Source organism: Lynx rufus, unplaced genomic scaffold, assembly GCF_022079265.1.
Source record: "Lynx rufus isolate CCGP_SWC_20201006 ecotype Redwood Valley unplaced genomic scaffold, mLynRuf1.p SCAF_1, whole genome shotgun sequence".
NCBI lineage: Eukaryota > Metazoa > Chordata > Mammalia > Carnivora > Felidae > Lynx > Lynx rufus.
In genome coordinates, this window is record NW_025814823.1 from 24621093 (window position 1) to 24691985 (window position 70893).

Here is a 70893-nt window from a genome sequence, read left to right on the forward strand (position 1 = left end):
ATGGTAAGCAGAAAGGCAGGAGTTGCCTGAGTGGAAAGTGGCTTCTTCAAAGAGAAGAGGATTTTTTTTTTTTAGTTTATTTATTTTGAGAGAGAGAGAGAAAGAGAGAAAGAACGTGAGAGCACGTGCGTGCGTGTGTGTGCGTGTGTGTGTGTGTGTGTGTGTGTGTGTGTGTGTGTTCCTATGCGCATGCGCATGAGGGAGGGCTAGAGAGAGGGGGAGAGAATCCCACAGCGGGAGCCCGTCAGCGCAGAGTCCTATGCAGGGCTCCATCTCGCAATCTGTGAGAACATGACCTGAGCTGAAATCAAGGGTCCGATGCTTAACCAACTGAGCCACCCAGGCACCCCTGCCTTTTTGTTTTTTAATGGGAAGGGCAGAAAGGGTCTGTGAAAGAGGGATAGACTCTCTGAAGGGGCAGCGTTTGAATGCTGAGTGACTGAGTCCCTAAGAGCCTGGTGAAGGACCCTTGTACCCACACTTGGTATAGAGTGATGGCACTGCTCAAATTAGTAAATTTCAAAAATGAGGATCTCTCTAGTGACCATGATGGAAGAGACCAGAAATGTTACGTAGGCACTTGAGCTCTTGAGAAACTTTAGGGAGGAAGCAAGGCTCGCTAACACATGGCACCTTTTTCCTGCTACCTTTTCAAGTGGGGATACCAAGTCAACTTAATTTGATGTAGAAACAATTTTAGAAAAATAAGGTTTTTCTTTTCTCTTTTTTCTTTCTTTCCTTCCTTCTTTCTTTCTTGCTTTCTTTCTTTTCTTTTCTTTTCTCTTTCTTTTTTCTTTTCTTTTCTTTTTCTTTCTTTCATATGCAAGTTCCAGAGAAAGATTCCTACCAGCCACACAGGATTGAATCTAGGCATTTTAGCCTTTCCTTATCAAACAGCCCATGTGGAAATGACATAAGGAATTATCTATACTGGGCCAGAAGGCCACCAGAAAGACTAACAAAATGTCAGGCAAGAAACACTGAGGTACCAGGTCGTCTCTGGGAAGCCGACGTGAAAAATGTAAAATGTGGTTGATGGCTTGAGGCACAAAGGTAGGAAACAGTGAAGTATGTCCTCAGGGCAATTGGTGGGCCATTGAGAGCCTTAGCATAATTGAGACACAAGTGAGAGAAGAGACTGGAAATTGGGCTGAGATCATAGTAAAGAACACTTTAAATGTTGACTAAGAAACTAAGTGTTGGACACTTCAAGTGTTTCCAAACATGGGATAACCTTAGCCTCATGTCTTTCCCTTTCACGGGATGGCATTCAAATCACACCCCGCAAGCCACGTGAACAGTTAGCAAATACATGGAACACCAGAAACATGTGAAGTACAGGGCCAGGTTTGGGGGGAGGGAGTTGTGGGGGAAGTAACTCAGAACTGAGTAAGGTCCCCCCGGGTCAACAATCCAGAGGGCAAGACAGAATACAAACAGCTTACTGTTTCAGTTCTAACAGCAGATTACTGGGTACCCTTGCACTCATGTGGGACCCCACATTTTTACGTATACCACATTTCTTGTGAAAAGAGACCCCAGAACAGGTGCAGCTTCTGGTTCTACTAGTCCCGCTAACTAAGGGCATCTTCAAAGAGGATGGGGAGAGGAGGAGGGGGGCTAAGGACAAGGTTTACTGGTTTTCCGTCAGACCCAGGGCACGTGTCCTTCCTCTTGCCATTTCCACCAAAACAGGCTGACCCTGGGAATCAAGGTTTGCTCGTGACAAAATACTTTTGCTCGTGACGAAAGGGAAAACAGGCTCGAAATGGAGTCATTTGCCCCCACAAGAGTAAACCAAGAGTTCCTTACAGTTTCAGCTACGCCTGTGAACGCACTCTCCAATCAGTCTGGAATGAACTGATGGCACTAGTGAGGTTAGACTGGGTGAGAAGCCCCGCCCCCTGCCTGTCCCTCAGAGGAAAGTGACCTGGCTGGAAATCATCCTTTCTTTTGTTTATGGCTTCCTTGTCCCACCCCCTTTCTGCCTTTAAAAACCTTCCCTTTTTGTACAGAGCTCCCTTCTGTGAGCCTGATTCATGAATCATTGAATCAAGTCAATTAGATCTTTAAATTTACTCAGTTAAATGTTGTGTTTTTTAAAACATATTTTAGCTTCCTCTGTCTCTGAAAGGTAGAACCTCTTTCAGGGTATGGCATTTCTGAACATGCCCTCACAGACCCCCAGCTACCTGTCACTGGCAGAAGCAAGTAGTAAAGTGGCAGGATTACTCTTCCTTTTGAATGAGGAGCATGACAAACCCAAAGCTAGGCTCTGGCACCCTAAAGGAAAGCAAAATAGGGCAAGACTTAATGAAAATTCAAAGAGTTTCCGGGGCCAGAAGGCATCTCTTATCTTAGCATGTTGCTTTCCCTTGGGCTTTTACTCCAAAGAAGTATTACATCCTGATGATACATCTTAAATATATTTATATATGTTTATAATATTACATATATATAATGTATATAATATATCATATATAACATATATACTATGCATTTTCAATATATATTTATATACATGTATATACATACATACACATATACCTTATTATGGTAAAATATACAGAACATAAAATTTACTACTTTAACCATTTGTATGTATCCAATTCAGTGCCATTAAGTACATTTGCAATATGTGCAACCATCACCACTATCCATCTCCAGAACTTTCTTATCATCCCAAGCAGAAACTGTACCCACAAAATGATAATTTCCCATTTCCACTCCTCCCGTCTCTGGTAGCCTCTATTCTCTTTTCTGTCTCAATGAGTTTGCCTATTCTAGGTTCCTCACGTAAGTAGCAGCATCATCCAAATTTGTCCTTTGTGGATAATGGAGGTTTCAGACACACAGGAAGGAGGAAAAGAAACTGAGACAAGCCTAATGCAGCCTGGTTCTTTTACCCCTTGTCACATGCTGACTTCCCTCACATGTAGGATCATCCCTTCTTCCCTGAAAGTCATGATGTCAGCAGACTCCTTTTCGTAGCTTACGAGGCAGTTCATCTCATTTCGTTCCTGTTTTGCACGGAGACTGATTTCTCCTTTGCTGACTTCGTTAGCTGAGCTCAACAACAGGGTCGCGTCCCTGCTCATGGCACAAATCACGTCTTGTGAAGTCTGGCTGGGTTTGGAAGGGCAGCTGCCAGGCTTCTGCTCCCCTATGAGGCTGGTCCTGGCCACAATGGAGACTTGTGTGTGACCAATGGGTGCTGGGCAGGAGCCCAGTTAGATGAAGCCGTGAGTTGTTCCTGATATGCTCACTGCCCTGGGGCCCCAGGGCGTGGAGGGCACTGTGACCTGGAAGATGACCTTCCCCATGAAAAAGAAAACCAACCTCTGCTTTTCCTGAGTGGTTTTTGGCTTGTAATTATCAGTGACTTTCTCAGCATTGAACAATTGATTGGGCAGTCTTGGAAAGCCCAAACTCAGCATTTAGGACTTAGGAAAGTCTACCTCCAGAACTCTAATCTCAGAGGGGACAGTCGATTTCCAGTATTCCTTATTTGAAACACCTGTCCTTGAGCTTTCTCTCTTAGTTGTAGAGATAAGCTTGCAGAATGTGGCCTCCTTTACTTGCGATTAGATGTTGAATGCGGATGTTCAAGTTTATAGGATGCCCACATAACAGGGCATAGGCCAGCCTATTTACTTTTGATAAAGATGATTCCAACGTGACTTCAAAGGGGACTGACCAAATCTTACCATCTTGGTCTAAAATCTCCTAGTGTCCCTACAAGAATGCTTTCTTTGCCTTGGATTTGTCCAGTCTACCACCTAGTACAGTTTGGTTTCTGTTGGTTGTTTTTTTTTTTTTTTTCCTTTGAATGGTAGACTTACTGGTTTACTTTGCATGACATTTTTTCTGTCCACTTCCTCCTGATTCCTTTCCTCTTTTAATTATTGCTTGAAAATTCTCATGCTTCGCCCCTCGATTTCATTATTTTTCTGTGTAGCATGGTGAAAACTGGACATAAGTTTTGGTTGTTAGAGACATCGGTCTCCAGAGCCTAACTGTGCTTTACTAACTGTGTGACCTTGGGCAAGTAACTTAACCTCTTTAATTCACAGAGGAAGATAGGATGGCTCAAAAATAATTTGTAAAAGTACCCGAGCCTACATATACATTTTTTTTTTTAGGTTAATGTAAGCCCTTCCCAGTCTGTCTTCAGCCGATCCGAATTCCTGAGACAGAACCCCAAAAGTTCAGAGTCCTTTCCGGTCTAAGCGGTTCTAGGCTCCAAACAGGCTGTGCTCAGTGTTAAGTCGGGTGATGGACAGCTAGTGTTACCAGACTCTGACATAGGATCAGAGACTACCTGACGCCGCCCCTTATCCACTCCAGTCTAGGCTGTGCCAGGAAAAGCGTGTTCCAAAGAGACATCCAGCAAATAAAGCCCAACATACCCGTGAGCTGGTTCCACACCTGGAGGTGACCCAGGACAAAGCCAAAGAACCAAGGCGGGGGGGGGGGGGGGGTGCGATGCGGTTGGCTTACCCTGCAGAAGGGAGTCTTTTAAGTAATCCTAGATCGGCTCACCCGCTGCCTGTTGCTACCGGGGCAGGTAACTCCGAGATTCTTCCCCCAAGAGAGGTTAGGGCGCTGGCAGAGCGTGTTCAGCCTCCCTAGGGGCGAAGGGACACCGTGCACTCAGCCCTACCAACGGTCAGGGCTTCGGTGTCTGAGCGTGACAACATTCTGTTTTGGTTGGCAGCTTCTCGCCAGCGTCCAGGTAGATCTGGACGCAACCCGCGGCACCCCTCGCTTCCAGAGGACTAGGTGATGAGTAGGTAGGACGGAGGTTGCCAGGGAAGTCGCAGTCGTGGGGCTCCGCGCGGAGCAGCCCGCTGAGGTCACGCTCGGGGGAAGCTTTAGGTCTCGGTCGGGCGCGTAGATCTCTGTGCGGACGAATCCCGAATACTCGGCAGGATCACGCGTTCTCTCAGGCAATTGCACTGAACGCCAAATACCGCTGTCCGGGGGAGGGGGTGGGGTGCTGGGAATTCGCGTCCGCCAGGTCTGCGGGCATCTCGGTATTTCAACCCCAGAAAGCGCGTTTGCAGCTCAGCCCCCCCCCTCCGCTCCCCCTAGCGAGGGAACGGCGTGATTTCGGGAGGGAACGCTGGGGGAGGGGAGCACGGCGGCCCCCGGCTGTCCCAGCCCGCGTCACCCGGCTCGGGGGTGGGCGGCCGAGGACACGGCCGCGGCGGTGGGGGCAGCGCGGGGGCCGCAGTTCCTTCCGGCTCGCGTCCTCTGCGTCTCCTCGCCGGCTGCAGGCCCGGCCGCGGCGCTTCGCTTCCTCGGGGACCTTCTCGGATTGCTGCGGTGGCCCGGGATTTCGATGGGGGTGGGGTGGCGGCGGCGTGGCAGCGTCTGGGCGCCGCTTCCCCCTCCTCGCTCCCTCTTTCCGCCGCGGTGGCGCGCGCCCGGAGCCCAGCGAGCCGGGAGCCGACGCGATGCGCGCACCTGGTGAGCGGGGATGAGCGGGGGTGAGCGGGCCGGGGGCGCGAGGGGCGCCGGAGGTGGGTAACGCCGGCGCGGTGAGGCTGCTGCAGCGGTGAGGGGGGGAGGGGCGAGGGGCTCCGGAGAGGCGTGCGCGAGCTCGGGGGCACGCCGCGGCAGGGGCCGGGCAGTGCCGAGGCCCCTGGGCGAATGGAGGAGGGGTTGCTCTGCAGGGGTGGCGGATTTTTATGGAATCGACCTGGCAAAAGGGGGCGACCCCGTGCTCGGCTTGGATCCGGAAGGCTCAGGAACGGAACCTCGAAGACACTTCAGCGCCGGGCGACGGTCAGCGAGCCCAAAGCCTGCGCCCTGCGTGGCCCCAGGCACCGCGCTCCGGGCGCGCAGGCTTTTCTCGGTTCCCCAAAAGCGCGCGCACAGATGGCGAAGGCCCGCGGAGGACCCCCTCCGCACACACCCAGCCCTATGTATGGATGGCTGGTGGCCCAAACCCATAAACTTTCTGTTACTTAACCGAGCTGGGTTAGTGAGCGCACGGCCGGTTATGTGGTCCCCAGCGCCCACCGAGAAGTCCACCTGCTGACACTGCGGCGGGGAAAGCGGCGCTGCACCCCCACCCCGCTCCAGCCTGCCGGTGGCCGCGGTGAGGTTCGCCACCCTCCTGCCACATTGATACCGTCAGCCTGGAGAATGTGGAGAACCGCCGGAAGAGGGGTTATGTAGCCCGAATGGGAATCAAGACGATAAGGAAGGGGTATATTCCGGAACCGTGCTTACTGTGTTACTGCAATGGCACTTGGAAGGATCTCTGAACTGACGGTATGTTGGGAAAGCGCAAAGGACTGAGGGTCTGCAGCCTTGGGTTCCGGGGACTCTGTCCTGAAAGGCTGAGTAGCAGCAGTGAGGTCTGGGCAAGTCAGGAAACCTTGTTTGTGTGAGAAGCAGCAGGGTGATCCCTGCCCTACCTCACTGGACGGTAACTGGAGGAAGAGTAGGGTTTTGAAAAGCAGAAGTGTGGTTTCTATAAATTAAGGTATCACCACATTGCTGCGCACACCTCCCTCCTGGCCGCCAGCAGAACCTCGTTTGGAGCAGAGGTAAGGCAGCACCTTCAGGGTAGTGCGGGCACTTTCCCGCTTACCTGTCCACGATGTCCGGGTGTGGCTGTTCCTCAGTGTTTCGTTCAGGGCCCTCTTGAGAGCAGTACTGCCTGACGCTGCGCATCAGTGTGACCTCAGGGTTCAGGAACTGTGCCTTCCTCATCTTCTTTAGGGCCGGAGGGAGATGCTAGGCAAGTTGATGAAAACCGGTCGTGGCCTCTGGGGGTTAGATTTGATTTGAGATGCTTTTCATGACTCTGAAAACATCCTTAGCCTTCTGAAGTTGGAGGTCGTGTTTTCTGACGCAGGGAAGACTGCCAGCACCAAGGATAAACGTGCAAGAATAAGCGTTTTAACTGGAATGGTCTTTAGAGGAGGATAAGCAAAGAGGTCAAGAAAGACTGCGTTGCTCGCGAACACATTCTCCCCACCTGTCTGAGGGCACACAAAGAATAGCTTTGCCAAATTTGAATAGTTTCCCTTGTTACTAAATTTAGATTCGTATTTCTCATATGGAAAGGAAAGAGTCACATGGTTGGTTGCATTACTGTTAAAATTGAAGCAGTTCTTTTTAAATAAGCTTGTCAGGGCGCCTGGGTGGCTCAGTCGGTTAAGCGGCCGACTTCGGCTCAGGTCACGACCTCGTGGTCCGTGAGTTCGAGCCCCGCGTTGGGCTCTGTGCTGACAGCTCAGAGCCTGGAGCCTGTTTCAGATTCTGTGTCTCCCTCTCTCTCTCTCTGACCCTCCCCCGTTCATGCTCTGTCTCTCTCTGTCTCAAAAATAAATAAACGTTAAACAAACAAAAAAAATTTTAAATAAGCTTGTCAAGCCTTCCAGAGATTATAAACATGAGCAATAGTAATGCCTGTGTGTCATATTGTATCCTTTCTAAAGAGATAAGTAAGGTGTGCAAGTCAATATTACCAAGACCTCTGATTGTTTTTGCGTTGTCATTTTTTTTTTACCATTTACTTATTTTTGAGAGACAGAGCTGTAGCAGGGAAGGGGCAGAGAGAGAAGGAGACACCGAATCTGAAGCAGGCTCCAGGCTCTGAGCTGTCAGCACAGAGCCCGACGTGGGGCTCGAACCCATGAACTGTGAAATCGTGATGTGAGCCAAAGTCGGAGGCTTAACTGACTGAGCCACCCAGGCGTCCCGAGTTTTCATTTTAATTAAAAAGACTTGAAAGATGACTCATTTGCAAAGTTGGGAACTAAAACTAGGTCTCCTTAATTGTGCTGTCATACATTGAAGTCTAAGTCTGTAAAATTGCACTTATGGTGATGATAAAGCCAACTTTTATGGAATAGTGTCTGTCGGACTGAGATACGCATGTGTTACAATTCGTTAAGTTCTCACAACAATCTGTAAAAAAAAAACTGAAGCACAGAGAGGTTAAGTGCCTTGCCCAAGGTCACACAGCTGGTAAGTGAGGAATTTCTCAGATTGGCATAAAAATTATATTTGATTGGGACTCTTTTTCTCCCCCCTTAATTTTTGTGCTGTTGTATCTTACACATACAGAAGCATGAGGGTGAGATTGGGGGGCTCTGGAGCAAGGTTCCAGGCTCCCAGTGCTGAGCTTGCTGCTCAGTTGCTGTGTGTGGTCTTCACTTCCTTTTCCTAGGCCTCAGTGTTCTCATCCACAAGATAGTAATAATAATCCTATATTGAATGATGCTTTATTTCTCACGTGTGAACTGTGAAAGGGAAATACTGCCGCAGGTAAAAGGAAGTCTCAGAGGCAGGTGTTTTTGTCGTCGTTAACAGTAGGCTGGAAAATGACAAAGGAGAAGCAGCTGAAATGATCTACACACTTAAATGTGATCTGCTCAACAACTAATGTTTGAAAATTCCTTAAAAAAATATTTTGGTTCAGGGGCGTCTCGGTGGCTCAGCCGATCAAGCGTCCAACTTCAGCTCAGGTCATGATCTCATGTCTCATAGGTTCAAGCCCCACATCTGGCTCTGTGTTGACAGCTCAGAGCCTGGAGACTGCTTCAAATTCTGTGTCTCCCTCTCTCTGCCCCTCCCCAACTCGGTTCCTCTCTCCCTCCCTCTCTCTCTCTCTCAAAAATAAATAAACACTAAAAGAAAAATTAAAAAAATATTTTAGTTCTGTTCTTGGATCCTTAGTTTTACATTTACTGAAAGAGATAAATGTAAATTGGACCTCAAAGTTTTGGGGGCAGGTAACCTTGAAAAGCACCCATGGCCAACAGGTGCTCTGCTCTAGTTGATTTCAGGTGATGAAGACTGAAGGGCGGTGCGGGATTCTTTTTAATCCTTAGGCTCCTCTACATTCTCTTATTTCAACAATCTATAGTGGGTCAGGAAACAAGTGTCCTGGGAACATATGTAAAGTACCTCCCTATTCTTTCTTTCTTTGGAAGCTGTTTTTAGAAGACAGCTTTTGGGACGGCTATTTTACATACAGTAGGTCGGGAGACTTGAGCTTTTATTTATGCACATTTTAAGAGTGTTTTAAACCGTCAAATCACTTGAACTGTCCTATGACATCCATAAAACCTGTTCTTTGTTTTGTGTTGTTTTTCCTGCTGGCTCACTCTTCGTTTAAACTCGGTCTCTGTGGAGATTTGGGCCAAGGTCACTGACATTGCCAGCAGCTACTTCGTGCTTGATAAACTTGGATATTCTCCAGAAACGTTTGAATCTCTGAGATTTAAAGGTCTTTCCTTCATCCCTGTGCTGTTGCGGGTAAGAATGTGAACTTGGGAGCAAGACTGCTTGGGTGTGCAACGCTCCCATTTATTGGCTGTGCCTCGGGTCTGCATCTGTAAAATGAAAACAGTGTTATTGTATCTACCTCATAGGTTGTTAGAGGGATCAAGTGCGTGTGTGTGTGTGTGTGTGTGTGTGTATAGAAAATCTAGAACAGTGCCAGGCACCTACTAAACTGCATGCAAGTGTTAGTTATGAGCCGATGACGATGGCTAAGATAATAGGTGAGTACTCTGGAGGGAAAAAAAATAGAGCAGTAAATGAGGATAGTGTGCACCTTAGGGATGCAGTTTTAAAAAGGGTGATGAGGAAAGTCTCATTCCAAAGGTACTTTTGAATAAAGATGGCGGTGCCGAAGACTATAGAGGAGTGTAGGGGAGGGGTGCAGAACGGTATAGAGGTGTAGGGATGTAGAGGTAATAGATAAGGAGGTCAGAGAGGTAACTCAGGGACACACAGATATTGCAAGTGTTGAAGGGTTTATTTTTGTTTGTTTGTTTGTTTGTTTGTTTGTTGGGACCAGCAGAACCTCCCTCATGGTACTGGTTTAAAGAGAAGGGTGGGTGTCTGACCTCTGGGTGTAGGGTCTGGGAACCGGTGCCCAGTTACTGGTTGCCATCACATTGATGATGTTGTCTTTACCAGTCCTTGGTTTCGTTTTTTTTTTTTTTTCTCTTTTCTTTTTCTAGATAGTTCTGCTGTGGCATTTTCACTTCTTCCTCTCTCTTCTCTATACCTACTTTAGGCACACATATTCAGTATGCCTCTTATTTGCTCTCTGTTTCCCCTTTCAGCTTTCAGTACCTTAGTTTGCAGCCTGACTTAGAGCCTGCGCTCCTTCCATCCCTCTGCCCATGCACACCAGCATTCTCCCGGCTTCCTAGACCTTGTTTGAAGAGAGATGGGTACTTCCTCCCATCTCATTTTTTTTTCTTTGGACAGCATTATTGAGATTGAGATAGAATTCACATAACCTGCAATTCACCCATTTATAGTGTACAAGTTAGTGGCTTTAATATATTCACAGATATGTGTCCTCAGTGTCACGGTTGATTTGAGAACATTTAGAACCTCAAAAAGATACCCTGTACCCGTTAGCTCTCACTGTTTATGTTCTCATTCCCTCCTCCCCACCCCCCCCAAAAAAAACCCCACTCATCTATGTTTTGTCTGTATGGATTCGCCTATTCTGGACATTTCATAAAAATGCATCTGTAAATATGAAATATCTTTTGTGCCTGGTGATTTCACTTAGTATAATGTTTTCAGGGCTCACCCATGTCGCGGTGTTAGTACCTCGTATTGTGGCTAGATAATACCGCATCGCATGCAGCCCCACACTTGGTTTACCCGTTCATCAGTTGATGGACATTTGGGTTGTTTGCCCCTTTTGGCTTCTGTGACTGTTTCTGCCGTTGACATTTGTGTGCAAGTTCTTGCGTGAGCACATGCTTTCGTTCTCTTCGCTATATCCTCAGGAGTGGAATTGCTAGGCCAAATGGTAACTGTATGCTTGACCATTTGAGGAACTGCCGGACAGTTTTCCAGTACGGCTCCCCATTTTATTTGGCCCAAACGTGGGAACTTTGCCATTGTTCCAATGCAGGTCCCTATGCTTACTTCGGGTAAAGTTTTGAATTAATGTTTTTTGTAAGTCTTATTCAGTTATGTGATGTTCGTGTGTAAGTAATTTTTTGTTTGTTACTGTTTTTTTAAATATTTTTTAATGGTTTGTTTATTTTTGAGACAGAGGGAGAGACAGAGTATGAGCAGGGAAGGGGCAGAGAGAGAGGGAGACACAGAGAGGGAGACACAGAGAGGGAGAAGCAGGCTCCAGGCTCTGAGCTGTCAGCACAGAGCCTGACGCGGGGCTCAAACCCACGACCCTTGGGATCATGACCTGAGCTGAAGTCAGATGTTTAGCCGACTGAGCCACCCAGGTGCCCCTGTTTGTTACTGTTTTTTATATAAAAGGTTTTAAGTAAAACATTACTTGAGTGGTGGTATGTACCTTTAGGTTACAAGATGATTTATTAGAAAGCAAGAACAAAATGTTATGTTCATGAATTTTTACATTACATATTAGTATACCTGTGCCTCTGTAAGGTTTATAAATAAATATTGGAGCTGTTTGTACAATGACTTTTGTTTTTTACGCAAATAGGTGTAATCATAACGTTCTGGGCACAACTGTTCTAAAGACATGGAATCAAATATAGTGGTGTGGTTCTTAATCCTTGGTTTTGTGACAGATTTAGTAGGAACGTTCTTAAATTTACATTGCTAACGAAATTGGAAATATCCCAACTTCAGCCCCAATGATGTACATAAATAGGAGTGGAAGGAGCCTTGGATCAGGTGTCAGACTTTTGTTTTTTTGTTCTCCTGGTAAATTACTGATGGTGAGGCCTTGGGCAAGCCCCCTAACGTTCTTTACGTCCGTTCCCAAATTGGCATAATACCACCTGAAACACTCCGCGACAGTGGTCACTGTGACCTACGCGGTGACCACAGGAAGTTAGTCATTTGTGTGTCTTAGGCAACCTTGCAGTTTTCTCAGGCACATAGCTCGTGTTCCTTGGTCTTTGCCTTCGTGGGGTCTTCCCCGGCGAGCCTTACCCCGCGCATTTGTCATAATTGCTTTCTGTCCTTCCTCCGTGTTCTCCTGACGGCGGACCTTCCAAGTTAAGGGTCACTGCCAAAGTTCAGGCGGGCAGGGAGGAGTCCATGTGATGCCACCAGCCTCATTGCTATATGCCATTGCAATAGAGCACTGCTTCCTTCCTGGTGCTGTTAGTGTTCGAACACAGAGTTCAGCATGTGCCGTGGTGAGGGCGCAGCCGTGTGAAAACGGCAGTTGACTCTGATGGCGGACCGCGTTGTGGAAGCTATGGAGTCGCGTTACTGGGCCTCGAAAACAGTTGCTCTTCTGTTTGATAAGTGATGGTTTGAGTTTCTCAACATCCTTGGGGGTGGGGGTTTGTCCAAACGCAGAGCCTGAAGGGAAGTAGATACGGAAAGATGGGGAGAGGACCGGGGAGCTTTGTGAACGAGACACCGTCCATGCTCTTTGCTCACCTGCATTTCGTTACTACTGAGCATGCTCAGTAAGCCGCCTTAAAGTGGGCATAAACGAATTTTACCCTTTACCCCCAACTCTCGTTTGTGATTTCTGTTCTCTAGCTTCCTTTATCCTAAGGAAACAGTTGAACAGAAATTTTAGGTCGTGATCTCCAGCTTCTTCTAAAGGTTGACATCTATTCTCGATTTTCTTTCCTAGGCGACAGAAATAACCAGCAGAACCATTCTTAGGTACTGTTGGTTTGTTCATTCGTTCATTGTATTCACACTCAATGCGTGTTTGGTTGAACACCTATTATGTGCCCCTGTTCTAGATTCTGGGAACAAAGCAGTGTCCAGAGTACAATTTTTTTTTAAAACTGTTACCCTCAGAGATTTTCCATTCTAGTGGGTGTTCGCGTTTGAGGCTAAATACAATGGGGATTAATGCCAAGGAGTAAGGAGAAAACCAGAGGTGGGAAGCGGGGCGGGGGGTGGGGGGAGAGGAATTACTGACTGGGGCAGTTGCCGTGACATAGGGTGACCATGGAGGCCTCACTGAGGAGGTAACCTTTAAGATCAGTCTTCAGTGCTCCTAATCATGTATACAGTTGGTAGTTAGTGCTGGGGCAGAGAAAATCCTAAATCTGAAATCTGACATGCTTGTGTCTGTTCATGGAGTCACTCTAAGATTGTTAGGGGTATTGGGAGCGAAAACTGCTCATCTGCATCAAAATTCTGGCTGCTTATGGTCTGAAAGATGTTAATGAGGTCACTGTAGAGGTCACGGTGGCTCATGCCCAACCGAGTCGTCCACCCCTTTGGCAAAAGCTGCATCTCTGCAGTCAGTATTGTGGCTCTGAGCTTGTCCTCATTATGCAGTCGTTCGTGATGGAACCACTGACTTTGATGGGCAGAGACCCATCTAGAATGACTTGCCAGGGGGAGTCCAGGAATCTCTCTCTTGTCTAGGACCTTTGCTGCCGTATATATGTTAACTAGTGGTAATCTGGCCTGTGCTCACCCTCAACAGGAAAATCACAGTAGAAATGATGGTAAGCTTCGTAATCTTCCTTTACAACGTTTTGGGAAGGGGGCCTGGGTGGCTCAGTCGGCTAAGCGTCTGACTTCGGCTCAGGTCATGATCTCTCAGTTCGTGAGTTCGAGCCCCATGTCGGGCTCTATGCTGATGGCTCGGAGCCTGGAGCCTGCTTTGGACCCTGTGTGTGTGTCTCTCTCTGTACCTTCCCTGCTCTCATTCTGCCTCTCTCTCTCTCTCTCTTAAAAAAAATAAACATTGGGGCGCCTGGGTGGCGCAGTCGGTTAAGCGTCCGACTTCAGCCAGGTCACGATCTCGCGGTCCGTGAGTTCGAGCCCCGCGTCGGGCTCTGTGCTGATAGCTCAGAGCCTGGAGCCTGTTTCCGATTCTGTGTCTCCCTCTCTCTCTGCCCCTCCCCCGTTCATGCTCTGTCTCTCTCTGTCCCAAAAATAAATAAACGTTGAAAAAAAAAAAATTTAAAAAAAAAAAAATAAATAAACATTAAAAAAAATTTTTAAGTGTTTTTGGAAATAGATTTTAGCTTTGTACCTAAGCCTTGCTAATTCAAAGGACGTCATTTATCACAATGGGACGCATTTTGGGAAGATTGTCAACCACTGCTTACACCCATACTACCTGCCGGCCGTCGGTACTGAAATGTATGAATGCATAGGTTCAGTCACTGTCTTCCCTCTGCCGGAATGTAAGCTGTTGGAAGAAGCACGGACTTCTTTTGCTCCAGCGCCTCCAAAACAAAAACAGTGCCAGTCATGTAGTAGTTGCTCAATAAATATTTAATTGATTACCAGACGACAAGCAAGGTGACAGTGAGCCAAAACACCCTATGATGGTATTTCATGAATTATCTGTTGCCCCAAAGATCAGGCAATGGCGATGTGGACCCCCGGGGCTAGGGCCAGTGCTTTGTTTCTAACCATGGCTCTCTCCTGTGTCAGTCTCCCTCTCAGAGAGGCTCATGCTCCCGAGTGACTGTCCAACCTGGCTTGCCATCCTCTCTCTGCCGTGTCTTTAGACATGGCTTTGAATCTCTATGGGCCTATCCCAGCTCTAAAATGTGCTCGTTTTATAACCTGGAAAAGCCAACACCTGCTGGTTGTTTGTGTGAAACAAGAACACCTTTCTAGAAGGAAGTGGAGCAAGCACCGCTTCTGGAAATCACTTTTGAAAAGGAAGTCTGTTTTTGCTCCGTGCCGCTAAGTCAATTCCGTATGTGGGAGGCTCATAAATAACATCATTCTTTGTGAACCGTTGTCTTTAATCTGTTTGTAAAAAACACAGGAATCCCTGCCACTTGTCACTGGTTTGAGCCTGTACATTTTTTTTTTATGTGATTTCACGTCTGTAATCATCTTCCCCCCACAAGAACAGCTATGACATGTAAAGAATTGATGATAGAATATGACTCGTACAGCTTCATTCTCTCAGAAACAATGACGTTATCATGAGCTACGGACTCAGAACTAAAAGTTTAGCGAAAGAAAACTAATAAAAAGCAACATGAACAAAATTGCTCATCGCTGTATATTTTATAACTGCGAAAAACTAAAAATACGTTCCCGTCCATAGTCTGGCGAAGTAAATTATGATCCTTTTATACTATAGAAAGTGGTAAGATAGTTGAGTGATATACACCCTCAAGAACTTGAGAGGAAAAGAAGTTTCATTATAGATTTTGTCCAGTGTGAGCTCATGTGTACGTATAAAAGAGAAAAGAAAACACATCTTCTGATCTGCCATATGTATGTTAATTCATAGGGAAAAGTCTGGAAGGGATGAAGTGGTTCCCGATGTCATTTCTGGGACTGAGGTAGGATTGGCAGGTTTGGCACAATGTGAGTGCTTCATCCACTCTAGGCTTCTGTGTTTTTGCCGTTTCATAAAAACACAGTCATGGTTCCCATTTGTAATTGTGATACTCGGAATTATTGGAGGGGAAAAGACGTGTGGCAAAGAGAAATTGGGGCACCAGGTGAGATTTGAGGTCTGGAGAAGGAAGACGAAGCACTTCAGATGAATTCTGACAATTGCCACCACATCCCATGGTATTTTGTGAGCAGTGATTTGGAGCTCACGCAGTATCGTGCAGTATTATATGTATACCATATACACACACGCACACATACGTATATATATGCATGTATATATACATCATTTCAAAAGGTTTGACCTAGGATGGAGGGCCCCCACCTCAAGAAAACCCAAAGAATTTAGTACAGTTTTCACATGTACCTTCTTTTGGTCTATTTGTAGATGTTGAGAAAAATGTCATATCTTCAGGAAACATGGATTCACTTCTATCCTTGTACAAACAATTCTGTCACAGTAACAGAGCAGTTGTATCTACCACGGAAGTCTTGTCTCTAGCTCACGATGTTATTTCCACCGTTGAATTTGCTCTTTCAGTCCATAAGTTTATTGAGGTCCCGCGTGCAGCCATCGGACCTGGCAGAGAACAGACAAGGCCCCATGTTCTTGTGGAGCTTATCGGCAGGGGGGGGGGGCTGTGGGGGGGGAGGGGAGTGACAGTGAGGAGTGGGAAAAAAATGAGGAAGTGAGACTACTAGGGTGAAAATTAAGCAAGGTGATGTGATAGAGAGTAACTGGGGAACTACTTTAAGAGAGGTGGTTAAGAAAGACTTCTTTGAGGAAGTAATTGATAAACCAAAGCATATGCAACAGGACAGGAAGGAGCCAGATGTATGATCAGTTGGGGGAAGAACGTTCCAGGCAGGGGGACTAGAACAGCAGCAGTAGGGTGGGCGAGAGCTTGTAGCACGTAAGAGTTTAGTGAGTGGTTGGGACTTAGGGAGGGTGGACAGAGATAAGTGAGAGAGGTCTGCAGGATGGGATCATGTCATGCCTTAAGGACAAGGTAAGGATTTTGGATTTTATTTCCAGAGTTGATGGGAAGCTGGTGGGGGGGGGTGGATGGTGATTAGGGGAATGACATCTGATTTACGCCTATTTTTTAAAATATTTATTTTATTTTTGGGAGCGCACAAGCCAGGGAGGGGCGGAGAGAGGGGGACAGAGGATCCAAAGCAACCTCGGCTCTGACAGGCTTACAGCAGCGAGCACCGTGTGGGGCTCGAACTCATAAACCGCGAGATCATAACCTGAGCTGAAGCTACCGACCGAGCCACCCAGGTGCCCGGTGACTTACACTTAAAAAGATCTCTCTCTGCGTACCTCTTGATTGTAAGTTGGCCAGAGATGAAGCAGCAAAACCCACTGGAAAGATGGGAGGAGGCCCGGGTGGGAGAAGATGGTGACTTAGATTAGGGCAGTAGCTATAGAGCTGAACTTGCTAATGGATTAAAGATGGAGAGCTAAGGAAAGGTAGGATCAGAGAGGACTTCCAGAGTTCGGGCTTTAGCACCTGGGAGGTGTGGTTCCTGAGATGGGAAAACTAGGGAGGAGCAGACTTGGGCGAAATCAGGGTCTGTTTTGGATGTGTCAGGTTGTGGTGCCCCCTGGATGAATGTCAAATAGGCAGTAAAATATCGTAGCCCATAGTTTGGCGGGGCGGGGGGGGGGGGGGGAGGCGTCAGGAGTAGGGATCCAGGTGCAAGCCATCTGGATACATAACGGTGGTATTTAAAGCCCTGGAACTGGGGTGCCGGGGTGGCTCAGTCAGTTAAGCATCTGATTTTGGCCAGGCCATGATCTCATGGTTTGTGAGTTCAAGTCCTGCATCTGGTGAGCATGAGCCCTGCTTCTCTCTCTCTCTCCCTCTCTCTCGGGCCCGCTCTCACTTATACCCTGTCTCTCTGTCTCTCTCTCTCTCAATAAATAATAAATAACTAAAGCAAGCCAGCCTTGGAACTGACTCCCAAGCCTCAGCTCACCACCTTGTAGCCCTGTTCTCCGCTCTCCCCTTACGCTAAGCTCACCGAAGCAGACCACTTTCATTTCTTCCTCTTGCTGACCTTGCTTGTGCTTCCAGGGCTGCTTGGAGCCTCCCAGGGTGAAGGACAGTGGGAGCAGTAGAAAGTCGCGGGCTGGGCCAGTGACTACGGGGGCCAGGGTGCTTCTCTCTTATCATAAACTAAGTTCCGTAAAGCAAAGTTTTTAGTGCTGCGAGTTGCCCTCAGTTTCACATGCCACTTGTCTGCTTTGTTGAAATACAAGCACAGACTAAACAAAAATAAGGAACTGTGAAAATGTGTCTTTACTTCCGAATGGTATTCCCATTTCGGGTTTGACATTGAATTTCGTTGGAAGAATGCACGGCTGTCTTTCACTTTTATCTGTCGTATCAGCAGTTTGCTTATATGACTGTGTCCTTGTATAAAAGCAGTCCTCGTTTATGCCCTGAAAACCCTTTCCTATCCTGATGTCACGCCTCGTGTGTTTGCGACCAGTTTTATTGCTGATTTGTTTGTTTATTTCTTGTCAATCCAAGTGGAATTTACTGTATGGTACAGAGCGAAGTACAAACTTATTTTTTGTTTCTTCTCCTCAAAAGATTTTGGAGTTTACAACTAGGACTGAGTTCTTATTTACCTCGAATGATTTTTGCTCGTTGCAGGTAAGCTCTCTGGACCCCAGCTGGCCTCATGGTGAGTTCAAGGCCCTAATCCATTAGTCCAACGGAGTTCACGCCACCCTGAGCCTGGAAAGATGGTGTCACAGTCTATGGGCCGGCAGGATTCTCCTGTGCACCCTTGGGAAGGGGTCAGCAGTGACCCTGGTGACGTTGAGGATTCGCCCAATCTCCTGGACACTGACCAGCCTCCTTGCAAATCAGACGTCAGGTTCATGAGGCACAGAGCTGCCTGGATTAACCCCCAGTGTGCGCAGCAGCAGCTACAGGATTTGCCCCCTCAGGTGCCGACAGCGGGGAACGGTGGGAACCACTTTGGAAGGGATACCGCCTGTTCCCTGGACCCTTCACCGTCGTCCCTTGGGGACTCCATGGTGGAGACATCACTGTCCAAGGATACTGCAGACTCTGCCTGGGGCTCCGGTGACAAGAGCAGCGACTTCTCTTTTACCTCCAAGGGAGAGCAGGCAGTGCTCCCAGGAAAGTCTCCTCAGATGTCTGTGTTCACAAGCTCCAAGGCTGCCTCCTCATGTCCGGAAGCTGACAGCGCTTTTTTGAAGCCTTCCCATCTGACAGCTTCCGCTGATGAAGGTAACTTCAGTCGGGACTTGCCTCATTCTTGTCTGTTCACACACAGGCTTTGCCTTGGCCTAAAGCCTGTCTTACCGTCTTTCTCATGAGGACAAAAGTCCTGGCTTTCCACTCTGATTGGAGGCCAGTGCATTAGCTCATTTAATATTCTTCAGCCCAGCTACCTGGATGCCTGGATGGTCACAAAGGGTAAAAACAAATATTTCCACTCTCCTTCCATAGCAAGATGTCATCTTTGCTCAGCTCAAGTGGTAATCCATGCCAGCTGCCATCTTTGAATGGTGTGTGCCTTTGGTCCAGCTCATGAAGTTGCTGGCAAGGGAGAGTATTAGAAGTGCTCTCAATCCAGTGTGGTGGGAGAATGTGTTTCCAGACAGACTGGGCTCCATTTCACACTAGTGCTTTCGTAGGAGATGAACTCACCTCACCTACATTGACCTGGACAGGGTGTGACTAGAAACTAGGCAGATTTAAAAACACTAATCACAATTTCCCCAAAGACTATACAAAACCGTTTTTTTTTTTTAACTAAAACAAGGGCTTGCATTGGTATGAAGTAATGCACATATTCCTAAATAAGATAATGCATGCAAATGCCACTCAAGAGTCAGTAACTTCTCTTACTGCTGTTACAATTTGTGGCATTCTGGTTTTTTAATGTTTATTTTTGAGAGAGAGAGAGAGAGAGAGAGAGAGAGAGAATGAGCGGGGGAGGGGCAGAGAGAGAGACACACAGAATCTGAAGCAGGCTCCAGGCTCTGACCTGTCAGCACAGAGACCGACGTGGGCCTTGAACTCATGGACTTTGAGATCATAACCTGAGTCAAAGTCGGATGCTTAACCGACTGAGCCACCCAGGCCCCCCATTGGCAATCTAAATTTTTAAAAAATATATTCGTCATGTTGTATTTGTGTTAATTTATATTCTTGTTAGAGCCCTAGTTCAAAGAGTCAATGAAATTTCTTTCTTTCCTAGCAGTCTGAACACTGCTGGCCTGCCTGTGTGTGTGTCTGTATGTAGCCATTTATTTATTTCTCACTAGCAAGAACCACCCCTCCACCTTTCCTAAAATATGGGGTTTCTTTGTTGTACTGGAAACACTTTTGAAAAGCTGAAGATGATGACAGTCTTTTAACATATTATACATCGCTTAAGAACAGCAGATTTTGGACGGTCTTAAAATGGGGTCATTTTGAAAGAAGAACCAGATTTGAGCAAAATGACACGTTCTACCGGAATTGGTTCCGCAATTTAAAGTTATCCTGGGGTTTGTCTTTCTCCCATAAAGAAAACAGGTACCCTGGCCCCTTTGTCCACAGACAATAGCCCCCAGCAATTTCTCTAAGTACCTTTAAAAACCATCTTCACCTTGGTAGGGGGATTCATCCCATGGGAGTTAAAAAAAAAAAAAAAAAAGGAAGTCCTGAGTGATCTGGTCTTTCTTTGCTGTGGGACAGCATTGCAGAAAACAGGCGTTTACTACTAAGACACAAGAGTTTTCCTATGACTGCTGCATCACAAATGATAGCAGCACACTTTTCCTTTTCTAGATAATGTGGTAGAGAAAGGCCCTCCCCCACCCCAGCCTTTAAGAATTTCTTGAGGCTGGAAGAAACAATCCCACAGTTCCTTTTTTCCTTGCGTAGGATTTACACATTTGTAGAGCACATTCACATGCCTTACCTGCTTTAATCTCCTAAGAGGTAATTATCCAGTTTAAGGCACGAGGACATTTCAAGGCAGAGGCACAGCCAGCTGGTAGAGAGAGAACTGGAACTGGAATCCTCACTGTTTGATTCTTCTCTGTCCTTTTTCTTCTATACTCGGGGTCCTAACACTATGACCCGCAGGCCAGATCCAGCTGGCCTCCTGGTTTTACAAATAAAGTTTTGTTGATGTTGCTCATGGCTGCTTCCTCACTCCGGTAGCAGAACGACATAGTGCAACAGGTGGCCCTCAGATCCTGCAATATTCACTCCCTGGTCCTTTGCAGACAATGCTCACCCACCCCAGATGGATCCTGAAGCTAAGAGATTCAGCGTCCTTCATGGACCAGTCCCTTTCTTGGAGAAGAGACAGGGGATTGGGTGATTGCGGGCATCTCTGTCTGTCCCCCCGAGAGCTGTCTGATCATCAAGACATCTGTAACATTTTGTTCTAATTTAGCAGGTTGGGATAACCGAGCTCTTGAGGCTCTCACAGAAAGACTTTGCCTTAAATGCTCCAGGAAGAAATCACATGACAGGAATCATTTTGTTCTGATGGTGTTCCTGCCGGTAATGGAGTGGCTTCAGGGGGCAGAATGGATGAATCAGCGGAATATACCCTCTGTGGTTTCTTCTTGTTATTGGTCTGGAGGAAGACCATTTTAGAGAAGCAATGCTGGCCTTTCCAAACAGATTATCTCTCTAAACAAGAAGTTTGGGGTCAGTTGCAGTGCATGGGAGAAGTGATCCTATAATTCTTAGGACCCTGCTTCTAGACTGTTCCTTCTGGCCCTTCTCCATCTCTTCTAGGTAGTTTCCATGATCCCCTCCTCTTTCTACCCTCTCCTCCTCACTGGTCTCCTCCATTCCAGTGGTTCTCCCATCCCTCCTCTGAGGATCCCTCCCAGTTTGCTCCAATGGGCTCCTGTAGAAACGATCACCATAAAGGCAATATCTGCAAAGCCTACCACCGGGAGGACCTGTCTTCTTCTGGCACCCTAGTGTATTCTAGAATTCCGTTAATTTTTAAAAAAACAGGTTTTAAAGGCCACTGCCTAGAATTGTTTTTGTTTTCCTTGAACGTCTTTTTCTCCATTTTTAATAAGTTGCTGCCTTGGCAGGTGCTGTTCCAGTCGGTAGAAGAACCACTTCTTTGAATTCCTTCTCCCCAGAAGCATTCTTGCTCCCTGTCGATGTAGAAAAGGTGAACACATTTTTTTTTCTTTAAAACACACACACACACACACACACACACACACACACACACAGAGTGTAAATCCCTCAGATAGTGTTGTTCTGATTTAAATCTGGAAACTTCACTTGATGAAGGATGGCAAATAGGTTTCGTTTCAGCCTTTGGCTAGCACAGGCCACCAGGAGCTAAGGAGGGCTCTGAGGCAGCCCCTGTGCCCAGCTGGGAAGTTTTCCATGATTGATGCATGGGTCTACCATTGGGCCATGCACCGTGTGGGGTGTATATCACAGTAAATTCACCTTAGCTTGATTTGGGTCTCAGTGGGCTAAATTTGATGTGTCTGGAAGATATGGGCTGTACCTCATGTGATAACTCAGTTAAATGAACATTTAAATTTTTTTTTAATGTTTATTCATTTTTAAGAGAGAGAGAGAGAGAGACAGGGTGTGAGCTGGGGAGGGGCAAAGAGAGAGAGACACAGACTCCGAAGCAGGCTCCAGGCTCTGAGCTGTCAGCACAGAGCCCGACACGGGGCCTGAACTGAAGGACCGTGAGATCATGACCTGAGCCGAAGTCGGACGCTCAACCGATTGAGCCACCCAGGTGCCCCTTAAATGAACATTTATATTCCTGTACGTTAACTCTGCTTAAATACGGCGTCTTGATTTTCAATTTAATACACCCTCAACAAAGAACAGTTGGTTATGCTTGCAATTTAACTGATAGTTACTTTTCTGCAGGAAAATGCCCACTTTTACGTAGCGGATATGATGATAGCAGCCATGGAGGAAATAAAGTGTACCATCCTCGGTCAACAGCACACACAGAACTGGAGCGTAGAAGAAGCCAGTGCGTCGCTCGGGAATGATCAGGCGGACCCCGAAATGGCCTTTTATACGAGCATAAAGCAGGAACCTGGGTCTTCCGATTCTTCTGACAGTGGCTACGAAGGCAAGTGGGGCAAATCAGAGAGACTTTGCGCTGTGTTCTTGACATACATCTCTTTTCCTGTCACACCCCGAAGTATGTCTTCAAGTCTTTTGTCTAAAACGTCCTGAATAACCATCATCCTCACCATCTCTGCCGTTTGGGCTCGGCATCCATTATCCTGCTCCCCTCTGTCGTTACATCGATGCGTTACTCTGATTTGGACTCCATCCTACTTTGTGTTTGGCAGTGGCTGCTGGCTTCCCTCTTTCCCTGTTTTCGGCCACGTGGCCTTCCGCCAGCTCTTCTCACCCGTTGCTTCTTTTTCCAAGTAGACCTCTTTTCATTCATTCCACAAACCAGGATTCTGAGGTCCTGGATGCCGGGAATCAACAGGCAACAAGATACATTATTACATCCCTCAAGAAACATCCCTGCGGGAGCTGGATAGACACCGAGGACTGTTGTGTGGGGTCAGCCTGGTAGCGGAGGCACGGGCCCCATGCAGCGGGCCCCAGAGCAGGAGGAGCGGGCCTTGCTGTGGCAACCAGGGAATCCTTCCTGGAGAGGAGGGTACCTCAGCTGAGAACTGAAGTTAGGGCGTGTCATTTTCCTACCACTTCCTAAATGGGAGTCCTGCTTCAGTCCTAGATTCTTTCTCTATATTCACGTCCTGGGAGATGTTGTCTACTGCGGTATCTTTCCATGATTCTCCCCTGATATCTCCCAAATCTGGGTTTCCCCTCCCGTCCCTCTCGGACAAGTGTTTGTTCCAATCTGTGGGGACCTGTTTAGCTGGTTGGCAGGTAACTAAACTAACTTAACGTGTCTACACTAGTTATCTATTCCTCACAACCCCCTTCCTTTCAAAAAAAAAAAAAAAGATGCCTTTCGTCTTGATTTCCTTGACTTGAGCGTCTTAATCAGGAGCCTTACCGTAATGAGGGGAGAACTCACTCCAGGCAATACCGTGTAGCACAATGCCTGGCACAAAACCTATGTACCATCAACGGCTGTTGAATGCAGTACCTGGCTCAAATTGAGGATACAGAGCATCCTCAGTGAACCCAGTGGTGGGAACCACAGAATGACCAGTGCGGAGGATCTGGCCTTTCTGGGGCCCCGTGGTCTCTTATCACGTTGTGCAATTACTTTGTTCTCCTTTCCTGCAGCCTGACTTCTCCTCCTCGTGCAGTATCTGGTTTCTGCTCTGCAGCTCTGTGGCCTTCCTGACTGCCGGCCGGGACCTCACAGCTCAACCCGGTCTTGCAAGGACCCCAGGTCCACGTTCGCAGGGAAGGGCGCGTGCGGGGGCGGGCTCTGATTGGGCGCCCCCAACTGGTCGGCCGGCCGTGGCCAGGGGAGCGAGGGAATGTGATTTGGACCATCATCCCCACTGAGGCCACTCCTGGGGAGAAAAGAAACGATTCCTGTGTCAGTAACTCTCGTACTTTATCTTTGACTCTTTCTTCTTCTTTGTGCCTTTGTCCCTGCCCTGCTTCTAGTGAACAGATCGGCCCTGACTTTTCGGTAATCGTGACATCCCCTCCAGTCGTTCCCTATTCCTGCCTTTGACCTGGACCACCTCAGCCACTGCTGGCCAGTCATTCGATGAGAAGTGCCGTTAGGTGCTCAGGGCACATTTGCTGCCTTTGATTGTCTCTTTACTCACAGCCTCTTTCCTTTCCTCGAATCCTGCACACATCTGGCTTCCTAGGACGACTTGTGCTCCTCTAAGATGGCCTGCTGACTTTGTGTCACATTTTATCCTGGACTTTTTAGCCTCGTGGGATGCAGCTTCTCCGTGCCTTTCCAGCAGGCATCTCCCGCCATTTCCCACGGGCTTCAGTAATCCTGGCCTGTCAGAGTTGACAGTGGACATGTCTCCCAAGCTCTTGCCTTCCTCCCTTAGCTTGGTCTAGGCTCCCCTGGAATGCTGGTTCCCCAGGAACTTCCCGTTAGTCCTTTCATCCCTCCCCTCCTTTGAAAGCAGTCTCCTGCCGCCAGCACTGTGACAGGCTGCCAGATTTGCATCACGGGGCAGGGGCACCATTCATACAGAGTTAAGCATAAATTGTGCTCCAGAACTTTCTATAATTGTCCACGTGCGTGCCTCAGTCCCTCCCGGAGTTGCACGGTGTGGAGCCCCGCCTTCTTGTGTTTTCTTAGAGTTACGTGTGTCCGTGTCTCAGCTCCTTATGAGGTTTTAGTCTCATTGTTGGGTAAGTATTTGTCTTATTTAAATTTGCCTTCAGCTTGGTGCCTTCCTCAAAATCGATATTTTATAAATATTTGTTGAATGGTTGAGTGGAAGCTCGTGTCTAGCTCAGTTTTTTTTAATGTGAATGTAAATATGTGAAATGAAACCGTAAAACATTTCTACCACCCCGATAAAAATACGCATCCTTTATAAAGTGTCTCTCCTGTGACATTTATGGTGAGAGATGCCACTCGGTCGAGGTAGGTCAGTATTCTTCAAGTTAACAGGTGGGTCTTGAGAGCATTTAAACACAAACCAAAGAATAGAAAGTATCCGCGTTCCCCTCACCTAGAGTGAGCAATGCTTCCTGGAACTTTTATTATTATTATTTTGTATCAGTGGTATAGATTTTTGTGTTTGTACCAAGTGTGAATGTATGTTATTGTGGATCATGGTCAAAAGGGTGCCAGGAAGCACAGAGAGCTAGGGGAAGTTGCCCCTATTTTGCCCAGAAGGAAACCAAAGCCGAGAAGTTGATTATCCATAGTCACATAGCTAGGATCGGACAGTGTGGTTTTAAACTCTGGCCAGTTCACTGCAAAGCCCACGCACATAACCTCTGTGTAACCTGAGGGCTAGAATTTTTCCCTAAGCAATAGAAACCCAAACATTTCTCTGTGTTTTTCTCTCACATTTATTCAAGTGAGTACAGTTTTGTAGTGATTATATACTCCTATTAATGTAATTGTATTCATAATATGATTGCATTAACAGTATTTCATATACAACTTTCCATGTTGTTACAGTTTTCATATTTTTCCAGGATGCTATTTCTTGAGTCAATAACATAATTTGTGAAATCGGTGCACTAATATTTGTCATTTAGGTAGCCTTCAATATTTTAATATCTTAAATGGACTGCAAATAGCTCCTTTATGATCAAAGTCTGCATTTTTCACTTAAAAAATTTTTTTAATGTTTATTTTTGAGAGAGAGAGGGAAAGATAGAGCTCGAGCGGGGGGAGGGGCAGAGAGAGAGGGAGACACAGAATGCAAAGCAGGCTCCAGGCTCCCAACTTGTCAGCACAGAGCCTGACGCGGGGCTCGAACTCACAAACCATGAGATCATGACCTGAGCCAAAGTCGGATGCTTAACCGACTGAGCCACCCAGGTGCCCCCCATTTTTTTTGTTGTTGTTTTTTTTTTTTTTTTTTTTTGCTTTTCAATGACACTCTAAGGATAATACCCCACACTAGCATTCGGGAAAGAAAAGCATGGACATATTTGTAGTAGTTTCCTATAGTTGCTTTAACAAAATACCACAAAAAGCGCGGGGAGCTTAAAACAACGGAAGATGTATCATCTCTCGGTTTTGGAGGCCAGAAGTCAGCAATGAAGTTGTTGAAAGGCTTGGTTCCTCGTGGAGGCTCTGAGGGAGAGCCCGTTCCTTGCCTCTTCCAGCCTCCGGTGGTTACTGGTGCTCCTAGCCTGTCCTTGGTTTATGTATGAGACACCTCACTCAAGTCTCCACCTCCACCGGGCCTTCTCCTGGTTTAGCAATGTCTGGATGCAAATTTCCCTCATTGTGTTAATACCAGTCACATTGGATTTAGAGCTCACCCTAATCCGGTAGGACCTCCCCTTAACTTGATCACGTCCGCAAAGACCCTGATTCCAAATAAGGTCACATTCATTGGGTGGATATGTATTTTGGGGGGACACTCTTCTACCCAGCACAACATTTATGTCGCTTATGCTCTTTGCATCACCCTTAAGCTGATTTTTGCCCTCTTCCATTTTTTAAAAAAATTGTGTATTATGGAAAATTTCAAACACACATAAAAGTAGGCAGCTTACTCTTAGGGACCCCCTCATCATATATACTCATCAGTCTGCTTTCCTGAGTCACAGTGAATGCTAGAACAACACAAAAATAGCTCTCTGCATTTTTTAATTCTTTTTTTTAATGTTTATTCATTTTTGAGAGAGAGAGCACAAGCAGGGGAGGAGCAGAGGCAGAGAGGGAGACACAGAATCCAAAGCAGGCTCCAGGCTCCGAGCTGTCAGCACAGAGCCCGACGCGGGGCTCGAACTCATGAACCGCAAGGTCATGACCTGAGGTGAAGTCAGATGCTTCACCAGCTGAGCCACCCAGGCGCCCCTGCATTTTTTAATTCTTAAAGCTGGATTTTTAAACTCTTTTAAAGTAAACTCTCGGCCCATTTTGTTCCCCAGTTTCTAGTTCATTGGATGTGACAGGTTGTGCAGTTTTTCCTTTTCTCCTTGTTGGTGAAACTCCCTTCATTTCTTTTTCTAGGCTGTGCTGTGTTACAGGGCAGCCCCGTGGCTGGGACCCCCACTTACTGTGATGTGCTCAAAGAAGCCTGTAAATGTGACTTCGATGACTTTGTTGTCGTAGGTAAGATTTGGAAACTCACCAGCTAAGACTCGGTACTTCCCCTCCCCTGCACACACATATTGACATGCATCACAGGTGACATTGCATGGTAGTGGCTTTCAGAGAGACTTCTCTCAGGATCAGACTGTGTCCCTGATTTAAAAAAATAATAAGATGTCCTTCTTATTTCGGATGTCTTGATAACCAGTCTGTCATCTGACTTGTAGAATTGAACGCAAAAGCAGATACTCATTATGGTCTGGTATCTGGCCCCTCCATCATATTCTCGTGGAGTCCCAGGTGAGTATATTTTGAAATCCCATCTCTGGTCCTTAGCTGTAGTCTCATGATAGAAACCCAGAGAACTTGAAGTATTAAGATGCTGAATACCGAGTTCTTTCTGAGATGCAGGCATTTATTTTTGTGTTCTTATAAAATTGGGTATGAGCGAGCCAAACAGACCGAAAGACTTTAATACCCTTTCTTTTATTTGCTTGCAGAAGTTGGTGAGTTTAACAATATCACAGAAACCTGTGGATGCCCCTGCAACTCCTCTAAGAGGTATCTGTCTTCCGTGTCCCCCTGCACCTAGACCCCTGGGCCATTACCTCTGAGGCAGTATGAACACCAAGCCTCTGACATCTTGGACCAAGTTCAGCCAGTTCCAATGATAGGGATTAGTAATTAGCAATGAAACAATCACCGCTAAAGTTTCTATAGAGCTTTCTATAGTTTTTATGTAATAGCGTTTAAAAGACTTTGGTATACAGTCTCATTGAATCAGGCTGGGCAGAGTTTTTAACCCCATTTTATAGATGGGAAACTGAGGCTCAGACCCAGTGTGCCTCAGGACATAATGCTGTTAAATAGCGGAGGTAGGACTTGAACTCAGGTCTTTGGACTCCAAATCCAGTGCTCTTTAACCACGTTTCCTCGTCTTGGTACCCTCAATAAATAAAAGCTGCTCTGTTGAGCACGGAGGAGCTGCATTGAATAAGACATCCAACGGGTATAGGGTATAGATGCATGGCCTCCTGCGTGACACATCTTCTGAGTTTTTGGAGTGGGAAGGATAGTTGAAAACACAAAGACACTTAACATACTGCTCATGAGTATAGTTTTCCCCTTTTTGCATCTTGTACCTTTCAGTGTCACTTACGAGCCAAACTTCAATTCTGCTGAGCGAATAGCCAAAGAGTTGTACCGAGTATTCCGGAAGTGCTGGGTGTTGTCAGAAGTTAATCATCAGCTGGCAGGTTCTCCGAATGCAGCTGGCTCGATCGTAAGTACCAAAATTAGTTGGCCTTGAATTGGAAGTTCCTTAATTCTCATTTTGGCTGCCATTCACTTCAGACATTTATGCGTTTCCTTGTATGGTGGCCGGGTGTTGCCAGGACACTTGAAACAAAGGATGAATCTGACATTTATTGAGTGTTTATTATGCACCAGGGGATTCAGCATTTCACATTTTTCATCCTTCTAAGTATCCTATTAGGTAGATGCTGCTATTATGTTTATTTTATTTTATTTTATTTTATTTTTTTTAATGTTCTATTTATTTTTGAGACAGAGAGAGACAGAGCATAAGCAGGGAAGGGGCAGAGAGTGAGGGAGACACAGAATCTGAAGCAGGCTCCCGGCTCTGAGCTGTCAGCACAGAGCCTGACATGGGGCTCGAACCCACGGACGGTGAGATCATGACCTGAGCCGAAGTCGGCCGCTTAACCGACTGAGCCACCCGGGCGCCCCTGTTATGTTTATTTTAAAGTGTTCGTTCCAGCCGCTCAACAGGGCTGGTCATTGGAAGAGCAGGAGTCATGCCAGCCTGGTCCCCTGTGGAACACATTGCCCTCTGACAGCATGCGGTGCACCGGGAAGAGAACTCTGGCAAAGCTAAAATAGGGGGAGGAAAAAAAGCACTCTGGGCACGCAGAGGAAGAGGCAGTGTTTACTTGTATCAGGGGGCTTGGGAAGGCCAGTTGGAGAGCTCAGAACTTGAGAAGGGTGGCAGGTAGAAACGCATGGAAAGGCATTCTTGGTATAGTGCAGCTGGAGCAAAGGTGACGGGAGTGCATGGTGTGTTAGTTGAGCAGAGTGGCTTGGTGTGGTTGGATAGCTTGTGTTTGTATGTATCTGTGTGTGTGCTGGGACGGGGATGTCGATCTTCCTGGAAAATTAGTTTTGAAGGATGCGATCAAATTTAGGGGGAACACAGAATGCTAAGTTAACCAGTTTGCATTTTATTTCTTATTTTTTAAATAATTTTTAAAAAATTTATCGATTTATTTTGAGAGAGAGTGTGTGCATGTGCGCGTGCAAGCCAGGGAGGGACAGACAGAGAGGGAGACACAGAATCCAAAGCGGGCTCCAGGCTCTGAGCTGGAGAGCCTGGAGAGTCCAGCGCGGGGCTCGAACTCACGAACTGTGAGATCATGATCTGAGCCGAAGTCTGACGCTTAACCGACTGATACACCCAGGCGCCCCAACAAGTTTGAATTTTAAATGCTAGTAAGAAACTTGAGTGGTTCAGAGGGGAGCCACTGGACATTTTTAAGCAGGGAAATTGCCTTAAAAGAGCTGTTTCTGGGGAAGTCTGAGAACAGCTGGGGGTTCTGGTTGGAATTGGTCTCAGCCTCTTGACTGAGAGGGGTAAGGCTTCTGCTGTGCATAAAAGCATTCCAGGTCACAATGACCTACTTCCAGTAATTTGAAGTCTGGAAACAGATGAACTACTGAAAACACGAGGAAAAGTGATCTCAGCTGGGTGGTGTTTCAAGCATGTCTGCAGATGGCTTTAGATACAGGGAGGGCTCCTTTAGTTCAGTTGAAAGCAGTTTCAATTTTTCGTGGCAAATTTTAATGCCGGAAACACACGCGAACGTTCTTTTTATTTCAGTTCCTGGAATGTGCTTGTTCAAGTTGCTCTGAAAGTCTCTTCTGTGTTGTGCAGGTTGTGAATGAAGAGCGTGTCCGAAAAGACTTTGAATCCAGCGTGGATGTAGTTCAGGAAATTAAACTTAAGTCGAGGATCAGAGGGGCTGAAGACTGGACGCCCCCTAGATTTCAAATCATATTCAGTGTTCACCCACCACTCAAGTAAGTCCAGGTTGCTGTTTGGGCCTCCAATCCGGGTAACACAAGCCGAGATGGCTCCCACTCGTGGAACCATGGCTTCCTCTTCGTGGAAGTTGAGGAAGGGGAAAAAATGACACACCAGGGGACAAAGGAAGTTTTGTTTTAGGAATAGGAAAAGTTGGGCATATTTTTCTGAATTAGCTTCTTAGCACCCTGTTTGTTTATCATGGGTTTTGGGGGGCTTGGGGGTAAGTTTGACAAGTTGAGAGTTTAACTATGTCCTTAGTTATGTACATTATAAAGCAATTAAAAATCAAGTAGGTTTAAAGGGGATATTCTTTAAGTAGCTAATATTGAACCTTAAAAACCATGTACAACAAATTTATTTATTTATTTATTTATTTATTTATTTATTTATTTATAAAGTTTATTTATTTTATTTTAAGAGAGAGAGAGAGTGTGAGCAGGAGAGGGATGGGGGTGGGGGGAGAGAATCCCAAGCAGGCTCCACGCTGTCAGCATGGAGCTCGATGCAGGGCTGGAACCCACAGACCCGTGGGATCATGACCTGAGCTGAAGCCAAGAGTCGGACGCTTAACCAACTGAGGCACCCAGGCACCCCGACAGGGGGACATTTTTTAACCAGTTACAGCCTTTCCATTCCTCTTGGCTTGTATTTAATGTGGCACCCAAACTACAGTGTAAAGAAGGGATGGTGAAGGTTATTGCCCGTGTCCCATGGAAGTGCCTTCTAGGCTCTGTGTTACGTTTTCTTTTAAGAGAATGCCAGGAAGGTCTCTGGGGCGGCTTGGGCAGAAGAGCTCCTTCTCCAGGACTTGCAAGGGGTCACTTTCCTTAGCAAAGGGTGACTCTTCTCTAGCATTTCCCTATGTCCTCTCTAAGGGACATGGGTAGGGTTCTGTACATTTTTACCTCGATCTTTTTTGCCGACCCCAAACTGTAATAAAATTTTATAACTTTCTTCGTATTTCCAAATCACATGTGAAGTTGTGAAATCAATAGTTCAATAGAAAACCCTCCAGTAGACTGTCTCTCACCAGAAACGTCCGATACTTCTGTCTTCTATTACCTCTTACTCATCTGAATTTCTTTGGATCCATTTGTCAACTTCCCAAGTGCATTACTTCTTGGTGTTTCGTCTCCCTGAACTTTCTCCAATGCATTATGTGTCTTAAGTTCTGTCTGATAAGGAACCTGTGCCCTCACAGCGAGAAGTCTCTAAAGATCCCATTGCGGAAGAGTTATTCATGAGACTGACTTCTGCTTTGGTGGTAGCCGGGGCTTTTAGAAGACCCACCAATCTCAACTCTAGAATAAAAAACTCTATCAAATAATCCTATTTTTTCTCCAGATGAAAAGTGACAAAATTAAGGCTCCAAGCCAAGTACCACGATGTCAATTTCTTTTCTAATCAGTTGAGAAATGCACCGTCGGCCATTTCTGAAATGTAACTGTCATCATTTTCTGTACTCAGGAGGGATCTCGTGGTAGCAGCCCAGAATTTTTTATGTGCTGGCTGTGGAACTCCAATAGAACCTAGTAAGTATGGACAATGCATTACCTGCTTAGTGTTCGGTCACGGGGCAAAGGGGAGCAAAGTTGGAGAGCGCATTGTTTTTATGAGAGATGCCTTTGATGAGGAGTTGTTCTAGGAACTTCATAATTCTTATCTAACTCAAGAGAGTTGCCGTCTCTTCTGCCAAGAAGCCATCGTAACTTACAAGGCTATAAGTGGGCCTTATAAGGCTATTGGTGGGCCTGTTACCTCTCGGCCTCATCCCCTAGGGCACTCAGCTCCAGCCACATGGCCTCCCGGCTTTTCCTTAAAGGAGGCAGGCTCACTGCTGACTTAGGGATTTTCATCTGTGGTTTTCTCCCCTTAGAATGGCATCCGCATGGCTGGTTCCCTTACTTCCCTCACATCTTCATTCAAAAATTAATGAGGTTTTCTCTGGCTGCCCTTTTGAAACTGTCTGCCTTGCCACACTCCTGGCCACCAACATCCATGTGTACTCTACATTACCCTTCCTTTCGATTTTTATTCCAGTACTTATCTTGCTAAAATATTCTTTTAGATTTTACTGGTTTTTCTTATCATTGTCTGTGTCCCTGTCTAGATTCTAAGTTCCCTGAGGACAGACGTGTTGTCTGTTTCATTCACTGCTTTATCCCCTGCTCCTACAAGAGCACCTGGTGCATGGTTGTTCCTTAAAAGAAACTTGTTGAATGATTGAACGGCCTATCAAGGAGCTAGCCAAACTCCTCTGAGAGGGTTTGAGGAGGTGGCCTGAGGGGATCATTCCTGGGTGAGCCGAAGCCTAGAAGATCAGGCTTCTTCCAGGCAGAAATGCAAATTGCCCACTCCAGACTAGGAATCTCTTGTTCTGCTTCTGAGGGTAGCCATAGGCCTGACCTGTGGAAGGCAGGGAAGAGAAGCTTTGCCGGAAAGGGTCCCTTGGCCTTTGATGGAAAGTGTTGGAAAGAAAAAGACTTTGGGGACCTCCCCCTCAAGAAATAAAAATAGAAAACAGAAATCTGTCTGGGATTCTGGGCCTGCTATTCTTCACAGTTAAAACTAGTTTTCTTTAAGTGACTCAGCCTCCCGGCTAGTTTAGTAGGGACCACGTCTATTTGGTTAACCACTATATCCTGGTGCCTCAGTATCTGCATGATTGAGAGCCTGAGTCAGAAACTATGAACATGTGACTGTGATTCCACCAACTTTTTAAGTATTTCCCTAAGCTTGTTCAACTGTGGAGATGTATGCCTGCCCTGGTGACATGATCGTGGGCCTTCCCCCATGGAGCCTGCTTACAGGAAGGCGTAGACATCAGCAACGTTTGCAACAAAATAGAAAGTCAAGAGTGTTGTGGGATTTACAGCACAGGAACTGAATCTGGGCTCGTGGGGCTGGGAGTGAGAAGTTCTGCAGGGAAGTGATGGGCCCCAGAAGCGCGCGCGCGCACGCGCGCGTGTGTGTGTGTGTGTGTGTGTGTGTGTGTGTGTGTGTGTTGGGAAGGGTTAGGGGTCACCATGAGCAAAGAGCACAATGCAGCGATGGCAGAGAAGTCCTGTGTGACTGGAGAGTACTGAGGACAGGAGAACACATGCTGAAGAGGTACCCAGGGCACAGAGAGTAGATACATTATCAGCCAATGTAGGCAATTTCGGACTTTTCCTACGAGCTTCCTATATAGTTCTTAGGATATATTTTGACTCTTTATTTTAAGATATATTTAGATTAGATGAGGAGTTGTTCTAGGAACTTCACAATTCTTATCTAACTCGATGGTACAGGGGCATTCCGTATTTCCTTCACCCAGCTTTTCCTAATGTTAACATCTTCTAAAAATGAGAATATGATCATTAAAACTAAGAACTTAACATTGGTACACTTCTATGAACTCAACCACAGACTTCATTCAGATTTCACCAATGACCTAGACTTGCACATGGCATTTAGTTGTCAGGTCTCCTTTGTCTCCTCCAATCTCACACACACTGAACCATTTGAAAAGTGAACGGACAACATGACGTTTTACCCTTTAATGCTTCAGCATGTTTTAAAAGTAAGGATGATGAACAGTTAGCACACCAAGGAAACTTAATAACAACTCTCTAATATTCTCTCATACCAATCCATATTCACCTGCTGTTCTCAAGATGTCATTATAGCTAATTTTTCCATCCAGACTCTAACCATGTTTAATACATTGTGTTTAGCTATCATTTCTCTTTAGCCACTTTATTCTAGAACTGCACTATCCAACATGGTAGTCACTAGCTCAGGTGGCTATTTAAAACTTAATTTAAATTAATTAAATGGTTTTTTTTGGAAGTTTATTTATTTTGAGAGAGAGACAGGGAGAGAGAGAGAGAGAGAAAGAGAGAGAGAGAGAGAGAGAGAGAGAGAGAGAGAGAGAGAATCCCAAGCAGGCTCCACACTGTCAGCACGGAGCCCAGTGTGGAGCTCGAACTCACAAACCACAAGATCAAGAACTGAGCTGAAATCAAGAGTCAGTCGCTCAACTGATTAATTAAAGTTAAAAATCCAGGGACACCTGGGTGGCTCAGTTGGTTAAGCATCTGATTTTGGCTCAGGCCATGATGTCGCCGTTCATGGGTTCGAGTCCCACGTCAGGCTCTGTGCTGACAGCTCAGAGCCTGGAGCCTGCTTCAGATTCTGTGTCTCCCTCCCTCTCTCTCTCTCTGCCCCTCCCCAGGCTCATGCTCTGTCTCTTTTTCTCTCTCAAAAATAAACATCAAAAAGAAAATAAAAATAAGTAAATATATTTTTAAAATTTATAAATGAGTGAATAAATAAAGTTAAAAATCCAGTTCCTCAAGCACGCTAGCTACATTGCAAGTGCTCAGTAGCCTCATGGGGCTAGTAACTGGTCTGTTGGAGGGCACGGGCTTAGAACATTTCCATCCTCACAGAAACTTCTGTGGGACAACACTATTCTGGAATTTTTCCTTCCTATTTTTCTGTGACCTTGCCTTTTCCTCAGCTGAGAGCAGTTCTGGTTTAGAGCAGGATTTCTCAACCTCAGGACCACTGACTTTGTCATCCAGGGCCGTCCTGTGCATTGTAGGGCATCCAGTAGCATCACTAGAGGTCGCCAGTGGCTCCGTGAAACTGTCCCCAGATATCTCTGAATGTTCTTAGGGAGAAAAAAATTACTCCTGGCCGGGAACCAATGGTTTAGGATACGTTGTTTTGCTCTGTTTGAATGAATTGAATGAATGGACTGAAGAAACCAAGAAAAGTAGACATAATTGATTCTGTATGGATAGAGTAGTGCTTAGTATATATTCAATGAAATTTGATGAGTGAGCGACTAGGTATTGAAATGTTGGGAAAGTAGATGTTAGGGGAAGATGAATTACATCAGGAACATGTACTATCTCCTTCTGCCCCCCTCCTCTTCCCATTTTGCTGAGTTTGATCAGAAATGGTGAGTGGAAGGGTCAGAGTATACCTCATTTTGCCCATTTTATATAAAATGTGTCAAGGCCCCGTCACAAGCAAAGTAATACTCATTATCTGCCAAATCAGAAATCTTAATCCAGGGCGGGAAGTAGACACAATGCAAAAGACTTCTCCAGATTTCAAATTTGAGAAGTCAGACATAAACATAAGCTCTTAAGTTCTTAATGATAATTCATCAACCCCAGAGAGATGTCTGTACACACATATTTATAGTTGAACCTGAGTATTTGTGATTCCATATTTGCAAAATCATCTACTCGATAAAATTTATTTGTGACCACAAAATCATGACTCATGGTGTTTTCATAGTCAAGCACGGATATGCACAAAACACCAAAACTTTGAGTCGCCCGAAATTTGAGTTGCCCCGAAGCACACATTTGCAGCCGAAGCTGAAGAAGGTGATGCTCTGCCTTCTTTTTTATCTCTCGTACTGTAAACAAGGTCTTCTTGTGGTTTATTTAGCACCCCCCCCGTTTCTTTTTTCACACTTTTGCTTTTTTTGTTGGTGACTTAGCTGTTTTAAACACCCCCCACGTGTAGTGCTAAAGTGCTGTGTAGTGTTACTAAGCCCAAGAAGGTTGTGATTTACTTTATGGAAAATGTACATGCATCAGATAAGCTTCATTCAGGCATGAGTTACAGTGCTGTTGGCCCTGAATTCAATGATATAAATAAAAATATATATATGTATATTTTTTAAGTTTATTTATTTAAGAGAGACAGCACACGTGCACATGAGTGGGAAAAGGGCAAAGAGAGAGGGGGAGAGAATCCCAAGCAGGCTCCATGCTGTCAGCACAGAGCCTGATGCGGGGGCTCGATTTCATGAACCGTGAGATCATGACTTCAGCTGAAATCAGGAGTCAGACGCTTAATCGACTGAGCCACCCAGGTGCCCTAACAAAATACATTAAATAAGGTATCATTAATCAGAAAACACACAAAAAACAAGATTATATATTGATCGGTTGGCAAAAATATTGTTACTAGAGGCTCACAGGAATCTAGCCCTGTATTTTACTCCAGCACGCCCTTCAGTACTCACCAATTCGGTATTCAAGGCAACTTTGTAGAACATAAACTATTGTAAATAATAAGAATCATTAAGAATCACACTGGGTGTGACCTGGGTCGGAGGAATAATTTGGGCAGGCGCAAAGGCATTATTAGCTCTTCGCCTTTGCACTCATCCAATGCAGCAGAGGAAGAGTGGGATATAACGGCCAAAAGCTAGAGCGTCAGGCCAGATGTGAGGGGGAATTCCACTCGCCTGCTTACTGTTTGTGTGTCTCTGGCATGTGGCTTAACTTCACCGGCTGTGCTCTCATCAGCGAAATAGGGAGAGTAATAGTCCCTGCCTCTTAAAGTTTTGAGCAGAGAATGACACAGTGTATGTAAGACATTTAACCAGCGTAAGACACGGAGTAAGCGTTCGATAAACATTTGCTCCTGCAGTCACTCGGGCCTTACTTATTTTTCGTTCTTTCTTTATTTTTTGGAAATACACGTGCAGAAGCAAATAGGAATAACCATGTACCTAACTCATGGAAAGCACATGGTGTATAAAGTAGCCTTCAGGCAACATTTCATGAAGACATAAGTGGCCTTGTTTGTTTTTGAAGCTGGTATTTAAGGAAGCTGGATGTAGAATCTGCAGTGTGCCAGGTTCTGTGGTGGCTGCTTTCCCATCCACAGTTTCACTTAATCTTCACAAGATGTATCATCTAATATGTCTACGATGCCTTATGGCATTTAAATGACAAAGAAACCCATGAGTTAAATGGCGCATGTAAATATCAGCCTTGCTCATCTTAGACTCGATATCGAGGGAGGGACACACAGGAGACTTAACTGAATTGTTGCCTTCTTTAACTGGGTGGTAGGCACCCAAGCATGTATTGCATTTGTCTCTGTGCTTTTTGCTTGTCAGTGTATTTTGCTAGCTATATTTCTGAAAGCCACATGTGTTCATTTTACCAAATTCAAAAAATGTGAAGAACAAAAACCCTTCTCCCCCACCGCCCCCAGAAGTAGTCACTGTCGGCTTTTTGGTGGGGATCCTCTTGGACGGTGCCTGTGTATTTTTCAAAACAAAATCAAGATCACATTATACATATTTGTAACTGGGCGCTCACTGCCCATGGGCTAAAATGTATTTCGTAGGCTCTCTGGCATTTCACTGTGGAGTGCATCATACTTCCTTAACTAGTTGCTTCTTAATGTGTGTTTAGATTGCTACCCCCTCCACTATAAATGTGCTATAATGAACACTTTTCTATGTCTCCACGCGTGCACGTTAGCATTTCTGTCTGGTGTCACAGAAGTAGGATTCCTGCCGCATGTTGAAGAATTAAAGTGTATCGTGGAACTTTCCTCCTAAACAGTAGCCTCCTGTCAGCCCTGTGAGTGCCCGCCCCGGCACCTCACTGCTCTGGATGCTCTAAATTTGTGACAGTCTGATGCAAAACCAAGGAGTTCGCTCTGCGAACACACATGTCTTTGTTACCGAGGTCGTTTCTCAACGTTATTACTGGCTATTTGCATTCCGTGTTTCCCTGTATCGCCTATTCCCATCCTTTGTGCATTTTTGTGTTTTTTTTTTTTTCTCACTGATTTATCCAGGAAGTTTTTTTGGGTGTCACTCCCTAACTGTGTACATATTGTGCTTTACAATTTACAAAGCACTTTTCGTTATGTGAGATATCCTGGCATCTGGTTCTGAGTTGGCTTCTTATGGCCTCAGGACAGTTAGCTTGAAGGGATTCCGGCCAGCCCTCAGTCCGCCTGCCAGAGGGAGACAGAGTCTGGACTCCCACCAGATTTCCGCACTCCGAATCTCATGTTCTTTTGGCTCCACTGCAGTTTACAGTGCCCATCTTCCAAGTTCAGGAGTGTTCGGGGAGGTTTCTGTTTTTCTGACAACTGTTTCCACAAAGCAAAGCTCATGAGCGGCCGTAATGCGTGGCCTCCAGTCCCCACGGCCTTCAGTCCCCACCGGATCTTTCCCAGGCGCTGTGAGGTGGAGTATGGTGCTCGCGGCACAAACCCAGCAGTCTTGAACGTGGGGTGGGAAGGGGAAGTAGGGGTGGAGGAGGGTACGTTGCCAGCCCAGGCGAGCTGCGCTCACGTCCCGTGTGCTCACCCTCCCGTGTGCCCTGCAGAGTTTGTGAAGCGGCTGCGGTACTGCGAATACCTGGGGAAGTACTTCTGTGACTGCTGTCACTCCTATGCGGAGACCTGCATCCCTGCCCGGATCCTCACCTTGTGGGACTTCAGGAAGTACTACGTCAGCAATTTCTCCAAACGGCTGCTGGACGGCCTGTGGCACCAGCCGGTTTTCAATTTGCTGAGCGTTGGCCACAGCCTGTATGCCAAGGCCAAGGAGCTAGACAGAGTGAGGGTGAGCGGCTGCCTCTGCAGGGGAGGCCGGGCCAGAGGCTCGGAGGGCCCTGCGATGGCAGATGTCACCGTCTCAGGGGACCCAGACAGATCCTCCAAGGGGCGGGTTTACCACCAGCGGATGGAGCGTCAGCTTCAGGGCCTTTTCCAAGACCCCGTACCACATTTTATATTTATGCATAGTTCTGCACGTACATGTAGCTTTTAAAATTTGTTTATTACTATTTTCAAAATAAAATTGTTTATATTTCAGGTATACAGCATGATAATTTGATATACAAATACAAGGGAAATAATCACCACTCAAGCTAATTAACCTATCCATCTCCTTGCAGCCACCTTTTGTGTGTGTGTGTGTGTGTGTGTGTGTGTGTGTGTGTGGTGGGAGCACCTGAAATTTACTCTCTCAGGAAGTTTCCAGTATTCAATACACTTATGATTAACTATAGTCATCATACCATCTATTAGATCTCTAGACTTACTCATCCGACAGAACCCCAACTTTGTTCCCTTTGACCGATGTCTTCCCATTTGCCCCACCTCCCCACCCCCCACCCCGCCCCGGTAGCTTCTGTTCAACAACTCTCTGTTTCTGTGTATTTGACTTTTTAAGATTCCACATAGAAGTGAGGCCCATGCAGCTTTTTCCTTTCTGTGTCTGCCTTATTTCACTTAACATAATGCCCCCCAGGTTCACCCATGTTGTCAAAAATGGCAGGATCTCCATCTTTTGTGCATAGTTTTGTGTTCTCCTCAAAGAGGGCCCCCAACGGTTATGTAAGCTTCAGGCCCCACAATAGTTGGGTCCATCCTGGACCCTCTGCGGATCTCTGGACTCAGTCACGAACCCCTGCTATATTGACTGTTTACTTCAAAGACTTATTTTATAGAGTTGTAGCCTTTCAAAGTGAGAAATAACAGTTAGACTTAACTTCTACATTTTCTGTGTCATTTATCACATTAACTTTTCCCCCCCGTTTGGTGTCTTCCTTTAGGAAACCCGGGAGCAACTTTTTCATATCAAGAAGCTGTTGAGGACCTGCAGGTTTGCTGAAAGGTACTAGTGTTTGCCTGGGACAGGCCAGGCCTGGGTCCAGGAGGGCTGGGCGCCCCCACATACCTGCCAGTCCCCTGTGTGCCAACTGGTCCCAGCTCCCCCAGTCCACAGGGCCCCTTAGCATAGCACCTACTTTGGCTCCCCTTGGTGATGCAGACCGTATTGTTAAAGTCACTAAACCTTCTGGCTCACTAGTAGTGAATGTAACGTGTTAGAAGAATTGGCCAGTACAGGGATGAAACAACTCTAGTTTTCAATTGTGATAAAATACACGTAACCAAATACACCGTCTTAATCATTTTAAGGGCACAATTCCGTGCCCTTAAGTACATGCACATTCTTCGGCAACCGTCACCGCCATCCGTGCACGGAACTTTTTGTATCTTGCGAAACTGAAATTCTACATCCATTGAGCAGTAACCCTCTCTTCCCCCCTCCCACCCCGCCCCCGTAGCGCCTGGCAACCACCATCCTACTTACTGTCTCTATGAAGTTGATGACCGCGGGTATCTCATAATAGGACGGTCACACAGTATCTTTCCTTTTGTGACTGGCTTATCGCACCCAGCAGAATGCCCTTGAGGTAGCACCTGTGTTGCAGCATGTGTTAGGACTCCCTTCCTTTTTTAGGGCTGAAAAAGATTCCATTGTATGTATCTGCCACATTTTGTTTACGCATTCATCACCAGAAACGTTGCTTCCATCCACCTTCTAGCTGATGTGAATAGTGTTGCTATGAGCATGGGTGTTATCAACGGCCTTTTAAAACCCCCGATAGAGGAGCATGTCGAACTGTCATTGGTTGTATAGTATTCTATACGAGGACGTGGTATTGATTTAAGTATTATTCTCTTATTCATAGATTTTTTTATCTAATAGATTTTAATATCTTAATGTTAAAATAAATTTTTAATATCCTTATAGATATTAAACCCAGTAGATTTTAATACCTAATAGATATTTAGATAGGTTTTTTAATGTCTTGTGTTATTAAAAAACTAGGTTTTAGCTGAATCTCTGTGCACGTCCATAAATATGTCCTTAGGATTAATTTCTAGAGCTGGAATTTCTGGAAGCCATGGCCATAGAGGTATGGGCATGAATTCATTGACAGAGATAGAATTTTTTAAGTGGAAAAAGAGGTTGTTATTCAAGGGGTTAAGATTATTTGTTATAGTAGGTGGGATCATAGTCTCTAAAATACTGTTTTGTTTTAAAGCTTCGTTCAGTTTCTGATCTTTATTTAATGATAACGTATTGCTTTTGAATTAAATTTCTTGGGGAGGAGCATGTCTCTGGTAGTCATTGGGCCTAACCTGTACCTACCTCATGGCCTTGGTGTGACAGGTTAATTACTTCTCAGGCTCTCAGTTTTCTTGTCTGTAACATATTGTTATATGTAACAATACTCACAATTATTACTGTCTACAAAAATTTCTTGAAATTTTCTTTTCTCTGCTTCAGATAAGGTCTCATGCTAAGACCAGGGAAAAAGCACAAACAGATCTTGTGTGTTAAACACATACTCAGGGTGCCCTGAGGATGCAGAAAAGGTGTCTGAAGGGGTGGGGTGGGGAAGAGGACCACGAGGCTTCCTAAGCCTGAGCTTGAAGAGCGAGTGGGACTGAAGAAGGGTCAGGGATCCCCCGGGAAGAGGAAGCCGTGGGGGCCAGCACCCCCGGCTGCATGGAGAATTCAACACAGCCTGGCGTTACTGGAATGTCAAATCCAGGGTAGGCAGCGGCTGGCCTGGGAATGCAGTGCATGGTGATGCCACTGACTGATTTAGGAAATTCAGAAGGAGATGAGTAGGAGTCGGAGAAAGTTACGTTCAGTTCTGAATGTCCTTGGGACACGTCACAGGAGGCTGTGATCGGCTCACAGTTGGATGCTCGAGCCTTAGGCTGTGTGCTGGACTCGTGGATGAGGGGAGTCCCACACCTGCCTGTGAGCGGTGATTCTCCTGCTGGCTGGGACAAGGGTCCGCCTGCTGATGGTTGAAATTGAGCTGAAATGAACAAGGTAGCGCTTGTTATCTCAGTACACGTTTTTACCTCTCGAAAAATAGATTTGCAGTTGTCTTTCGCTCAGCGAAACCCTGCCCATGGGCAGGCTGCGAGAGGCGTGTTTTTCTGCTGGTTCAGCTTTCTGAAATGCGCTTTTGTAGAATTTTAAGTTCCTGGCTTCCAAACAGACTTGCAAAATGTAAGGTGGTGAGTAAGGCTAACTTGCTCTTGGACTTTTTTTTTTTTAATTGAGCTCAAAAAAATGAAGTGTGAGTGCCAGAAACAACAACTGCCTGCCCCCCACCCTCTTGTGTCCCCACTGCTGTGTGGGTGGGTGCCTGAATTACTCTTTGTTTCCTCTCTGGCAGCACGTTAAAGGAGTTTGAGCAGGTGCCGAGGCACTTGACTAATGAGCTCCACCTGTTCTCCCTGGACGATCTGGTCAGGGTCAAGAAAAAGCTGCTGGTGCCCTTGCTCAAGGACATTCTAAAAGCTTCCCTCGCACATGTGGCCGGCTGTGAGGTAAGGGTTCACCTGGAACTGGTGTGTCCCCAAGCTGTCCCTTCCACATCAGGGCCTGTAGCAGGTGTTCTACACGTCACCCCCTTTAACCCCACAAATCCTGCGGAAAGTGCTGGGAGCACCCTTCCCAGATGAGAGATGAGGTTCAGAGCGATTCGGTGACAGCCCTGGCAGGTGGCAGGGCTGGGATGCAGGCCTGAGCCAAGTGCCTTCCTAGGGAACCAAGCCCTGCTTGGGGCCTTCCTTGACTCCCGTCTGCCCTGACGTGCCAAGTACAGCCATGTGGACTCGGGATCCAGTGCAACAAGAGCTCTGTGTCCACATGAATTCAAGAATTGTAGTGCAGCCCTCAGAAACAAAAGCAGATCATTTAAAAGCACACATGTAAAATCATGACCTTTCCCGGTGCCTCAAACTACCTCGATGCGAAATTTCTCCGTGCAACACACACGTGCGCATGTTCCGTTCGAATCCATTTACTATAGCGTGAGATAGCATCCTGTTCCTTCTAGAGGCTGCAATTACAGACACTTAAAAACTGACATGTATAAAATTCTGCAAAAGTAGGAACCTGGCTTCTCCATCAAAAGAAACATTGCCAATGAGGATGGTAACTCTCCGGCTCCTTCTCTTACAGCTGTGTCAAGGAAAGGGCTTCATTTGTGAATTTTGTCAGAGTGCCGCGGTCATCTTCCCATTTCAGACCGAAACGTGTAGAAGATGTTCAGGTATCTTCATAGCTTCATAACGTAAGCTTACTAACAGCTTAATAACCGAAACAGAAAATTAACTTAAGGGCAACTTAATAATTTAAGCCCAGTGTTGCTTGAAGTATATGGTGCTGGTGTGTGCTTGTATGTTGGATGGGAGCTAATGGAATTTGGGGTGCATGGGGAGGAGTGTGTGGGTGGGGCAGGGATGAAGGGTGAGGCCTTCCTGTACAGCGTTTGGAGAGAAGAGTGGTTCCCCTTTGGCCCGTGCCCCACTTCTCTGACACCAGGGCAAGCACTCCACAGCCACTGCCCCAGTTATGGGATTGGATCACAATCATGCCCAAGGCTGAGGTGCTGTCTCTGGCTTCTTTGGCGCTGCACTGGCAGATTGTGGAGTTGTTGTGGAGACCGTGTAGCCCAAAAGACCTAATGCATTTGCTATCTGGCTCTTCACAGAAGAGATTTTCAGACCTTGTTTTACTGTATGTGTTAACCCTCCAGGAAGTCCCGTGATCTCTAAACCGTTTCATGGGAGCAATCTGGCAATGCATTCTGCCTTTACCCTTGGTAAGAGCTGCTCCTCCTCTTTGACCCCCTCCAGCACTGTCTCCGCTAACCTGTTAGGGAGAATCATTAGGCTGTATTGCAGGAGAGGCTCCCCAGCAGACAAACTCCAAGCCACAGGTTTGCAAGCAGAAGGCTCACTGGGGCGTGTCAGGCTCAGCACCCGTGGGAGTGTGAAGTCCACAGGGCTTGGCAGAGGGACAAGTTGAGCTGGATATGGTGGCCTTGAAGGCTTAGCACATCTCAGGGCACTCTGGAGCAGGGTGGCCTTCACTGTTGTCACATAGTCGGTCAGGGACCAGCCAAGCCTTTAAACCCAGGGTTGACCAGTCACCCACCGGATGCGAGCCAGTGTCCGCATGCAGAGATGACCTTGAGGGAGGCAGCTCTCTCCAGTTAGGGCCATTTCCAGTGAGGGCCACCTCCTCAGCTGTCAGCAGCTGAGGGAACAGTCCTTGGGCAGATCTGGGGGCACTATAGCATCAGGCTCTCTCAGCCTCAGGTCCATGACTTAGTGGGGACTTCATAATCGCTTAGTTTCAACCTGCCTCATTTCTTGTCGGATGACTCTGGTTTCTGGGTTCAGACCACCTCTCTCCCCGGGATGGGGATGACCATCTGTACATATGTGAGCGAGCAAGACAGCCCCTTTGCTGATAGCTGTCCCCTCTGCTCATAGGGTGTAGAGCCTGCTTTCACAAGCGGTGTTTCCAGTCGTCTGGGTGCCCCCGGTGTGCGAGGATCACAGCTAGGAGAAGACTTTTGGAAAGTTTACCCTCTGCGGCATCATGATGCCCCAAGCATTGTGGAAAAGACTCTTCAATATGCCTCGTAACACCAATTTGTGTCTATTATCGATAACGTTGTTTTAGATTTTGAGTATTGTATATTAAGAAGGGCCGATATTACATATATTTAATGTTTTCAAAAGAATGCAGATTGTTTGTTATTAAGCATTAACTTGTTACTGGTGGTTTTGTTTACACACGTTCAATGTTTTTGCTGCTACTGTTTTTTTTAAAGAGTTTTTTGGATTCTTCCTAAATTGTATTTGAGGGGTTGTGTATACCTAATATCGGATCCTATTTTTTTTTTATGAATTATCACTGACAAGACAGATGACTCCGTTCCTCTTCCTGTAAAGCTTGTCTTGTGAAATGGATTGGTACTTCCAATGAACAAAAGTGCGACCCACAATCTATTTGCTCAGAAGTTTTTTCCGCCTTAAATGCCATTTTGTAATTGTATCAGTGTTACAGACTTGGCTCGTTCCAGGGTTCGTATGGAGAGTGTACGTTGTTTCTGCAGTTACATCTATTTCGAGATGAGCTTGAGTTGCTTAGCCGTGCCCGGAGGCCCTGCTTGACACAGTCACCTCTACGTGGCGCTCTCAGAAGTGCACACCTTTGTTATCTCTCTTCCCCACACCAAGTCAAGGGAGGCATGGATGAGTAGAACTTCACACCTGCCCTTTAGGATGTAGTCTCATACATATAACACTGAACATAAAGTGTTTGCAGAAAATACTGTAATAACATTAAAATACTAGTAATTACTAGTAAAATACTAGTAATAGCATTAAAATCACAGACGTCACCTTAAGAGGTTAAAGGAATCACTGTGCTTTCTTGAGACATGGGAGTCTGTTTTTTTGTTTTACCTGCTACATTCTTTCTCCTACTTGAGAAGGGCCCTGGGCCTGGATTCCTTCCTGGAACATCTTCAGCCTGGAGCACAAGTGTCATATCCCCTGGGGTTCATGTGCCCTAACTAAACGTATTCAGATGAACTTCTCAAACAGTACAGGCAGGCAGTAGAGTGGTACTGGTCCTCCCCTAATCCCATCCAGTGCGTGCGTGCGTGCATGCGTGCGTGCGTGCGCGTGTGTGTGTGTGGTATTCAGTGGGATAATATCGAGCACATGAAAGAAATGAGTGTCTCCCACCAATCTGGTATCTTCTCCTTCTGTCACTTGTTTTCCCATCCCAGATGCATCCAGAGCTGTGCGCCCACTCATTATTTAAGCTAGGTCTCTTTTAAATAGAAACTTAGGTCCATGGGATGAGATAAACAAGGTCAAATTTAAAGCAGTGTTTCATTCCTTCCCAGAGTTTATATTCCCTCTTGGGAGTCAAGGATGGGATTGGTATGTTAATATCACCTGTCTGTGAGATTCATGTCAGTATCTTCATTTCACAAGTAAGAAAACAGGCTGAGAGAAGAGGAACAACCCACAGGTAGTGCACGGGACAGCTGGAGTTGGCTCTCGAGTCTGCCTGCCTCCAAAGCCCGTGATCCTAGCCCCTACCTATGTGGTATCTTTTGGAGACAATACAAGCGAAAGAAACCAATTTCTAACTGGTAAGTGCGGTCCAAGCCTCAGTTCGTGGCATGGGGCTGAGTGCCTTCTCAGTCTCTTGCGTTGATTTGAGGAAGTTTCTGTGGCTTATGCATTGCTTGAAGGGCTCTGTGTTCGGGCTGCTGTGTTTGTAAGGCACTGGTATGTGTATGTGTGGGAGACACATCTTTGATGTTGAGGAAGAGGGCATGGCAGCTGCCAGGAAGTGATGCTTTTGACTTTTTATTTTGAGGCATATCGAGGCAATATAAATAACCATTCTATGGGCTTGGCTGAGACGTGGTTCCTCCCCACGTGGTATTAGACGGGTTTTCCCCGCAAGGTGCCTGTTAGAACAAAGAAGCCACCTCCGCGCACGGGCAGCAGTCTGCAGGGAAGTGATTCACTGTGAAATATGTTGCTTTTTAATAAGATTTACTCATTGTCCTAGTTTTTCCACGTAACTCTTCCCTGGCCGCCAGAAGGAAGATGAGGACTTGGTCTTTCTCATCAGGCTATCATCCGCCGTGAGGCCTCGAGTGGCAGTGCTGGGATCCCAGTGATTACTTTGGCCTTTACGCCGTTGCTCGAAGAATTCCAGTAACGTGTCGCTTACAGTCGTGGCTCTCAGCTGCAGGCAGGGAGTTATACCAGGGGACGCGGAGCGAGGAGGGATGAGTCATCTCAAAGATGTCCTAGTGGGTTGGCTTGGGTGAGAATTATTGGATCGATTCCCAGGTCTGCCGCTTTGTATTCGTGTGGCTTTGGGAGAGATACTTCGACGATCTGTGCCTCCGTTTGAAAATGGGGGATGATAAATCTATACAGTTGATAGGAGGATTAGAAATGAAAATGAAGCACCCAGCAGAGGGCCTGGTACAAGCAATTATTAAGTGGTAATAATTAGATCTAGACAGATTAAATACTGAGTTATACCACCTATTTTCTGTGTACCTTTGTGGAAGTTACTCTGTATCTCAGTTTAGTCTGAGGATTAGAGCAATACCCACCCACCCCCCCCACCCTGCAAAAAGCCACGTTGAAGTTCTAAGTCCAGGTACCTACGATGTGACCTTCTTTGGAAATGGGTGTTTGACGATGTAGTTAAGATGAGGTCCTCCTGGGTTAGGGGACCCTAATCTAATGATGGGTGTTCTTACGAGAAAAGGGAAGTTTGGACAGAGATAGACACACAGAAATCACAGGGAGAACGTCACGTGAAGGAGACATGGGGCTACGTGTCTGTAAGTCAAGGAACCCTGAGCACTGCCGGCAGCCGGCAGACCCCTAGCAGGGAGGTGTGAAGCCGGTCCTCCCTCGCGGCCTCACGAAGGCACCAGCCCTACCCACACCTTGACTCTGAACGTCTAGCATCCAGAACCGCGAGAAAATGAACGTCCGTCGTTTTAACCCACTTGGTTTGTGGTCATTTGTCGGCGCAGCCCTAGGAAACCGACGCACCAACGTTCGGCGTTGTTAGGAGGGCTAGATGGTGATTAAGTGGCACGCTTCCTGGTGCCAGAGAGGCGTCATCCAGTCTGGACCTCTGACCTTCAGGCATCAAGACACAGAGAATGGACTCTGAAAGATAACGATGGCATGGAAACCGCACCATCTGTAGGTCGGTGGGCGTCTGGACAGACAGAGATCCCCAAACAGCGATGACGACCGAGCACTGCCTCCATCTTTCCTACTTCTGCTCTGGAGCTTTGGAGAGAACGGCCACCCTTAGGTGCCACGAGTTTGGAAGGTGCTAGTCTGAATCATGGTGGGGTGGGTGAGGGAAGTGGCTGATACCTAAGGTTAAAAAGCAAATGAATCCGTCTTGATTTTCAGATTTAACATACGTTGGAATTGGGGCGCCTGGGTGGCGCAGTCGGTTAAGCGTCCGACTTCAGCCAGGTCACGATCTCGCGGTCCGTGAGTTCGAGCCCCGCGTCAGGCTCTGGGCTGATGGCTCAGAGCCTGGAGCCTGTTTCCGATTCTGTGTCTCCCTCTCTCTCTGCCCCTCCCCCGTTCATGCTCTGTCTCTCTCTGTCCCAAAAATAAATAAAAAACGTTGAAAAAAAAAAATTTTTAAAACATACGTTGGAATATACCTTCAGACAGATCTCGAGTGAGGCTTTGATTACGAGCCCCTCCTCTCCCCCTTGTCTGCCCAGGGCTAGAGGCGGATTGGGGCTCATTGCTGGCCACACTCATGGGCGTCTGTGTCTAACAGGGGACAGACAGGTTCTAGTGGCCCTGTCCCATCCCAGTCCCCTGTGGGGGACCTCAGAGGGTGAGAGGGACTTGTGACATAAAAGGTCGTTGTGGTGTCCTAGGGAATAACTTTGGCTGTGGCCAAAACAGGTCACTTTTGTAGCCCTTTGCTGAAGATGCTAAGAGTGTCCGTCTAGAACAGGGCTCCAACTTCAGCTCGAGTCTGAGGCATCTCTGGGGTAACCATCAGGCAGAGGAGAAGATCCATGTCGCCGTGGAGAAAGATCCATCGCAAAGGCCGCGAAGGAGATAAGCAGAGTATTTGTCAAACTATGACCTGAAGCTAGAGGCTGAGTGCCCGCTGAAGAGGAAGTTGGCGGCACGGTCCGCAGCCCTGGGGGTGGGGAACACAGCGCAGACTCAGCGGTCAGGGTGCCCACAGTCGCCCCTAGGGAGGCCAGCAGGGGCAGGGCGACAGGTAAATCGCAGTCAGAGAGCAGGTGTAGTCAAAACACTGCAGGAGTGGCAGGATCCACTTGGGACACCACGAGCGCTCGTGGAGACTGATCCGGAAGGCTCAGGCAGACTCCACAGTGAACGGGACGGTGGGAAGAGGCCCCAGGAGAGGAAGAGCAGCCCAGAGACTTCTCTGAGCAAGGGCGAGTACACGAACACCAAACTGAGGGATTTACCTAAGGATGAAGCCAGAAAGGCTAGCAGGACCCAGAAGGTGGAGCCTAGAGAACGTGAGACCAGGGGGCATGATGGGCTTTGGATTCTACAGGAGGCAGGGAAGCTTTGAAAGAATTTTTGAAACATTCATTCATTTTGGGGAGGCAGAGCACGAGTGGGGAAGGGGCAGAGAGACAGGGAGACACAGAATCTGAAGCAGGCTCCAGGCTCTGAGCCGTCAGCCCAGAGCCCGACGCGGGGCTCGAACTCACGGGCCGCGAGATCGTGACCGGAGCCGAAGTCAGACGCTGACCCAACAGAGTGACCTAGGCACCCCCCCTTTTTTTAAAAAAAGTTTATTTATTTTGAGAGACAGCATGTGTGTGCAAGTGGGGGGGGGGCGCAGAGAGAGAGAGGGAGAGAGAGAGAATCCCAAGCAGGCTTCACACTGTCAGCACAGAGCGTAATGTGGGGCTTGAACTCATGAACCGTGAGATCACGACCTGAGCTGAGGTCAGATGCTTAATTGACTGAGCCCCTCGGGCGCCCCTGAAGGATTTTGAGAGAGAGAGGCTCACCACTGAACCTCCACATAGGAAGATAATGCTGGGTCCGGGTTGAGGATGGATGGGAGCCCAGGAATTGTCCGCCGACCAGCTGTCGTGATGACGTTCTGAACAAGGGCTTCCATGGAAGAAATGGGAAAGGGAAGATGCTTGAAGACGTGGGGAAGAACTGGGGTGAGGAGAACAAGGAATTCATCTCAGGCATAAAATTCGAAGGAACCCGCAAACTCAAGACTCGAGAAAGATCATCAATAGTTTAGAAACTTAATGTGAAAAAATTCACGATGAACGAAATTCAACATTTCAGATAAAGATGGGATCCTTGCCCTGCCCTGGCCCAAATGGGCCTCACGCATCTCCCGCGAACCCCAGCCGTGGGAAGAACACAGGAGACACTGAGGCCGCGGGCAGTGTGTTGGAAACTGAGGAGTCTGGGCGGGAGGTACGAGAGGAAGGCCTCTGCTAACATTTACAGAGCCCGTGCCAGAAAGCAAACCTCAGGCCCACATACCAGATCGCTAACTACGTAAAAATTACACAAGATTCATTTTCTCCTCCTACTGTGATGAATATGCCTTCATCAGCACCCGGGAAGGCAGGGTTGGATTCAAACCTGAGACTCTGTGGGGCGCCTGGGTGGCACAGTCCGTTGAGCGTTTGACTCTTGGTTTCAGCTCAGGTCATGATCTCACCGTTGGCGAGTTCGAGCCCTGCATCAGGCTCTGAGCTGTCAGTGCAGAGCCTGCTTGGGATTCTCTCTCTCTCCCTCTCTCTCTGCCACTCCCCTGCTCATACTCTATAAATAAAACAAACAAAAAAGCCTGAGACTCTTGGTACTCTGGAGCATGATGGCTCAGAGCTAGCTGCGACCTGCCCTTTTTCTCATCCTGTCTCTGGCTTCATCCCGCAAGCTGCTGCTCCGAGCTCCTGGTGGGGACAGCATAGTTCCCCTTCAGGAGACTGGTCCAAGGGAAAGGTCCTGACTGTCCTCTGTAGGTGGTCTGGGGCCACAAGGCAGGAAATTCTGGGGTGCCCAGAGCACCATCTGAAAGGAGGGGCGGGCCTTGGAAGGACATGTCCCCTGGGTCTTTGTTCCATCACCTGTGGGGAGGGACAGAGCCAGAGGAAGGCCACAGCGGGGCCTCGGGCTCCCAGATCTAAGGGCCCAGTGACCCCAGGCAGGGGGGTGTGGGAAGGGCAGCAGCATGGAGGCAGGAACACAGCAAGACGAGGGTGAGGGGCGGCCCCGGCACGAGAGGTGAAGTGCAGAGGAAGGTACAGAATTTGTCTAAGCTCTATGGTCAGTCTCTGGGATTCTTAGTCCTCTTTTTTTTTTTTTTTTTAATTTTTTTTTTTTCAACGTTTATTTATTTTTGGGACAGAGAGAGACAGAGCATGAACGGGGGAGGGGCAGAGAGAGAGGGAGACACAGAATCAGAAACAGGCTCCAGGCTCCGAGCCATCCGCCCAGAGCCTGACGCGGGGCTCGAACTCACAGACCGCGAGATCGTGACCTGGCTGAAGTCGGACGCTTAGCCGACTGCGCCACCCAGGCGCCCCGGATTCTTAGTCCTCTTGACGAGGAGAGCTGCCCCTCGTCGAGAGGAAGTGGAAGAGGCGGTTTTTCTGTTTTGTGCTGAGGTTTTCCAATTGTGTGCGCATTCTACCCGCCGCAGCCTCACTCATGAAAGCACTGTTTTAGTTTCCAGTGAAGTGGAAGGGAAACCCCCATTCCCCTTTTCACACCAGTTGGGGAATTGTTTATTCAGAGATAGAGATCCTTCAATGTTCGTTTTGAGGAAGCATGCTCCTAAAGGATGTTGACAAATGAAACAGTGTAATTCTCGACTTCATCCCTTTTTGGAGACAACCGAGAAGGTTCGTGACCGAGGCTTTCCGTGCGTGGTGTGTGCTGATGTGAAACCAGCTGAGACCTGGTGCAGGACTGAAGGCCCAGCTCCTCCCCGACATGTCTGCAAGGTTCTTTCAGTAAGAAGAGGAACCTGGGGTGTGGAGGTGCTGCGTGGAGGCATTAGATCAGCAGACCTGGTGTCCAGAGTCAGGGGCCCGTGCACTGTCTTTCCACTCACGGAGCTGTCCCATCACCTCCCCAGGCAAAGGTAGAGAAGCTTCTAATTGCCCACTTGGGACACGTCCCCTTCTGCCACCTCCCTACCCCTCTGACATTGATCTCCTCCTCTGTCCCATCCACTTGAGCACACGTCAACCTTAAAAAACAAACGAATGAAGACCTTCCATAGGTCATTTATTGAGCAAGTACTATTGCCAGACACATAAAGATGCCTTTGGCGAAGGGCTTCACTATAGATCGGAACCCTTTCCCCTGTCCTCTGCTTACTATGGATTCCACAAGTGTCCAACAAGAGCACACTGCCTTCCCACTGAAGGCGGAAGGCCCTGCAGGACAGCTTCTTTGTCACCATCCAACAGGAAATGGCTTATTAGTAGCTGGTAGACAATCTTTATTACATCAAGTTAACAGATAATGGTCTCCATCCACCATGGGGCTGCAAGAAAACAAGAAGGAAGGTGTGTCTACGGCTTGTGGCGTATCCACCAACATCTGGCTTTCCTCTTCACGGGCACGCAGTTAAACTACGTGTCACCTGGGTGAGCCAATGTGGATTGAAGTACAAGTGGAGGCGATGTACAGTACTTCCAGTCTAGCCCTAAACGTCCTCCTTGGCTTTTCCCTCCCACGTTCCTCTCTGGCTGTCTGGAAGCAAAAGACTGCATGACGGAAGAGCCACACAATGGAAAAAGCCTAGCCCCCTGAGTGGTTGTTTGAAGGAGATCTACTCATAAGCATGGCATCTGCATTAGACTTGGCATGATTGAAACTGAACTTTTATTTTATTCAGTTACTGAGATGTGGTGATGCTTGTTACGGCAGCATAACCCAGTCTTCCCTGACTAATACAAGAAACCCTGATGCCTGTTGCCAAGTGGATCAGCAGGTGGGGGACAGTTTCAACACACAGATGGCAAAAGCTATTCTACTACCTCTGAGTCACCCACTAGCCTCTAGTATCCCTTATATCAAAAAATAAATGAATAAACAGAAGGGAAAAATTTTTTGAGCTCACATTCATCTCCATTTTCACTTCCGTGTTCTTTTTCACAGCCCCATTTTTGAAAGAAGAGTCTTTAATTTTTTTCTTTATTTCCACACCTCCTGTTTTCTCCTCTACTTAATCAATAGAGTTTCTATTTCAACAATTCCACCCAAACTGTCAAGGTCACTAGTAATATCTTTGTTACCGAATTCAATAGTCATCTCGTTGTTTTCATCTTAGTCTGTCCCTCAGGAGCATCCCTGTGTATATTTTTTTACAACTTTATTTTAACAATATGTAAAAATGGAAAATCACTAGACTAGAATTAAATTCACCACATTTATTTAATGGTGACTATCTCTGTAGAGTGAGATTAGAAAAAATTTCTTTTGTAAACTTTACCATATAGAATATGTATCATTTGGCAAATCACGTCTAGGGGCGCCTAAGTCAGTTAAGCATCTGACTTCGGCTCAGGTCATGATCTCATGGCTTGTGAGTTTGAGCCCCGCATCGGGCTCTGTGCTGACAGCTCGGAGCCTGGAGCCTGCTTCGGATTGTGTGTCTCTCTCTGACCCTCCTCTACTTGTGCCCCTCTCTCTCTCTCTCTCAAAAATAAACATTAAAAAACATCACATCTGCACTACAACCATGTTTCTGCCCCCCACCACCCCCTAAGAATTTCCTTTACATCAGACAACTTGTCTTTGGAATGTGAGGGTGATTGGCCCATGGGCATGATGAGAATGCAAAGCGGAGGATTAAGGTGGGAAACCTACATCTGAAGGCTGGCTCAGATGCTTTCAAGTTGTGCGACATTGACCAGGGCCTTTCACTTCTCTGAGTCTTTTCTTCTCTATCTAGAAAGTGAGGTAGCACATCCACCTTGTGGGGTTGGTTTGGGCATCAAGAGAATGTAAGTGAAAGCTGCTATAACGTAAAGCTCTATAGAGACGTAACCTAGAACACTACTCTCTTCTGACGCCAAAGCTTGTAAGAAACTGACACTTGTGGCTTCTACTCTCAAAGCCCATGGAAATGACTATTGGCTTTCTGTGAGCTAACGTGACACTTTGACTACGCCCCGGCCAGCCTTCCGGGGTACACACCACCTTCTTGACCAGTCATTCTATCCAGGGGGCCACTCTTGGTGGCCATGGTCAACACGGAGAGTCACTTCCCAGCCAACCTTCCTTCACTGTCAAAGCCGGGACTGGCCAACGTTCAAAGTGTTGGATGTCTGTTTTTTGAACACCTGGCTCCCGGTAAGAGGATACCTACCAATATGTCACTTTTCTCCACCTAGACTTCAAGTCAGCAAGTCACTGAGAAGATATGTTGTTATGGAAGAGGTCATTAAGTAGCCTCGGAGGCAAACGGAAGGTCAGTGTGCATACCTCGTCCTGGGAAACAGGTGTGTTTTAGTACCTAACAGAAGTGGATTAGTAATCACATTCCGGACTCTAAATGTGGACACTCTCCTCATATACAGTTTAGTCTCCAACAAATTTTCACTCAGAGCACCCTCTTCCCGGGAGCCAGATGTACAAAAAATAAATACTTCTCCTGCCTTGGGAATATAATTCAGGTTTTGTTGCTTGCTAGACCTGTGCGCCTTTCGTCAATCTCCCCTGGAGAGGTTGTGGTGAAGTACGATTGAGACCCTGTATGTGAAATCATTTGAAGCCTGTGAAGTGCCACTCAAATGTCATCTCTGAAGACACCCCACACGTGTTTAGGGGCGTTCAGCAGGAAGGTGATTTACAATTGACAAAGTGCCATATTTCTGTGGCTTTTATGCCCGAGTCCCCTCTCTGACTTTTAGCCAGAGAAGAGAAAGCAGAGGAAATCTGGTTTTAGCTGTGAGGGACCCAGGGAGTGGGTAACTGGAAAGAGGAACGTGTGTATGGGCGTGTGGGGGAGACACAAGCCAAACTCACTCGCTTCTAACTATTCCCTCGGCCTTCCCGGCTGAACGAACCCATGCTGACCAGTAATGTGTTCTCTCCCTTGTCCTGCGCCAACTTCAGCGCTGGAGGCACGCGAGGACTTCAAACCGTAATTCTTGACGCTCATGGCTTTGTTTCTGTCAACAGCATCGGAGCCTGTGCTGTCTGGTAAAAAGAAGGAAATTAATATTTATCACATATCTATTATGTAGTAGAGACTGAGGTTTTATATTTTAAAATGAGTGGCCAGAAAATGGCGTCGATTCTCAGTTTTCAGCAACGCGGAGGAGACAGACTGCAAAGATTTGGGGCCACAGCATTCTTCTGGCAGAAAGAACGCCAAATACGAAAGACGCAAGGTGCAAAGGAGGCTTCTATGTGCCAAAACCAGATGGAAGGTCATGCCTGGAGGAACTCAGGGAGGGAGCCGAGAGCAGTCAGGAGCTTGATCATGTAGGGCTGCCCAAGCCATGGTGAGACTCTGCATTTTACTCTGTGTGCCACAGGAATCCGCCGGGGGGGTTATGCGAAGGGGAGTCTGTGCTCCGCGTTGAAAGTTATCACCTGGAGAAGGACGTGTGTAGGGCAGGAGACCGTGGCCGGTGATCAGCTGGAGGTGGTTCCAGATCCAGGTGAGAGATGATGGTGCCCGGAATGGCCATGGTGGCAGTGGAGTCGGAGAAGAGCTGACGGTCTGTCGTTCAGCCATCAACAGCGTGATTAAGAGCTCGGAATGCACTTCTGCTCTGATGCGCGGTGAACCAAAATTATGTCTTTGGCCATGATCACCACGAGGCGCCGACACAGCACACGGGGAGATGGGCTGAGATCGAAATCTCCCCCCCCTCTCTCCTTGATTTCTACAACTGTTCGCATCGTTTAGGAAAGAGGGGGAAAGTCATCCATTTCTACAGCAGGTGGCAGCATCGCTTTGAGTTCCACACATCCCAGGCCTGAAGCGAAGACGCATGCCCATCGGGGCTACCCAGACCCAGTGTTTCCAGCTCACCCGGGCGTCCCCACTGGAAGAGAAGCAGCTAATCAGTCTTTATTGTTGTCCAGGGAATCACCCGTTAGGAAGGTGGTTCATCAGATTCTGTTTCAAATGTGTCATTTTCCCATAAGGGCAACACATCGCCCTTTTAAAAGGAAGAGTTGCGGGGCACCTGGGTGGCTCAGTCGGTTGAGCGTCCGACTTCGGCTCAGGTCATGATCTCCCGGTCTGTGAGTTCGAGCCCCGCGTCCGGCTCCGTGCTGACAGCTCGGAGCCTGGAGCCTGTTTCAGATTCTGTGTCTCCCTCTCTCTCTGACCCTCCCCCGTTCATGCTCTGTCTCTCTCTGTCTCAAAAATAAATAAAAACGTTAAAAAAAAAATAAAAGGAAGAGTTGCTTTTTGCCGCCTTTGTAGTCATTACAAAGCGCGTACGGTGCCCTGGGCTGTTTCCTGACAAGTCCACAGTGTCTTTAGCAGTTTAACGAGGTGGGGATCCCAGAGCTGTGTTTTCAGGCCTGGTGGGGGGGGGGGGAGGGAGGGGGGGTGGGGGAGGAGGGGGGCGGGGGGGGAGGGGGGAGGGCAGGTGCTGGGTAGCACAGAGTTTGAGAGCCTCTGGATGCAGACCACTTGGATTTCAAAGCCGGCTCGTATACTTAACTAGTTCTGTGACGTTGTGCGAGTTACTTAACTCCTGCGTCTCGGCGTCCTCATCTGTAAATGGGCACAATGACAGTGCCTGCCCTGTGAGGTGGTTGTAGAAACGAAACGAGTTATAAGTGTAAAGCATACAGAGCGGTGCCAGCCCCGGGGCAAGCACAGGAGGGGCGACAGCTAACGATGCCGACACACCTTGTGCCCTCCTTGGGTGAGAACGGCTCTGCAGGGCACCAGGCACTCACTGCCCCAGACCAGAAACGACTGGCCACAGACTATCTCCTTAGTCTTCCAATGTTAGCATCTAGGTGGTTGAAACCCAAAGTCGCAGGGACGGAGAAAGGCTTAAGGTGTGTCCCTGCTTCTAGAATGATCTATATGCAAGCCCATATAGAGGTAGGGTAGGTCCTAAATTTGTACCTAGTCCTACGTCTTCTGCTTGTGGGTCCCCACTCCAGGATTTGGCCTCTGCTTGAACACTCTAGAAAGCACAGCATTTGCTAAGATTCCACCTGACCCCCCCGTCATTTACACCCCTGATGCTAACTGCACGTTCGCATCAGCCTCAGTAAATGGAAATCTGCCCCCATTCCAAAGGTTCTTCAGGGAAAAGAGATACAAGATGTCAACTTTGACCCCCAATGTTACCGTCGTTGGGAAATCCTTAAGGAAAGGGGACTGTTGGCAAATTCATTAGGGAAAAAGGACTCTTTCTGAACTTAGCCTCCCCTTGCTTTTGGTGAGAAAACAGAAATTCATTACAGTAGGACCTTGACTGCAGGGTCAGCCAGGAGCTGGTCTTTCTTTTCACAAGTGTCTAAGGGTCCTGGGTCCAGGGGCTGCATCAATAGCAGGAAGAAACACGGCTAGAGAATTGGAAGGTCTGTGAAGCAGCAGCAGTGACCAAGGTAGGGTTTCACTGAGCCGAGCGAGGCTTGCCTCTGGATCCCACCCCTGGCCCACGTTGTCAGAGTCACGCGAAAGATGCTAGGATAGGGCTGAAGCCCAAAGGCTGGGGCTTATTTGGAAACATAGTTCTTCCCTGCATCACTCAGGTTACATAACTGATGTAACCAAGTCACCTCACCTCCCTGGGTCTTCATTTCCTTGCCTGCAAGGTGAGCATAAAGGAATTAACCCAGTGTTTCCAGAAGTGAGTTCCCTGCCACGTTAATCCTTAGAGCTGCTCCATGAAGAAACAAATTCTGTGGTCTAAACCATGTTCCAACAGGCGCATTTTTGCCCCTCAGTGACATTTGGCGACGTCTGGAGCCGTTTTCGATTGTCACAATGTTGGGGGGGAAGGGTTGGGGGGCTACGGGCATCTAGCGGGCAGAGGCCGGGGTGCTGCTAAATAAACACCTGCAATGCACAGGAGAGTTCCCACAGCAAAGAACCGCCTGGCCCAAAGTGGTACAAGGTGGAGGAACTAAGGAGAAACGAGTGAGTTGGGGGATATACACGGCATGTTCTATCACTTTCTTTCTCAGTATTCTGTCTCATTCTTTCTTTCACATTGGCATAACGAAGGCAGGGAGATGTATCTCTCTACGTTCCCTTCAACCCAGTGTTTGTCATACTTGTTTGATCTTGGAACAGTCTGTCTCCCCACCCCCTCCACGATTACACCCACCACCTTATTATCCTCATGCAAAACCGCCTCCAGATAGGGGGCCATTTGGGGGGGAATGCTGGCTAGATGATGCCTAAAGTTGTCTTCCATCTTAAAAGACATTTAAAGATATTTCCCTCTGATGAGGCAGCATAATGTTGGGTCCTGTATAAAGCTTGGAATCCCCCTGGTTGAGTTCAGTGCTGGGGTCTGGGAGCTCTGTGACTTTGGACAGGTGACTTCTTTTCTTTTTACAGTAAATATAATTTATTGCCAACTTGGTTTCCATACAACACCCAGTGCTCATCCCAACAGGTGCCCTCCTAAGTGACTTCTGAAGTGGTAGAAGTAGCACTACTCACTCCCTAAGGGCGCCGTAAGGGTGGTGGGAGGTAATACTCTTGCAGTTTTCAGGTCAATATCGCAGTCAGTCAGATGTCAATCATTGTTATTTAAGTGTTCTGTTGTTACTTTGATTTTGTGATTTCCCGGAAGACCCAGTTTCCTGGCCGTGTTCGGTATCAGATCTGCCCACAAGAGGGCACTGGCGACACAGCCTCGACTGAGAATGTTTTCCAATCTCCCGGGAAGGCCCGGCAGCTTTGTTGGATCCCCCGTCTGATTTCTCAGGAGCTGCCGAACCACAGATTGTAGAGCTGGAAGAGACCCTGCCAATGATATAATCCAACCATCAGATTTTACAAGTTTAAGGCACAGGAGGTTAAAGGTGGGGCTGGCGAGTGTGACTTCTGAAAGCAACTTAGCAGCAGGAAAAACAATTCCAAGTATGTTCTCCGTGGAGTTGGATGGTAGGACAGAAACTCCTCCCATCGTTCTGGGAGGAAGAAAGACATCAAATGGGTTAATGGCAATGCCAGGCTGTGAGGGAAGTTAGCCGCTGGTAAGTCCGTAGGCGGAGAAGACACCATGTCCCCTTGGAGCACCTGAAGGAAATGCATACAGGGCTGCTGGTGCAGAACCTCCTTTTTTTTTTTTTTCTTTTTTTTTGAAGCAATTTGTTTGGGTCTCTAGTTTTTTGCAACAAAATTGCTTGATGAAGATAAAGAGAAAGTTTTGAGGGCACTATCAGACTGGAGACCTCCTGTTTTGCAGAGTAGAATCTCATTGTAAGGGAGCCTGCAGGGGTGAGGAGGTGTTTTGAGGGAACAGAGCAGAAGATGCTTCTCCTTCTCCTCCTCCTCCTCCCCCTCCTTCTCCTCCCCCTCCCCCTCTCCTTTTCCTCTTTCTCTTTCTTCCCTTTCTCTTTCTCCTTCTTAGCTCTAACAGTAAAACCGTTCTTATTTGGCAAGTTTCAGAATTACAGAAAGTTGCAAAGATAGTACAGAGAATTCCCATTCTCCTTTGCCTAGATTCCCCAGATGTTGGCATTTTACCAACACTCCTCCCCGTGTGTGTAGATGCGTGCTTCTGAGACATCTGTGAGTAATTGCCGAAATGATGCCCTTTTACCTCCAAACATTTCAGTGGGGACTTTCAGAAAAATATAAGGACGTTCTCTTGCATAATCAAAGGTCAGTGATGAAAATCAGAAAATGAGTACCGAGGGGTGCCTGGGTGGCTCAGTCGGTTAAGCGTCCAACTTCAGCTCAGGTCATGATCTCGCAGTTCATGAGTTTGAGCCCCGCGTCGGGCTCTGTGCTGACAGCTCAGAGCCTGGAGCCTGCTTTGGATTCTGTGTGCCTCTTTCTGCCTGTCTGCCCTCCCCCCACTCGCAATCTCTCTCTCTCTCAAAATAAATAAACATCGAAAAATTTTAAAAGAAAATGAATATTGATGTAATGGTGTTGTCTTATCAAAAATCTCTGAACCTTATTCCAAATTTGCCACTGGTATTCTAATGCAGACTCATACATGGCATTTATTTGTCCTGTCCCTTAATTTCCTTTCATTTGGATCAGTTCCTCAGTTCTTTGTCTTTTCTGACCTTGACAGTCCACTCATTTTGCAGAATGTTCCCCGATCTGGGCTTGTCTTCTCACGATTGCCGGGATGTTATGTGTTCTGTGCAGGAATATCACAGAAGTGAGGAGGTGTGCTTCTCAGGCAGGGAGACACGTTGTGTACTCTCCTTTCTCTGCTGCAGGGAACATGCAGCCTGGCCCTCTGCTGGAGCGTGAGGAGCTTCCAGACAGTGCCCCGCCCTTTGAGAAAAGGTGGGCTTCCTGGAAGAATGGGCCCTTGAAATGAGTTTTGAAGAATAAGAAAAAGCTTTGAGATAAACATTGAGGGAAAGTAACTCTGGAGGAGGAAACAGTGCGTTTGGCTGAAGGTGAGAAAGCCTGTCGCACTAGGGACCTGCTGGTAATTCCGTGTGGCCTCTGCGGAAGCCTATGCGCATCACCGTCTCTCTCCTCCTGGCTCCGCTCACCCCATGCTCTCCTCCACCTGTTACCCCTTCCCCACCTCTTTCCTTCTCCTCTCTTGCCTGGAAAATTCCCACTCAGCCTTCAGAACCCAGTGGAGGTACTTCCCTTCTCCGGCTGCCGGAGAGCCGTAAAGAGCATAGCTTTGGAGTCCGGTGGGCCTGGGTTCAAATCCTGCCTCTGTCACTTGAGCAAGTGAACAATCCTGAGCAAATATTTAACCTCTCTGAGACCCGGTTTCCTTCTTGGACAGATGAAAGGTTGTGGCTGATGCCCCACTGCCTGTCACAGGCCTGGCTACTCCGGACAAGTGCCTCACTTCCGGGAGCTACAGCCTGTCAAGTCCCATGATTTCTGAAAGTTTCGGGGCCTTCATTCTCATGCTTTTCTCTTGTAGATTTCCACACCTGTGTGTGCCACCATTTGGCCTTGAACTGAGTGCAGACATGAGGCTCAAGGCCTTCACCATTCTCGAAAAGATATTCAACATACTCGTCACTTTTGAGTTTAGTAAGCTCACTGCAGATTGGGGGGGGGGGGTTGTGGGAAGACAGCATGTGTCCCATTGGGGGCCTTCTGCCCCCTTGGGGCCAGTGTCCCGGCCCCCTTGACCTCTGCCCCCTCCCGAAGCCCAGGCATGCTGCCACTTTGGCTTACTCATCTAACCAAACTTCCATCTTCCCATGGAAACTGAAGATTAGGAGGAAGGGCTGGATCTCAAGGTGGCCCTGTGGAGATGGCAGGACAGGTGGCCCCATGGCGGCCCACATGGCTGCTGGGCGAGCAGGTTGTAAGATTTGTCCAGGCCCTGTGTCACTGTGGATGACCCACCCCCCACCTTGCCTTCTACTTTCTCAACCCCCTTGACTACCCACTCTTCAAATCCCATGACATTGTCATCACTAATAATAGTGTCACCTCCAAAATCTTGACTTCAAGCTGCCCGCTGTCAGAGCGCCATCCTTTGACCACTTATTCCATTGTGATGCTTAATTTTGTGTGTGGATCTAGGGATGCCCAGCTCTCTGGTTAAACGTCATTTTCGGGGATGTCTGTGAGGGTGTTTCCAGATAAGATTAGCATTTGAATTGGTTGACTCAGTAAAGTAAATTGCCTTCCTCATTGTGGGTGGGCATCATTCCATCAGTTGAATGCTGAATAGAACAAAAAGACGGAGGAAGGAAGAATTCACACACCTCTCTTTTCTTTTCTGCCTGGATGTTTGAACTGGGACATCTCATCCCATCTCCTGCCCTTGGACTGGAATTTACATCGCGGGCACCCCTGGTTCTCAGGTCTTCGGACTTGGACTGAATCGTACCACTGGTTTTCTTGGTTTCCAGCTTGTAGATGGCAGACCGTGGGGTTTCTCAGCCTCCATAATCGTGTGAACCACTTTTTCATGATAAATTCCTTTTACATCCTATTGTTTCTCTCTGGAGAACGTTGACTAATGCTTCTATTATTCTCACTCCAGCACGTCTTCAACGTTATTGAGTCCCTCACTATCTTAGCCCTCATACTTTCTCGTCATCAATCACCCCACGTAGTCTAATCTTGACCTCATCTTTCTCTATCTTGTCCCCATTGGCTGTGCTTCAGCCACATTGACCTCCTCTCATATCCTGGAAAACATCTAGCTTTCTCCACTTTAAAACCTTTGTGGGGCGCCTGGGTGGCTCAGTCAGTTAAGCATCCGACTTCGGCTCAGGTCATGTTCTCGAGGTCTGTGAATTCAAGCCCCGCATCGGGCTCTGTGCTGACAGCTCAGAGCCTGGAGCCTGCTTCACATTCTGTGTCTGCCTCTCTCTCTGACCCTCCCCCATTCATGCTCTGTCTCTCTCTGTCTCAAAGATAAATAAATGTTAAAAAAATTTTTTAAAGATTTTGTGCCTGCTATTTCCTTTGCCTGCAATATTCTCTCTGCTTTTGTTTGTTTTTTGGTTTTGATTCAAAGCAATTTTGTTGGATACATGCAATATTTGTAAAATACGTAGCATGTTTAAAGAAAAAAAACATACCTTATATTCATGTACCCATCTATCATTAGCCATTTACCGTCAACTCTGTGAGCTCCTCTGATTCCAGCCCTTCTTCTCCCCACCCCAAGATAAAATGGCTGAATTTTGTATTGAGCATTCTCTTGCTTTTCTTTATGGTTTGCTTGCTTGTATCTTTAAACAACACAGTGTTTACATTGCATTTCCATGAAACCTGCTGTTTCACTCTGCTTTATGTTCCTGAGGTTCATCATGATACTGAGTGAGGCTGTAATGCATTCCTTTTCCCTGCTATATAGTATTTTATTGCATTAAAACATCAAGATGCAATTATCTGTTTTATATCCTACCATTGGTGGACATTTGAGCCTACCCCACTCTTTGCTATTACAACAAAACTGTAGACTTTTGCAGACATATCTCCTAATATGCACGTACAAGTTTCTCCAGGGTATATGCCTAGGTGTGGACTAGTGATTTCTAGGATGGAAGTATGTCAGCACTTTCTAGGTAACACAAAATTGTTTTCAAAGTGGCTGTACCAACTTGTACTCTCTTCAGCAGTGACTAAGAATTCCCGTTGCTCTAGATTCTTGCTACTATCTGGTGGCTTTAAAATTGTTGCCAGTCTGGTAGAAAGGGATAGCTCATTATGCTTCTAATTTTCATTTTGCCGATCACTTGCCTTGATCTCTGCGGGCTGGTTCCCACTTATGATTCAAATTTGAGATCAAATAATCACCACCTTGAAATGCCTTGGCCACTCAACTCCGTCGCCCTATCTTCATTCTTACTATCTGATATTTTCTTTTCTCTCTTCTTAAAAAAATGTTTGTTGGTCTCTTGTATTCCTTCTTATCCAGGGTGTGTGCCCTGTAGCTGCTTAATAGATTTCTTGAATGTTTGTTAAGTGAATGAATGGGCTAGCTTCAATTCTGTTCAGATCAGTATTTGCTGGCTAATGGCGCCAGCTTCCTTCTTGTTTGGCTCGTGCCTCTCTTTCATATTGCTTTCAGTTTCTTTTCGTACATTCTCCATGGTCTTCCCTTCCATTTCTGTCCACTTCTCTCTTTGTTCTCCTTGTTGCTAAATTCTTTCTTCTTGGCAAGCTCTCCCTCTTGCTTCCACACTTGTTGCCACAAGTGCTTCCACACTCATATCTTTCAAAACCAACTTCTCCTCTACCCAGCTCTCTTCCACCCTGCCTGGCATCCACTGGGGCAATGGTCAGTCAAAAGCCATCTGGATTCTAGAAGACAAGGCAAGAGCAAACAAAACCGTCATGCATTCAAGTCATCCACAAAGAACCCAGAGAAAGATCTCTGTGGGTCCACGTCTTTTGTTAGAGGTGAGTAACTCTAGAGGCAAAAGCTACATACTGTCCGGAGCTCATTTCGACTTCAGCCTTCCTTCGCGTATACTGTCGAATTTCGCAAATTGGTATTGCCACAGCAGGAAATGAGGGTTGATATACGTGGAATATAGAGCCATATGTCATCCAAAAAAGTTTTAAAGACAAATGAGGAAAAAAAACAATCCTTGTCTTCTGATTGTTGGAAGTAATTTTAATTTTTTGTGTGTGTGATACTTTTCTGGAATACACTACCATGTTACTACTTTTTTCTCCTTTTAAAGTTTACTAAGTTTTGAGAGAGAGAGAGAGAGAGAGAGAGAGTGGAAGTAGGGGAGTGGCAGAGAGAGAGGGAGACAGAGGATGCAAAGTGGGTTCTGCCCTGACAGCAAGAGAGCCCTATGCAGGGCTCAGAGTCAGGAACCGTGAGATCATGACCTGAGCCGAAGTCGGATGCTTCACTAACCGAGCCACTCAGGCACCCCTGCCGTGTTACTGAAAATTCACCAAGACACAAATTCAGCTTTCATCATATATTTCAAATATTGTTCTCAAAAATGATTATTGAATGCTGCATAAGCATGGCAGGTTACCTACATGCTCCTTTCCCCCTCCCTCCTAGAATCCTATTAAAACGACTTTAGGGTCACCTGGCTGGCTCAGTCGGTTAAGCGTCCGACTTTGACTCAGGTCAAGATCTCACGGTTCATGAGTTCCAGCCCCGCATCAGGCTGTATGCTGACTGCTTTGGATTCTGTGTCTCCCTCTTTCTCTGCTCCTCCCCTGTTCTCACTCTCTCTCTCTCTCTCTCTCCCTCAAAAATAAATAAACATTAAAAATTTTTTTAAAAATACTATAAAGGAAGTAAGAAAATACAAAAGTCCACGAAGGCAAAGTAAATCGGATAGGAAACAGCATCAGATGAAAGAGATTTCAACAGAGTTTTGGGTGCTGGAGCATTTACATCATTTACAGATGATGGGGGAAGTCAGGGATTCCTTTTTAGAGCCACAGAAAGGCTCTGCACAGGTGTGAGGGGCCGTGAGGCCAAGGGCTGAGAACAAGGAATTTCCTGGAAGTCTGTCTGTGGAGCAGACGACTGCAGTTGCCCTGTGCATGTGATGCTTTTCTGAAATATACCGCCCCGTCCTCTGCACTTAGGCAACTGCCCTCCCCCTGGAGAAACCGAAGACTTATCCTCAGAAGTTGGAGGCTTATTCTCTAAAGAAATTGAACATAAGAAACTTGGGAGCATCACAGGGAAGAGGAGTGGGGAGAGATGGGATACAATTAAGTGAAAATCTGCCCTTTAAATAGGAGGCTCTCCGCCCCCTCCCCACACTCTAGTTGGCAGCCAGGCTTGCAGTCTTCCCCACCCCTGAGGACAGGATCGGAGGGTTCTATGGTGGACCCTGTGAATGAACCTAGAGAAAGGATCCCAGGCCAGGTACTGTTATTGGTGGGTCTTCCAATGAAAAAGTGAACTTGGGGCACCTGGGCGGCTCAGTCGGTTAAGCGTCGACTCTTGGTTTCGGCTCAGGTCACGATCTCGCAGTTCGTGGGTTCTAGCCCTGCGTTGGGCTCTGTGCTGTCTCCCGGGTAGGAGCATAGTGTGGAGGATGGGTGCGGGCTTCCAAAACAGATCTGGGTCATGTTCCGGCTGTATCTGCCACTAGCAGAATACCTTTGGAAAAAGTAACAAAGTACTTCGATTCTCAAAGCCTCAGTTTCTTGGTAAACGTTCCACCTCCAAGGTTGCTCTGAAGATTAGAGATGCAGACTGAACTCTCTGGTGTTCCCTCTTGGGGTAGGCAGAATAAGGACCCTGCACCCCCACCCCCGCCCAAAGATGTCTCCATTCTAACTCCTGGAGCCTTATGTGGTATTTCCTGGCAGTGGGGAAATTAAGGTTTCAGGTGGAATTAAGCCTGCTAACCAGCTGATCTCGAGGAGCTTATCCCGGGTTCGCCGGATGAGCAGTGTAATCACAAAGGTCCTTAGAAGGAGGTAGAAGAGAAAGAATCAGAGAGACTGTGGGATTATTGAGCCCGCCACTCTTGGTTTCCAAGATGTAGGAGTGGGGCCACGAGCCAAGGACTATAGGCAGCCTTTAGAGCTGGAAAAGGCAAGAAAATGGACTTATCCCTAGACCATCCAGAAGGAACACACCTTTGCCTACACCTTGACGTCAACCCAGTAAAACCCATTCCATTTTAGACTTCAGAACTCCAGAACGATAAAGGTAATACAAGCATGTTGTTTTAAGCCACTGGTCCGTGGTAATTTGTCCCAGCAGCTATAGGAAATGAATCGACCTTTCGCCTGAACGTTGTTCCTGTTCCCCCAGAGCGGCCTTTGCATCGTCGTTTGGTTAGATGCAGCTTTTTGGAGGACACTCGTAGTGGTATTCTTGGGCAGAACCCCTGCTCTAACATGAGACAACCAAAGCATAAAGGCTGCTTCTTCGCGGGGTGTCGCTTCTCTCTTGGTGCTTCTCAAGTCCTTTTAGCTAGTTTGGCTACAGCTGAACTGAAAGCAATGGTTTGCATTTGGAACGCCTCGCGCTGGTGAATGCAAATGGACTCGAAAATAGCTGGTAATCGGTTATGCTTTTCGCCTGCTCGGTCATACATTTTTTTAGTTAGAGCTGCAGTCTTTCCAGAAGGTGCTGCCCTCTTGCAAGGTGTCAGATGCTAGTCACCAGGAAATGGTTGAGAGAGAGGCAACGGCGAGGTTCTGCTCTGACTGGCAGCGGTGGCAGACGGTTTGTGGTCTCTGCCCCTTGCGACAGCCACCATCCTGTTTGACACAACCCTTGGACGCAGCGTGAAAGCCGCTGCAGCAGGAGTGAGGGTGTCTGTTTGACCTACTTTTTTATACTCAAGGGCAGGTATCGGGATTGGCGCCTTGGGTAACCACGTACCTATTAAGTTCCATACAATCCGACCACGTGCCCGTTAAGTTCCATACAATCCGACCACGTGCCCCTTAAGTTCCATACAATCCGACCACGTGCCCCTTAAGTTCCATACAATCCGACCACGTGCCCCTTAAGTTCCATACAATCCGACCACGTGCCCGTTAAGTTCCATACAATCCGACCACGTGCCCCTTAAGTTCCATACAATCCGACCACGTGCCCCTTAAGTTCCATACAATCCGACCACGTGCCCCTTAAGTTCCATACAATCCGACCACGTGCCCCTTAAGTTCCATACAATCCGACCACGTGCCCCTTAAGTTCCATACAATCCGACCACGTGCCCCTTAAGTTCCATACAATCCGACCACGTGCCCCTTAAGTTCCATACAATCCGACCATGTGCCCCTTAAGTTCCATACAATCCGACCACGTGCCCGTTAAGTTCCATACAATTCTCTGCCTGCAGAGACACTATAACATCATTGCCAGTGATGAGTGTATATAAGAAATGGAGAAAACGCAGTGTGAAGCTCCACCTGGTTTTGGTACATCCGTGCCCACACGCTTCCAGTCACGTGGGTCGGCCGCTCTCAGCCTCTCTGGCGGTGCTGATGTTGGCGCTGATGTGGGCTGTTGAGAAGGGGAGCGGAGCAAACTTCTTTCTGGTTCCTCGAAGGAGACAAGCTGTTCCTACTTCTGGAGCAAGCTGTGGAAGTGTGGGTTACTTTTAGCTTCTCCCTTTTCTAAATTTTTCTTTGCCTTTTAAAAATAAAATAGCCAGGGGCACCCGGGTGGCTCAGTCGGCTAAGGGTCCGCCTCGTGATTTCGGCTAAGGTCATGATCTCACAGTTCATGAGATCCAGTGCTGCATGGGGTTCCGTGCTGACCATGCAGAGTCTGCTTGAGATTCTCTGTCTCCCTCTCTCTTGGCCCCTCCCCCACTCATCTTCTCTGTCTCTCCCAAAAGAAATAAACTAAAAAATGAAATGAAAAAGGGGCGCCTGGGTGGCTCAGTTGGTTGAGCGTCCGACTTTGGCTGGGGTCACGATCTCATGGTTCCTGGGTCCGAGCCCCACGTCGGGCTCTGTGCTGACAGCTCAGAGCCTGGAGCCTGCTTCGGGTTCTGTGTCTCCCTCTCTCTGCCCCTCCCCTGCTCATGCTCAGTCTGTCTCTCAAAAATAAATAAACATTAAAAAAATTTTTTAATGAAATGAAATGAAATGAAATAAAATAAAATAAAATAAAATAAAATAAAATAAAATAAAATAAAATTGTAAAGGCTGGCTGCCAGTAGAATAGTGAAGCATTTCATCCATTTCTTTAGGATTTCTGTCATGTTTGCTCCCTACAAAATTCAGAAGAAAATAGGACCTTTAAGATAAACACAATTGAAATAACCACAGTAAAGTATGGTTTTCCTCCATCAAATGATTAAATATTTCAAAAGATAATCCTCAATGTGTTGGTGAATGTGTGGTATGTACCACAAGCGGGAGGTACAGATTTTCCAGAAAGCAAATTGGCTTCCTCTACCAGGAACCCTAAACATGTTAATGTTTGTGACCCTGAAATTTTACTGTTCAGATCCTTCCTTTTAAAACTCACCCAACTCTTGGGGCGCCTGGGTGACTCGGTTAAGCGTCTGACTTTGGCTCAGGCCATGATCTTGTGGTTCACGAGTTCAAGCCCCGAGTCAGGCTCTGTGCTGACAGCTCAGAGCCTGAAGCCTGCTTCAGGTTCTGCCCCTCCCCCACTCATGCTGGCTCTCTCTCTGTCTCAAAAATACATAAAAACATTATAAAAAATGTAAAACTCGTCCAGCTCTTGATTTCAGCTCAGGTCACGGTCTCACAGTTTGGGAGATGAAGCCACCCCCCACCCTGCCGGGCGAGGAGCCCGCTTGGGATTGTCTCTCTCCCCTTCTCTCTGCCCCTTCCCTGCTTGTTCTCCCGCTTGTTCTCTCTCACTCTCTCAAAATAAATAAATACATAAAAGTAAACTAAAAAAAAAAATAAATCAAACTCATCCCTTCAGTTTCATCACCTGTAAAATCAAGCTATTAATAGAAACTGTCAGTGACGTAAGAATAGCGGACATCTGGCCCACAGTGTGTGCTTAGCAATCGTTAGGCATCGTTATTGATGGAAAAGGAAGAGCCCTTCCAGATAAAAATTATTGCAGCATCATGGCATAGAGATTTCAGGCATGGATAGCACCATGTGCCTGAGCGCACCTGAAAACCATTCTAGGAAGAGAGCTTTGGCTCACCCACTTGCCATTCAGCTCCTGAAATAGATCTCTTCAGATGTCTCAAAGTTATGTAAATTGGAGATCTTGATTTAATTCAGACATATGGTCATAAAAAAGGGTGAGGACTTCCTTGACATAAGAAAACTGCACGTGTTATTTTTAATGGGATACTTCTGGGCCAACTTAGTGTTCTCTTGAGGGAACATTCTGGTGAGCGCCCTGTTCCTGGAGTTGCGTGTCAAGTGTGGGCTTACCAACCTTTCTCAGCAGGCACTGCTGTAGAGCTACGATATGGGGCTCTTTGAAGGTTTCCGAAGAGCTTTGAAGATGGCACTTTCTGGGCCCCTGCGGAAAGGAGATCCAGATTGGCTTTGGCTGGGAAGGAGTGGGCTGTGGTTTAGATAAGGAAATCAAGTTCTGTTGTGAAATAAAAGGAGAATACTGCTGTGTAGGAAGGCAGTAAAAATGGTGCATGGCAGCAAGTCACAGAAAATAGGGAAGACAGAGCTCTAGTGGTTATGGGATAGAGGCTCAGTGACCTGGGCCCTGAGTAAGAGAGAGTGGTCAGAATGGGAGGGGAGACTGTCGGGGGCTGGGGGGGGGTGAGAGGAAGGGCTGGGGGAGAAGACCTCTAGGCCTATGCTGGGTCCCTCTCGTGCATCCAGGAACATCCTTGAATGGTGTCTTTATCACTGACCACCCAGCCTTCACCCATGTGGAAACCACTAAGTCCAGCTCTGAGCTGCACACAGAAGAAACGGGGCTCCACCTGCTCCTGTACCTTTCCAGCCGCCAGACTAGCAGGGGCGACCCCCCCAGCAATGCCATAGGCCGGCTTCTGTCCAACTGCCCTGTGCAGACACTTCCCCCACAACCTCCCAGGATACCTAAAACCCAAGAGGGGCGCTGGGGAAGCTCCGGTCTTCAGTTGGGCACAGGTCCTGCCAAACTGAGCAACATCTAGACCCTCAGGCTGGCATAGTGCTTAAGGACATCCCCGTTACCCTTATAATGTGAGATTATCTTCCTACTTCTTTTAAAGCTATTTGCCTTTCACACAGGAAACACTTTCCACTGTGCCCACCGAGAACTTGGAAGAGCTGTGATTCCGTTTGCTCAAAGGAGCGCAGGCAAGGAGCGAGATCTAATGGTCATGAGAACAAACGCTCTCTATTATCGTAATGGAATGAATGCGGTTGGAATCCAAATACGGGGACATCTGAGGGCTCCTTGAGCTTTGCCGAAAGGAACACTGTAGATCACTTTGGGTCTCTTTTGTGGCGTATTGCCAAATAGAAGGGGAAATAAAATGGGAAAGTTCCAGTTAAGGCAATTCTTTCTGTGATGTACGATGTTACAAAGAACTGCCCTTGTCTGGATGCTGTTTTAAGGTCTGTTTATTACCGTGCTTTTGGGCCAAGAGAATCCTCAGTTAAGTTCAATTGGAAATCTGGTGCCCGAGCAAGTATCTCCCAATTAAATAATGACTTATTTCTAACTGTCTCTGTATCTGTCCTCGGCCTTACTGGAGACTATTGATTTGGTTGTTGAGCCAAGTTTTGCATTACTCTAAATTACTCGGGTAATTCTTACTTTTTAGTGCCTCACTTTTCAAATTAGAAGCATATGACAGAAGCGAGAGTGACTCAGGGAGCAAAAAAAATGCCATTAGTGTGCCTTTGTTCTTAGTACAAAAAACTGATACAACCCGTAAGCTATGTGAAATTGAGCTAGAGAAAAGTAAAAGAAGAAAATCGAGCCATTATTTCTACAGTTTTAAGTAACCCCATGGCTTTCACCGAACTTTAAAATGTTATGGTAAGTGGCTTGGCTGAGTTCCTGAGGAAAACGCCCCTTTCCCGCATGAAGTAGCAACTCAAGACAAATCTAGTCATAATACTGTTCTGGGCATATCCCTGGCTTCTGCTGAATTTCTAAACGTCAGCTTTCTGTATTTGAAATATACTGAAAATTTAACTGGTTCGGATTTTCCCAGCAATGAAACCAATTCAGCAAGTTGATGTGGAAATGCCGAGGAGGGTTGGACATCTCCAATTTGATGTGACGCTTTGAGGACACAGACTCCTATTGTCATGCTCTAGGTGTCAGGAGACATCCTTTCCAATTTTCAGGAGCAGTCAGGGTAGAAATTCTCTCAAAAGGGACGAGTAGTTCCACTGCCCCGGATTCAAGCATTGCCCGTGGGTCACCAGGGGCCTGATGGGGAAGCTGGTGTGGCTGCTTTTCTGAGCAAGTGAGACCCATGGAAGGGGGGGAGGCAGCTGGGGGCAGCACGGACGGAGTAATTTGACCCTCCCCCCCACTGGCCCTTCTTTCCTGCCTCTGCAGGAAATCTCTGGTAGATGCCAGAAGTCCTTCCTGCCCCTTTGGGTCATATGAGCAGTATCATTGCAGCAACGAAGCATCCAGTCCGGTGTGACAGTCATACTGGAAGCTCTTGAGCAAGTGAGAATAGTACCGGGTCGGGCTTGAAACCCACAGTGGGGTAGGGGCCCTGATCAACTGTGCTTGTCACCCCCTGGCTACTCTCCCCCAGCTTGCTCTCGCATCGCTTCT

The 70893-nt window shown here is 47.1% G+C and overlaps 1 protein-coding gene across 6 annotated transcripts; it reads left to right on the plus strand.

Annotated features, from left to right (window-relative positions):
• Nucleotides 1-5401: 5401 nt before the first annotated feature.
• RUBCNL (rubicon like autophagy enhancer) lies at nt 5402-44541 on the plus strand. Of its 6 annotated transcripts, XM_047079889.1 has the most exons (15): nt 15999-16298; nt 17958-18563; nt 21392-21474; nt 22206-22416; nt 26911-27012; nt 27492-27552; nt 28141-28273; nt 29942-30087; nt 31562-31626; nt 38245-38483; nt 39478-39539; nt 41914-42067; nt 42705-42795; nt 43282-43347; nt 44024-44541. In XM_047079889.1, the coding sequence occupies exons 2-15, from the start codon at nt 18050-18052 to the stop codon at nt 44134-44136; spliced, it is 2040 nt and encodes a 679-aa protein (XP_046935845.1). In that variant the 5' UTR covers nt 15999-16298; nt 17958-18049; the 3' UTR covers nt 44137-44541. The 6 variants fall into 6 exon arrangements, with proteins under 6 accessions (XP_046935843.1, XP_046935841.1, XP_046935829.1 ...); XM_047079887.1 differs by lacking the exon at nt 15999-16298 and adding an exon at nt 5402-5472 and having other exon boundaries at nt 43282-44117; XM_047079885.1 differs by lacking the exon at nt 15999-16298 and adding an exon at nt 5734-6282 and having other exon boundaries at nt 43282-44117.
• Nucleotides 44542-70893: the final 26352 nt, after the last annotated feature.

Bases quoted from the DNA above. Each gene is read 5' to 3' on its own strand.
- RUBCNL (XM_047079887.1), top strand. From the start codon at position 18,050: ATGGTGTCACAGTCTATGGGCCGGCAGGATTCTCCTGTGCACCCTTGG. The intron at 21,475-22,205 runs GTGAACACATTT...ACTTTTCTGCAG, and splicing joins TCCCTGTCGATGTAGAAAAG to GAAAATGCCCACTTTTACGT. The intron at 27,553-28,140 runs GTATCTGTCTTC...TGTACCTTTCAG, and splicing joins CCCTGCAACTCCTCTAAGAG to TGTCACTTACGAGCCAAACT.